General features: G+C 42.8%; 1 protein-coding gene, 3 long non-coding RNA genes and 2 other non-coding genes across 8 annotated transcripts in view; 2 read left to right on the top strand and 4 right to left on the bottom strand.

The window, feature by feature from the left end:
• Positions 1-1569, bottom strand: part of LOC121436973 — a 1700-nt gene extending 131 nt beyond the window's left edge. Inside the window, exons 1-2 of the long non-coding RNA XR_005972893.1 lie at positions 1520-1569; positions 843-937 (exon numbers count right to left, since the gene is read on the bottom strand). This is a non-coding gene — a long non-coding RNA (uncharacterized LOC121436973). The remainder of the gene's footprint in view (positions 1-842; positions 938-1519) is intronic.
• Positions 1570-1585: 16 nt separating this feature from the next.
• Positions 1586-8252, bottom strand: LOC121436974. Of its 2 annotated transcripts, XR_005972895.1 has the most exons (4): positions 8203-8230; positions 5254-5291; positions 4330-4436; positions 1586-1644 (listed from the first exon to the last, which is right to left on the bottom strand). It is a non-coding gene; the product is annotated as an uncharacterized LOC121436974 (long non-coding RNA). The 2 variants fall into 2 exon arrangements; XR_005972894.1 differs by lacking the exon at positions 5254-5291 and having other exon boundaries at positions 8203-8252.
• Positions 8253-8716: 464 nt separating this feature from the next.
• On the bottom strand, positions 8717-8788 carry Trnaa-ugc. The gene has a single exon. It is a non-coding gene; the product is annotated as a tRNA-Ala (tRNA).
• Positions 8789-33187: 24399 nt separating this feature from the next.
• Trnaa-cgc lies at positions 33188-33259 on the top strand. The gene has a single exon. It is a non-coding gene; the product is annotated as a tRNA-Ala (tRNA).
• A 453-nt stretch (positions 33260-33712) lies between these two features.
• LOC121436968 lies at positions 33713-37259 on the top strand. Of its 2 annotated transcripts, XR_005972887.1 has the most exons (4): positions 33713-33772; positions 33925-34023; positions 36840-36946; positions 37197-37259. It is a non-coding gene; the product is annotated as an uncharacterized LOC121436968 (long non-coding RNA). The 2 variants fall into 2 exon arrangements; XR_005972886.1 differs by lacking the exon at positions 33925-34023.
• Positions 37260-43078: 5819 nt separating this feature from the next.
• Positions 43079-47585, bottom strand: LOC121436975 (DENN domain-containing protein 2A-like). Its single transcript, XM_041636878.1, is given in 4 exon segments — positions 43079-45842; positions 45844-46457; positions 46460-47046; positions 47048-47585. Coding segments are annotated over 4 exon segments (3234 nt in total). The 5' UTR covers positions 47428-47585; the 3' UTR covers positions 43079-44189.
• Positions 47586-67647: the final 20062 nt, after the last annotated feature.

The raw sequence follows: 67647 nt of genomic DNA on the forward strand, positions 1-67647 counted from the left end.
TCTCCTAGCAGAGTAGAGTTGTTACTCTTCTGAGGATCTGAGCAGAGCTGTAACAACTTGGCTAGGGAAACCCTCCCCTACCAGAGCAGAGCTGTTAATTTGGGAAAAGCTTTCCCTGAAGCAGGGCTGTGAGCTTCTAAGTTTAAGGTGAATTTGTGGTATTCCTTGGCTCCTGACTGCCAGGATCCCTTTCCATCTGAGCAGCAATGCTTACAATATACACACAATTTTTAAAACATTGCAGTCATTGGGTGCCGGGAAGATATCCCCAGGCTGCCTGACACCATTCTGTTCAGGCAGGTGCCACACACCCACAGGCAAGCCTGCATTGTCAAAGCCTGGGCTAGGGAAGACATTCACAGGTCGACCCGCTACTTCCAGGAAGCCATTATGGTGAGCAAAATGTGTGGTGGAGAAATGGGAGAGAAAGAGCAACAGAACTAGCTATGATAAACGGTGCAATGAAGGATGTGAAGGCAGTGAGGAACAGACTGAGGAACAACCTAAATACCTTCAAGCTCAGGAACATGGATTCAAAACAAACTTCTTACCCAGACCCAGAAAAACAAATGTAATATGTACTCTCTCATGAGTGACTTTTGGATAAAAAGCAAAGAAAAACCAGCCTACTTTCCACAACCCCAGACAACCTAGACAAGAAAGAGAGACATTGCTGGTCTACATAGGAAGGAGAAAAAGACAAGAATTCCTGAGAAAACTGGCCATGGGGGGGGGTGGTCAAAGGAGAGGAGGAAGGGGAGAGTATAGGAAGGTAGGAAAGCAGAGCTAAATGTATAGCTCAATAAAAGCAATAAAAACCAAACTTCTTAGATATAACAAACCTCTTTTTATAAGTTGAGAAGCTTGTTGTTAGGACGTCCATCAAGTGTTAGCTGTATGCTCTTCCACGTAATGGTTGATAAATGAAGACAATGCCCTGATGGGGAATACAAGTTTGAAAACCATGCACCAGATTAAGGAATCCTTGTATCTAGGATACAGAACATCTCACAGACATCATTAAGGTAAGTGCTACCTATGGCTTTTCATGTAATAGAATAGAGATGATTCTAAGTGACCAAGAGTATTGATTTCATAATAAATGTAAATGTATATGAATACATCAAGCAAAGAAAAATACTCTTCAGGTTACCTGTTAAGATAAAATCTTAACACCAAAACATGGACGCCTGGTAGTCCAATGACCCGCGGACAAAAGGGGGGTCTTGGGGGGCAGGGCGGGGACAAGTAGAACACAGGACACCATGCCAACAAGCTGAAGGTGCACGTGCTCCCTTTCGGGGGTCCTTGAGGCCTGCCCGGTTGGCAGACACTCACCTCTCTGGGTGGGTAGCCTTAATGTAGGAGCAGAAAACTGTTCCTGAGCAAAGAACCTTTCAGAAAACGCAGGCTTTGGGGGGAGGCCGTGTGTAAGAAAGACAGCCCTGCAGAAGGAGCTGGGGGAGGGGGGTTTGTGCTCTTTTCCTGGACAATCTGCCCCTGGATAGCACACACTCACCCGTCCAGATGGAACTCCTCAGCACATAAACAGGGTCGCCTGGTAGCCCAATGATCCTAGACCAGGATGGAGGGGGGAGGACTTTGGACTTTCCACAGGGCAGGGAACACTGACTGCTCTTCAGACTGGAGAGGGAGGGGGAGAGGAGTGGGTGGAGGGGGAGAGGAGTGGGAGGAGGTAGAGGGAAATGGGAGGCAGGGAGGAGGCGGAAATTTTTTTCAATAAAAAATAAAAAATAAAATAAAATAAAACATAATTGACAGAAAAAAAGATAAAATCTTAAAATACTGACTTTTAAGCACATATCCCTTAAATGTTACACTGAACACTTAGAAATGAACAAAAAATAATAGCCAATTACAAATAAAAGGTAACCTGAGATAAAAATTCTGATATTTGAGAAATGCTTAAAAGAATATGCAATTAAGAGATATTTTTGAAACCCACAATAATTCTATGGGCTCAACTTTAGTGGCAAAATGTTACTTTTTCAAGAAATATACCAATAATGTGGCATTTTTTTGAGGAATGTGATGGCTAATCTTGGTTGTCACTAAGACTACATCTGAAATCAACTAAAACTCAAGTATCTGGACTCTCCTGTGAGAGATTTTCTTGATTGGATCATGTGAGGTGAGAATATTCACCCTAATCATCATCTCTGTTGGAAGTCCACATCAAAGGACGTGGAAGAGGAAAGCTTTTATTTTTGCTTGCTCTCATTCTTATCAGCAATGTCATCTACCCTGCTTCTGAGGCATCCCTTTGTTGGAGTTAGAACCTACATTTTTGGGACTCCAATAGTGACTGAAGAAAAGTAGCAGGTCCCTAAGAATCCTCTAGATCTCCAGTGCCAAACTGGGACTGCTGAGACATCCAGTCTTGTTGACTGAACAACTACCATTTATGGCTTTTCTGCCAGACAGAGCCATTGTTGGTTTTGGGAGGCACATTCTACCAATTATATTCCTTTAGATCAGTGGTTCTCAACCTTTGAGTTTGACCCCTTTCACAGGGATCAGATAAGACTATAAATAAACACAGATATTTACATTGTGGTCCATAAAAATAGCAAAATTACAGTTATGAGTAGCAATTAAATAATTTTGTAGTCGTAGGTCACCACAATATGACAAACCGGATTAAAGGATCACAACATTGGGAAGACTGAGAACCACTGCTTTAGTGAGATCTGAGTAATGCAATGGATAAGGAAAAGCTCAGGAACAATAGTAGATTGGAACACACTGTTTTCGATGCAACAATAATCATATGGGAAATAATACATTGAAAAGATTTATGACAGCTAATTTTCCTGTAGCTCTATGGACTTCTGAAACTTGATAGAAGACAACCTACCTACTCTCCAGATGAATATGGAACATTCGCCGACACTAACTCCACATGAGACTGTTAAATTTGTACACAAATGCATGTATGGATTAAAATGTTGCAATTTGCAGGTAGTTCAATTGGTAAAAGAAAGGCACATATACTTATGCCTGCCTGCTGAGTTCAATTCCCAAGACCCATGAGGTGGAAGGAGAGAACCAATCATCACAAACTGGTTTTGGGAGGCACATATGTATCTAGGCACTGATGCACTGAAAGGCCTCTTTCACAGCAATAGAAACCACGGCTTAGCAGAAAAGACAAAAATATTCCAAGAATGGTGACCTCTATGTATCCATTAATGTAGGAGAAGACCCAAGTTTTCCAGAAGGTCTGTAAAACAATGCAGACTAAGTAAGGATAAAAGACCCAAGTTTTCTCTCAGATATCGAATCTAGAGTTGAATTCGTTTGTGAGTGTGGCTGTGTGTGGTCATGCTTGCAGGTCATAAAACTAGAAAACAGACCATGAGGAGACGAACAGGAGCTTAAAAGAGGAAGGAAAAGAGAGGGCAGTGAAATATGTGGGCCATGAAAACAGAAGATGCAACAACTTGTAGATGAAAGCACAAAGGAAAAAATCTATTTCTAAAACAATGTTGAGTAAACCAGGAAGCATATGAACCCAAGATACATGAAATGATTGATATAGTCAAACTTCAGAAAAGAAAAAAGAAAAAACCTTGAGATCATGTTGAAGGAATTCTGTTTCTGGTAGACAAAAAGAGAGCCACATAATTATAATGAGGCATGCAGTCCAAGGGATAAAGCACACTATTTATTATAGTGCTGAATAAAAGCAATTATCAAACCTGAATCTCTATGTCTACATAAATTATTCTGCTGGATTATCTTGGGGATAAAAAACCATCATCAAAAGTAAACGTAATTGTTTATCAATATGAGACATGCTGCTAAAAAGGGCTAAAGGAAGTTTCTAAAACAAACAAATCTTAGAGGAATCAGAAATATCTGGAAGAAAGAAGAAGAATATCAATGCAGAATATGATTAAAATATATACGTTTCCTTTTCCTTTTAATATCTCTCAGTTCTGTGTGATGTTTGAAGCAAAAAGTATAAGTGATGTGATGTGGTCCTCTATAGACACAGAGTAAATGTATTGTAGATTCTGTTCTTACAATGGTGATTGTGAAGGAACTATAATTGCAGTAACATCAAATAGGGTTAGACTTGAAGGCAATCACGATATCTGAGTAGCACTAACACCGACCAGAGAGATCTGGGATAGCTGATGTAACATACTCACTTCACAGTGCCTTGATCCTTCCATCCAACTGAGATGACAAGGCATTTAGGCACATGGGATCACATTTAACCTCAAAGAGCTGCTAATGAACAGAACATGAGGTATTGTTATCATATTGAATGGTTAAGGATGGGTAAGGGAACTAACTCACCCTTAATGTCCCAACGTTCTGCTCAGTCTGGCAGACATCACAGCACACTGGGTTCTTCCTTAAAACTCCTGCTTCTGGGTTGCAAAGATTAAACCCTTTACTTTACACTAGAAGGTAGCAGAAGGGAAAAGAAAACTCATGAAGTAGAGGAAACCAGGATGAGGAAGCACATAAATCCCAGGGGATGGAATGATGGTGCCTTGTCTGTGCAGACGACATCAATGGAAGGTACACAATGATGTTTTTCCTCCTCCCAGGTCATCTCACCACCCTGGGCATATACAGTGATAACTGTGACTGCAGACACATACTGGGAATGTGAGCTTGTGCATTTCCCATTCCCGTGGCAAGAACTCCCCCTCTCTGTGTGCACTCAGGCCCCTACTTTCATGCCACAGCCTTCCATGGGCAGCACAAAGGGGGCAAGGGAAATCCGCCAACCACATAAATACACAGGTTTTGTTTTCTCTCCATTCAGGCCCTGAAAATTATTCTTTGAGGTGGGCATCATTACTTCCTTTCCACACAGGGGCTCAGAGAGCGCAATGCTTAGACCCAGGAAATTCTCCAGAGGCACCAGATGAACACTGATGCCATCTTAAATGGATTCCTCTGACCAATATTGGGACAAATGGAGCATGGAAATAGAGAACGGCAATAGAGAGGAGAACAGTTTGGGAAAATGGGTGTTGAGCCATACTGATATAGGTCAGCACATGAGTAAAGAAATATGGAGATAAGTAAGCAGTATACTACACACCAGGTCATCATTGAAGAGGACCAGGAGAATTATAACACATAACCTATCACAGCAGTAAGTGATTAACTAACTTTCACAATATATATCCAGGGACATATCTGCACAAGCATGAGCATATACACAACACACACTAACAAATGTCAATGTAAACACACAGCTCTCACCTCAAAGGAAGAAGAGAGTTCATTCTGGAGTCAAATATCTGTGAGTAAACATGAGTGAGACAGGTTTATGTTAGTACAAATTACATGTTACAATGTGGAAACAGTTTCATGAAGTTTTTATAATAATAGAATGAAGAAACTATAGACTCTCTTTAAGTACATGGGTGATAATATTAAGTAGACTATTATGTTAAAGCAGAGAAACCACAGCTACAGGCACTAGCTGCTATGTGATGACACGCAGTCATTTGACTGGTAGAAACTTAAAGCTTTGATAAGGAGACATATTCTGATATTTTAAATGTCAGGTCCAACGTCATCACTTAGTAACAAGGTGTTAGGTAAGTTCAACACAGGGGGCCCAAGGAGTGGCTACTCATGGGCTCAAGAGAACACAAAGGAAATTGTAATTAGGCCCTGGGACTGCGACTTCCACCATCTCCATATCACTGCAGGTCTAAGAGTCAATCAACCAGGCTTTGCAGACCAGCCTCTGCCAAGGAATTCCTGTACACACACACACACACACACACACACACACACGACACCTCATTCTCACTCTCCTAGCTCCCTGGTGTTTACTGAGAGCTCAAGGGGTACAACCACATTACAACAGATTCATCTCTGACCACACACAGGATGGTGAGAGCTACTAAATTATGTGGTCTGAATGAGATTCCTGTGACGATGGCCATGGACTTGTCTCTGGGACATTTCTCTCATTTGTTTCAGACTGTCAATAATAACCTGTAAATGCCGATACGAAAATAGGGACATGCTGCATTACACATCAAATATAGTTTGCATCATGAAATAATCCATGCTTGCAACAAAAAATATCCTTTGTAAGTTTCATTGACACTTGTTTCCTGACAGTTTACAGAAGATTTAATAATTTGTTCACAGAAAAAACAATACGTATCAATTTGTTTAAAAAATAATAGCAGTTATAGATGAATCAAAAAGTACAAATATTTGTGCATTATCCCGACAGATAGATCCATAGTGCTGATAGGCCGAGAGATTTCCAAACATTGCTGAATTGGAGACAACCTGTCTTAATAAAGGACAACTATGTTCACGGCTCAAACAATTCATTATTAGTAAGATGTCTGTTGATTCAAAACTGAGCTACAGATTCGATGCACTAACAATAAAATAGCACTTATTCTTTTTAAAAATTGAGTGGATAACTCTAAACATTGTAGACTAAATATATAGCTTGTGTAAACCTTAGAAACAGACAAATGTTAGAGAACAGCATTGCCTGATAGGAGACCTCTGTGTGAACCTACAGTAATTGGACCAGCATGCTATTGAATCAAAGTTGGCAAGAAAAAGTCCAAAACCAACATTCCACGCTCACATCCACACATTTACATACCACTGCCTATATCGAGTCAACATTTTTCCTGTGTCTGATGCTGGCATCAAGCTTGTGTGTAGTGCGTGTAGTGTGTGCTGAGAAGAACTGACCATACTCCTGCTGCAGCCTCCCAGGCACTGGGATTACTGGCATATGTACCATGATTGGATAATTGGAGAACTGATGTTTCACAAATAAACAAGGCAATTTGATGCAGAAAGATGGCCTTTCAGGAAGCAATACTGAGGTAAGTGTATATCCAAACCCACAAATATAAACTAGGACCTACATCGTATCATATGTGAAGACCATTCAAAATAAATTACAGATGTAAAAATATAAAAATCAGCCTATAAATGTCCAACAGAAAACAAGAAGAAAATCCCTGTCACTGGGTTCCAGGAAAAGATTTCGCAGACAAGACACCGAATAAAAACCGTAATTGAAGAACTAGAGAAGGTGGGATCTTACAATTGAAAATCTCCTGCTCTTCCAAAGACATGGATGAGAATTGAGATGATAAGTCTGAGGCTAGGAGAAAAGTTAGAAATACATATATCTGATAAAGCATTTCTATGAAACATACGGAAAACCTCATATGTCAGTCAGAAAGTAGTCATTGAGACCCGTGAAATATTTCAGGTGTGCTTTTCAAGGGGGTGTTGATAGGATTGCCCCCTTTATAGAGATTCATTAGAGATATTAAGGCCATAAGCAGTGTCTTAGGGATTCTGAGGAGAGATCAGGGCCACCTGGCAGGGCGGGCCCAAGGAAATGGAAATTAAAATGCCAGACCGGTGCCAAGCACAAAGTGTCCCACACCTGCAACCCCTTCACGAGGCAGCCAAGGCAGGAGAATCACTGAGAGTTCTGAGCCAGGGTAGGACACAGTGAAATGCTGTCTCAAATCCAAACAAAACCGCAGATTACTAAAAAGAAAATCCTCTAACCAAGTGAGTCTTTTACCACTCATCTGAGACATGTAGGGTAATTATTGACTAGCATTTAGGCTTTCCCTCTTAAATCTCACCGGTCCTATGGGCTAGCAATCTCATGGCCTTTTCACAGAGAGGGACATGTACAGACAGGTCTGGGGAAGAAGGGGGTAGTGGAGAGGAAGGTGCTCGCTGGTCATCCAGTGGTAAATAAAGCTGGGAATAAATAGCTGAATATTAACTCATTCAAATAATATTAAAACTGTTCAAAGAGAAAACAATTGCTTTCTTTTCTGTTTGCCCAGAGATCTGACTGACTGCAACTTGGAAAGACAGCCCTGCTATCTCACTTATCTCTTACATCTCACCGATCCATGGGCGAACAATCTCAAGCACAGAGTAGGAAGTCGGGATCACAGAGTGCTCATTTGGCCTCATCTCCCTCCTGTTCACTCTCCCACAATTCCCCTCCTGGACAATGGCTCCAGCACAGCCCTGTACAGAACAGCACAGGAGGAGGCAGAATGGTCGCAAGTCTCTCTCCTTCCGGAGAAACACAGGTTGCAAACCCCGAGGTAGGAGTGGTCCTACTTGGGTCTGGAATCCCTGCATCTGCCTCCAAACCCTCAGAAAGATTCTGGTGCTCACCTCCGGGAATCCATAAGCTCAACTCAGTCCAAACACCAGGAACTGAATGCTCCTTTCCAGGACATCGTCCGGTCGCCATTTGAAAAGAGTCGCCATAATGACCCCGGTTTCTATGACAACCGTAATGCTGCCTCCCCCTTAGTAACCAGGAATGGCTCCGCCCAGCCCTCCCTTACTTCCTCTCAAAGGAAGAACTCTTCACCCTTGTTTTCACCCAAGAAAGCATACCCATTAGAGAAACTGTCCCCACTACGAATGCAGAGCTTTTCTTTTTTTTCCGCTCTGTGAACAAAGCATATCCCTAAAAGCCCGACCACATTGTACTCACCAGACCATGGTGGTATCTATGGAAATGTCGTCACAAAGATGAACATTGCTGTCACGGTGACAAACGAGCAATTTCATTCCAATAATTAACTATGCATATATGACCTCATCACGGGAATTTAAAGTCTGGGACATCTTGTACAGAAACATCCTGAAAAAGAACAGTCAAAGGTTAAAAGAACTGCTTTGGAGATGCCGGGGATCGAACCCGGGGCCTCACATATGCAAAACATGTGCTCTACCTCTGAGCTACATCCCCACACCTGATAACAGCTTCATCAAAGCCCTTGTGAAGTCAGAGGAACCGAGCCAACGTTCAGAGTCTCTGCAAGGGTCTGCATCAGGTCCTTTGAGCATACTGGATTCCAGGTTGAGTTTAGTGCTTTGATAGGATTCTTGGGACATTTGTTGCATGAGAAAACAATCTATTTTCAGTCAAAGGAAAAATAATAACAATAAAAATAATAACAACAACAAAAATAACAACAAACCTTATGCTCTTTAAAGCAAAGTAACCTAACAATGAATGATACTTTGAAGTACTCAGTCCCATCAATTTTACTTCAACTTTACCTTGCAGGTGGTTCAACATGCCAGTATCATGCGGAATTAATAATTATATGTTGCTGATATGCGGTCATATCTGAGAGTATGAGTAGCTTCCTGAAACCCTCTCTAGCATACCTTCTTCCTCTTTTAAAGCACTAATTAGTTTCAGGGCTTGAAAGGCAGTTTTTATAATCTTGGTCAGGCTGCTCATTTTGTTTCTTAACGTTGCCAATACTGTCCATCACTCCATTTATGGCAATAACTAAATGTGCGGTAGCTATTGGTTCATAAAACCCTAAGGTACTGTCACTTTCTGCACGTTTATGTATCTCACCGCACGCTTTGTAAGTTTCAAAAATGAGAGGTTTTCTGAAATATGTCCTCCTTTTCACACATCATCTAGTATATGTCTCAATATACAAAATCATTAAATAAATATTGTATGTATGTTCAGATGAGTGAGAAAAGTGAGTATTTTTTAGAAAGAAAGCAATCTATCTTTTTTTTCATTTACATGCTTATCCAAGTTTCTATTCCCTCTCCTCAGCCCATTCCCTCCACTTACCCCCCCCTCCCAGCCCACCTTCATCCACTCCTCAGAGAGGGTAAGGCACATTGCCCAGAGGAAGAAGCAAGGCCTCCCCCACTATATCCAGGCTGAGCAAGGTATCCATCCAAAGACAATGGTTTCCAAAAAGTCAGCACCAGCAGCAGGGATAAATCCTGGTGTCACAACCAGTGGCCCTGCAGTCTGCCCCAGCCATAAACTGTCACCCACATTCAGAAGGTCCAGCTTGGTCCTATGCTGGTTCCTTCCTTGTCTGGCCAGAGTTGGTGAGCTCACAACTATTTCAGTGGGTGTCTTCATCATGGTCTTGACCTCTGCTCATATTCTCACTCCTCCCAGGTTTCAACTGGAAAAAATTAATAAAGAGTACCTGAGAAGATGCCAGACTATAGAAGACTGAGTCCACATAAGACATTGCTTAACCTCAACAATTATTGGAATACTACAAAGAATGATATTAAAACAGGCCTTTAATATATAACTTCTAGATAAAGACAAGGAGTAATGGCAAACGGGTGAGCTAGTGTGGTAGACCGAGAGCTACCTAAATTAAGTGAAGACAAAAGCAAAAAGAGAGGGATGGAGGGATGGAAACAAAAGGTAAATGAGGGCAACGGAAGAAGCAATAACATCTCAGTACTGACTGTGGTCTAGGTTTGAGATGTTGGTGGATAGGTACTGATACCCAAATGACCTAGAAGTAATAAAATATGAGTCAGTGTATCTCTGTGAGCCATGACCCTTTTGTGTTATCTTTCTTTCTGGGAATCATCCTTTCAATTTCATTCATAATAGATTTTCCCCGTAATCTATCCTGATTATAATTTTCCTTCCCTCTACTCCTCCCAGTTCTGCTCTACCTTCCCTTCTTTCAGGATCCATTCTGTTTCTATCTCTCAGTAGATAATAATATGCTTCTAAGAGATAACAGCAAAGTGCAACAAAATAAATTAGAATAAGACTTTAAATCACAATTATCAAATTGAAATTGGATGAGACAAATGAACAGGAGTAAAAGAGCCCACAAGAAGACCCAAGAATCAGAGACGCACTTCTTCACACACTCAACAGCCCCACAAAAATACAAATAAAAGTTCTCCTAAAATACTGAAAGAGATAATATACACATTGAAGACCTGGTGCAGACCCATGCCTGCCTCATGCTTGCTGCTTTGGTCTCTTTGAGTTTCTGTGAGTTGATTTAGATGGATTTGTACTCCATATGGTAATCAATCTACCTTAAATTCCAAATAAAGCACACTCGTTATATACTCCAAGGACACTTTACCCTACCACAAGGACACTTCTATGTGATAGTTGCATTTTATCTTATTCTAATTAATTTTGTTATTTTTTATCTCTTAGGAACTTATTGTTTTCTAATAAGAATCAGAAAGGAGGTGGATCTGGATGTTATGGGAGGAGGGGAGAAACTGGGGAGGTTAAAGGGAGAGGAAACTCTAATCAGAATATATTTAAAGAAAAATGTGTCTTTTAAACACAGGGCGAAAATAAGAAAAGTATCAGGATAACTATCATGATTTCATGCTTCTAACATAACCTTGCTGTACAACTGTCCCTGCACACAGGAAAGGCCTCCCTTCTCTCCTCGCTTTCACTCAAAGCAAAAGTCCTTCCTTAGAAGGCTACCAACTGAGAAGCAGAACTAAGATGACCTAGGTGGGGACTCAGACAATTGGCAGAACTCACTTTTGGAAATAAACTATCTCCTCTCAGGAATTTTTGCATTATAGCAGTGAGTGTAGGATCTACCGTGAAGACATAGCTAGGGATAAACAGTAGGACTGTGGAATATAAGGTAAGTCTTTTCAGAGGAATGTCTAAGATAGGCCATCCACCTATGACAGAAAACTGCAAGATTTTTCTCCAAAACATTGACTAAGCAGTCAAGCAACATTTGAAAACCGAACAACAACAAAAACAAACAAACAAAAAATGCCCAAAAGTTGTATAGCTGGGTCTTGAGGTAGACTGATTCCCAATCTGAGAAACCACCATACTGATTTCCAAAGTGGCTGTATAGGTTTTCACTCCCACCAGCAGTGGAGGAGTGTTCCCCTAACTCCATATCCTCTTCAACATAAGCTGTCCTCATAATTTTATCTTAGTCATTCTGACAGGTGTAAGATGGTATCCTAGAGTCATTTTAATTTATGTTTCCTTGTTGATTAAGGATGTTCAGCAATTCCTTAAATTTCTTTTGGCAATTTGAGATTGTCCTGTTGAGAATTATCTGTTTAGCTCTATACCCCATTTTTAAATTGGGGTATTTTGAGCCTCGTTTCTTCAGTTCTTTATATATTTTGGGGATCAGTCCTCTGTCAGATGTGGGATTGGTAAAGACCTTTTTCCATTCTGAAGGATGTCATTTAGTCTTATTGACTATGTCCTTTGCCTTACAGAAGCTTTTCAGTTTCAGGAGGTCTCTTTTATTGGTTGTTGTTCTCAGTGTCTGTGCTACTCCTGTTATATTTATGAAGCGGTCTCCTGTGCCAATGTGTTCAAGGATACTTCCCACCTTCTCCTCTATCAGGTTCAGAGCAACTGGATTTATGTTGAGGTCATTGATACATTGGGACTTGAGTTTTGTGTATGGCTGAAGATTTAGATCTATTTGTAATCTTTTACATGTTGACACCATTTATCCAGCACCATTTGTTAAAGATACTTCCATTTTCCATTGTATATTTTGACTTCCTTGTCAAAAATCAGGTGTTCACAGGTGTGTGAATTAATGTCAGCATCTTTATTTGATTCCATTGGTCCATGTGTCTGATTTTATGCCTACCAAATTGTCTTTTATTACTTTAGCTCTATGGTGAAGTTTTATGTCAGGGATGGTGATGCCTCTGGAAGTTCTTTTATTGTACAGGATTGTTTTAATTATTCTGAGGATTTTTTGTTTTTCCATATGAAGTTGAATATTTTTCTATAAGTCTGTGAGCAATTGTGTTTGGATTTTGATGGGTATTTCTTTGAATCTCTAGAATGTTTTTGGTAAGATTGCCATTTATATTATGTTGGTCCTACCTATGCAAGAGCATCCATGAGCGTGGGAGATCTTTCCATTTTCTGATATCTTCTTCAGTTTCTTTCTTTAATGTTGTAGGGCACCACTCTGTAATATGGAGTGAGCGGTGGGCTGCCTCCCCAGCACCCAGCTGCCCACATGGCTAGATTTACACCCCAAATAATTACACGGAAATTGTATTCTTTTAAATACTGCTTGGCCCATTAGCTCTAGGCTCTTATTGGCTAACTCTCACATCTAGATTAATCCATTTCTAATAATCTGTATACCACCACAAGGTGGTACCTTACCGGTAAGATCTTAACCTGCATCCATGTTGGAGAGCACAGCTATGGCAACTGCCTGACTTGGCTTCTTTCTCCCAGCATTCTGTTCTGTTACTCCGCCTACCTAATTTCCTGTCCTATTAAAGGGCCAGGGCAGTTTCTTTCTTTAACCAATGAAATCAAGACAAAACAGAAGACTCTCCCACATCACTTTAGAGACTTAAAGTTCTTCTCATACAGGTGTTTCAATTGTTTAGTTATAGTTACCCCAAGAGAATTTATATTTGTGGCTTTTGCAAAAAGTGATGTCTCTGATTTCTTTTTTTTTAATTAATTAATTTATTTATTAAAGATTTCTGCCTCCTCCCCGCCACAGCTTCCCATTTCTCTCCCCCTCAACCAATCAAGTCACTTGTATATAGGATGGCTACTGATTGTTTTGAGTTGATCTTGCATCCTGCCACATTACTGAAGATGTGTATCACCTGTAGGAGTTCTCTGGTAGAGTTTTTGTGATCACTTATATTTCATCTCCAAATAATAAAAGTTTAACTTTTCTCCCTTTCCAATTTGTATCCCTTGAACTCCTTTTGTTGTCTTATTGCTCTAGCTAGGTCTTCAAATCCTATATTGAAAAGATATGGAGAGAGTGGACATCCTTGTCTTCTTCCTAATTTTAGTGGAATCACTTTGAGCTTCTCTCCGTGTAATTTGATGCTGGCTGTTGGCTTGCTGTAAATTGTTTTTATTGTGTTTAGATAGGTTCCTTGTATCCTGATCTCTTCAATACTTGTACTACAGATGGGACTCAAACTACCTCATATTCCACATATAGCACTTGGGGCATATACCCCAAGGACACTTCAACCTACCAGAAGGATAATAGCTATTCCATGTTCATTGCCACTCTATTCCCAATAGCCCAAAATTAGAAACAACCTAGATGTCTCACAATAGTATAAGGGATAAAGAAAATGCTGTACACTTATATAATAAAGTATTATTCTTATTTTAGAAAAACGACATCATGAAATTAGCAGGTTATTGGATGGTACTGGAAAAAAAATTCTGAGTGAGGTAACCTCGATTCAGAAAGACAAACATGGTATGTACTCACTTCTAAGTGGATATTAGATGTAAATCAATGGGTAACCAGGCTGAGATCCAGAGCTCCAGAGAAGCTAGGTAACAAGGAAGCCCCAAGGAGGGATGCATGGATCGCCTTGGGAAGGGGAATTAGATGAAATCCCCTGGGTAAACTGGGGGTGAGGCCGTGGTGAAGGAGAGGCAATGGGGAAGGAGAACATGAGGGAACAGGATGGTCATAGAGAATGGAGTGGGAAAGCAATGAAAGAGGGAACTTGATAGAGAGAGTCACTATGGTTTTAGGGAGAAACCTGGTGCTAGGGAAATTCCCATGAATCCACAAGGATGAGCCCAGCTAAGATTCCTAGCAGTAGTGGAGAGGGTTCCTGAACCGGCCTTCCCCTATTATCAGATTGGTGACTACCCCAACTATCATTATAGAGGCTTCTCCAGTAATTGATGGACTCAGATGGGCCTTCTGTATGTGGAGAGATAGTTGTGAAGTTTGGACTATCTGAGGTAATACTGGCAGTGGGATCAGGATCTATCCTTGGTGCTCAGCCTTGTTTGTTGGTGCCCATTCTCTGTGTTGAGATGTGATGCTATCCTTAATGCAGGGAAGAGGGACTTGGTCCCGTCCCAAATTAATGTGCCCTTACCCTTAGGAGGAGTAGAAGAGATGTGCGCTGCTGTGGGGAGGCATGGGGAGTGTGAGCAGAGGTGGGAGGGGGAACTGTGGTTGGAATGTAAAATGAAATTTTAAAAAACAAATTGATCAATTTAAAAAGCAATAGAACCCACCCCCCAAATCCTCTTAGTCAAGGCTGGTGGGCCATGCCTACAATCTCAGCACTTAGCACGTGGAGAAAATAGAATGCAAGACAAAATAATAAACATTATTCTTTTTATATGATAAATGAAATTCAAATATACAAGAATATTCCTTACATAAATATGATAATAATTCACCACTGTTGCAACACTCCATTTTATTGTTTTTATTGAGCTATACATTTTCTCTGCTCCATCTCTTCCTCCTCTCTCCCCTTCTACCTTCTCCTATGAACCCCACATTCCCAATTTACTCAGGAGATCTTATCTCTTTCACCTTCCTGTGTAGATTCATGTATGTTTCTTTAGGGTCGTTTGATTTATGTCTAAAAGCCACATATAAGTGAATACATATTATATTTTACTCACTGAGTCTGGGTGACCTCAATATGTTTTTTCTAGATCCATCCATTTTCCTACAAATTTCAAGATTCCATCATTTTGTACCAGATTTTCTTTATCCATTCTTCAATCTAGGTTGCATCTAGGTTGTTTCCACGTTCTGACTATGACAAATAATGCTTCTATGAACATAGTTGAGCACATGTCCTTGAGGAATGATTGAGCATTCTTTTCGTATATTCCCCAAAGTGGTATTGCTGGGTCTTGTGGTAGGTTGTTTCCTAATTTTCTGAAAAATCACCATACGGATTTCCAAAGCAGCTATATCAGTTTGCACTCCCACCAGCAATGGAGGAGTGTTCATTTTACCCCACATCTTCTCCAGCATAAGTTGTCATCAGTGTTTTTTATCTTGGCCATTCTTACAGGCATAAGATGGAATCTCAGAGTTGTTTTGATTTGCATTTCTATGATGACTAAGGATATTGAACATTTCCTTAAATGTCTTTCAGTCATTTTAGATTCCCCTGTTGACAGTTCTCTGTTTAGGTCTGTACCTTATTTTTTAGTGGATTATTTGTTCTTTTGATGACCAATTTCTTGAGTTCTTTGTATATTTTGGATATCAGCCCTCTGTCTGATGAAATATCAGAAGAATCAGCCACATAATTGTTGGGGGGAGTGAGCTGCTTGTTGTTTAACGGCTGCTTAGCCCCGAAATAATCACTCAGAAACTGTATTATTTAAATCGCTGCTTGGCCCATTAGCTCTAGCTTCTTATTGGCTAACTCTTACATCTTAATTTAACCCATCTTCATTAATCTGTGCATTACCACGAGGTCGTGGCCTACCAGCAAAGTTTCAGCACATCTGTCTCTAGCACCGGCTCCATGGCTTCTCCCTGACTTTCTATTTTCAGCATTCAGTCTAGCTTTCCCTGCCTTCCTAGGTTCTGTCTTGGTATAGCTCCAAAGTACTTTCTTTTTTCATTAATGGTTATCACAGCACACAGAGGGGACTCCCACATCACATAGTCAGACAATGGATAATTTTCTATAGATGCAAAATAGTCTTGCAGCATGTGGCAGAGATTTCACAAATTTCACAAAATCATGACTTCACTAGGTCTTCAAGTACTATATTCAACAGATACAGAGATTGTGGAAACCTTTTCTTATTTCTGATGTCATTGGAATCGCTTTGTGGTTCTCTTAATTTGATGTTGGCTGTTTCCTTGCTGTATATTGTTTTTCTTATGTTTAGATATGGCCCTTGTATCCTTGATCCTGCCATTCCCAGGGTCTCTATCTTCCTTCTGTTTGTGGGCCAAGATGTTAACTGCTTTTAGCTGTTCCTAGTGCCAAGCCTTTTCCCAGATATCATGGACTGTAACCCTCTGAATGTGTGAGTCCAACACATTGTAAAAACTGTCTTTTTTAATTTGCTTTGTTTGTGGTGTTTTATCTCAGCAGAAAAAGAGTAACTAAGACACCCAGGTCCTTCCTGACAGAAAAATGATGCTCGTTCACCAATACTCTCTAGTCTTAAGTCACTCTGCCTTGTCAGGAACTTCCTGACTAGGAGAAGGAACTAGGAGATGCAAAAGGCCTGTCTGACAAAGCTTCCCTTGATTGAGATGAGAGAGGCCTATCCTCATTGAGGTCAGTTTTGTTTTTTATTAAATCACTGTTGGTGTTCATTGAGTTATGATTGTAAAAATACTTACTACTGTTTATTTCCTATAAGCAAAGATGATAAAGCATGTGCTAACTTAATTGGTAACTGTTGAACTCTCCTTGGTGCCCTGCCTGCCTTGAGGACTGTCAATCAAACAGCTAGGCAGACTACTCAAGTCATCACTAACAGTCTTGAACTCTCCACAGATACCTTGAGAAAACTCCCCCAAGTCCACAATTGATTTGTGCTAGTCAGAGGGTATGACCCTAGCCTGGATGATTTGAAACTGTTTGCATCAGATATACTGTTATCACAGGCCTCAGTACAACTGAGAAGGGTCTGGAATAGTTTACCATAAGCCAGAGGGGAGCCCATTTCGTGATGGCCTAAGGTAGTTGCTGTAGTGTCTGTTGCTAAGATACAAGGCTGTGACTGCTTTCAAAGCAAAGTCTCAGTGACTGCGATTGGTTTTAAGAGGCAAGGCTGCCCTGGGACACAGCACAAACCTGAGTGATACTGGTTGATGCTAAGAGGCAAGATTGTGATTGTTTCTGCCAGATGGTTGGAATTGGTCCCCACATCCATTTTATACTGTATAATCAGGTTGTTCAGGCTTGGCTGGAAGAAGCTCTCCTGTGCTGTGTGATCTGGTGTTGCAGCCTTAGACACCAGACAAGGCTTCTCTTGCTTTGTCTTTCCTTACCAGTTTCAGTAGTGTTGCTGATGGGATGGAGAAAACACCAGCAGAACCAAGTAAGGTGAGTCTCACTTGGAATCACAGCTCTCAGCAAGGGAAGCAGCATGGTCGTGTTTAAATGCTCACCTGGGCTATGTGAGGTTGTGTCTCAAAGAAGGAGCATGAGACAGATGTGGGCAAGGGACAGGGAGACAGGGACAGGCAGACAGAGGACACTGGATTGGCAGTGACAGTGGGGAAGGAAGGCCAAGTAGAAGAAGCATCAAATCAACCAGCTGTCTCACAGCTGAAGAGCAACAGCTGAAAAATCTGAAGGAGCCAGGAAAGAAATAAGGGCAGGGGAAGTAGAAAGGAGTCAAGAGAGCAAGGAGGGTCGATACTGAAAGAGAAGAGCTGTGAGGTGACAGGAAAGATAACATGAAAGTCCTAGTGGGTGGAGGGTTCCACTGGGCTATCTATATATTTCAGGGTCAAGGATATTTCTATTATTTATTCATTTATTCATTCATTTATTTTACATCCCAACCACAGTTTCCCCTCCCTCCTCTCCTCTTTTTTCTTCCCACCCTATCTACTCCCCTCACCCATTTTTCCTCCTTGTCTGTTAAGAAAGGGGCAGGCCTCCAAAGGGAGTCAACAAAGCCTGACACATCAACTTGAAGGGGGACCAAGCTCCTCCCCCTGCCTCAAGGCTGGTTAGGGCAACCAGCATGGGGATAGGTTCTGAGTATCAGAGTCTGCACCAGGTATAGGTCCTGATCCCATTGCTAGGGGTCCCGCAAATAGACCAGGCTACACTCTCACACACAAGAGGGGGCCTAGGTCAGTCACATGTGGGCTCCCTAGCTACAGGTCCAGAGTCCTTGAGCTCCCACCAGCTCAGCTGTGCTGTCTCTGTGAGTGACCTTGACCAAAGTGGCTTGAGCAATCCCTCCTCTCTCTCTCTTCAACAGGACTCCTGGGGCTCGGTCCAGTTCTTGGTTGTGGAGAGGGTCAAGAGTCTTAGAAGCTGGGGCTCAGACTTGCAATGCCATCTTGTATTAAGGGTTAAGTAGCACTGAGCCCTGGACCTACAGAAGAGCTGTACCAATGGTTACTATTAGGGATGGAGGAGCCATGGTACTTGGACTGCCCTGAAGCTGTGGTGCAAGTTGGAACAAAGAACTGGGCAATGTGAACGTTCTAGGACCAAAAGTTCCGTACTACTTAAAGGGCCGAGGGACCCTGTTTCCATACTAATGTGCATACAGTCATGGCTGGCAGCTGTCAAGTGCAGTGGGAAGGAAAATCTGACATCTATCAGAACTTGAAGGCCTTCCCATCTACCCACAGGGATTTCTATGCAGGTGAAGCAAATGGCATCCAGCCAGCTGATTGGTAGCATCACCACTGTTTGATCAGTGCGCAATCTCTGAACACAAACACTACAAGGGATTTACTTACATGTGAAAATGCATAAGAATAAAAGGTTTACAACTGTGTTCTTTAACGGGGATAGTAACCCAAAAGAAAAGAGTGACATGTGTGTGTATTTGTGGGGAATATAAATGAGAGAAATTAAACCCACACACATTCATAAAGAGACTTAAGAACTAAGAAGAGAAGAGAGATTGACCTCATTACTGATACTCAGATCCCATTACTAAATTACCAGACTTCCTTAACTTTTCTGTGTCAGACAATTATAGATTTTTTAAAAAAATAACCAAACGTTTTTATACTATGAGGAGAAACACCCCAAAGAAACAAATAGTTCATCTCATCTTTATTATATATTTTAAGACATATTGACATCTGCCCTGGCGATCGCCTCTAATCCCAGCACTGAGGAGGCAGAGGTAGGAAGATCTGTATGAGTTTTAAGCCAGCCTGGTCTACGAAGTGAGTTCCAGGACAGACAAGGCTATTCCTCAGAGAAAGCCTGCCTCAAGAAACAAAACCATAAACAATTATTTTAATAATCTATATTGATTCCAGAAAAATGAGCACATCCTCTTGAGGTTCTGGGTCTCATTAATAATGTGATTTTAAAATACTAAATGAATATTTGATGACAATAACAGTTTAGATTTATTTATGCTCTTCTATGTGTATGGGTATTTTGCCTGCATGCACACATGTACAGCCCTTGGGTGGATGGTGCTGGAAGAGGAGAGAAGGGAGTGTTTGATTCCCAGAAACTGCATTTAACAGATGTTTATGATCCTATATTTGGATGCTGAGAACTGACCAAGGGTCTTCTGGAAGATCAAGGGCTCATCAGAAAAAGGCTAATAAAACCAACTCTGAGATTCCTTCTTATACATGTCTGAAGGGCCAAGATCAAAAACAGTGATGACATTTTATGCTGGAGAGGATGTGGGGTAAGGGGAATGGTCCTCCATTGCTGGTGGGAGTGCACACCTTCTACAGCAGCTTTGAAAATCAATATGGGAATTTCTCAGAAAATTAGTAAGCAATTTACCTCAAGACACAACAATATCACTTTTGGGTATATACCCAAAGGATGCTCAATCATACCACAAGGACATGTGCTCTATTATGTTCACAGCAGCATTATTTGTCATAGCCAGAACCTGGAAACAACCTAGATGCTCCTCTACCAAAGAATGGAAAACGAGAATGTGGTACATTTTAAAAATGGAGTACTATTTAGGTGTTAAAAAGAATGACATCTTGAAATTTGCAGACAAATGGATGGATCTAGAAAGAAACCATAGTGAGTGAGGTAACCCAGATCCAGAAAGAGAAATATAGTATGTACACATTCATAAATGGGTTTTAGACATAAAGGAAAGAAAAACCAGTCTACAACTCACAATCCCAGAGAACCTAGAGAAAAAAAGAGGACCCTAAGAGAGACATACATAAACCTTCATAGGAAGGTGAAAAAGATAAGATCTTTAAAAAAAAAACTGGGAGCATGCGGGTCAAAGCACAGGATAGAAGGGGAGAGAGGAGGAAGAATACACGGGAACAGAGAAAATGTAGAGGTCAATAAAAACAATAAAAAAGAGAAAAAAGATAAAGTGCTCTTAATCACTGAGCGTTCTCTCTAGTTGTTGGATGACGATGTCCTTAGAGTTTAAGAGAGAAACCCTGACGCCTTTACAGCCCTTGTTTTTGCAGAGAACTTGGGTGAGTTTCCCAGCATCCAGCAGGGTGCTCACAACCATTCCAATTCCAGGGTATCAGATGTCTTTTCTAGTCTGCTTGGATAGCAGGCACCTGCATGGTACACAGACATCAATGCAGGCAAAATATTTCAGTGCATAAAAAAAAAACACCTAGAAAAGAAGTAAAGTGGCCAGAGTCAAGAGGGTGAGAGACTGCAGCTCTGTGGGAGACTGCTGGAGGGGCAGGGGTATGGTAAGGGAAAGCAGATTACCTCCTGGAAGATGAATCAGTATGGCCCCTTTCTCTTTCTAGTGTGGCTTAAGTGGAAGGAGCCCCATTTTGGAGAAGGGATCCTTTGGTCTTCTGGTTGGCTGACCCAACTGAACCAACTCTTCACCAGGGAGAGAGTGGAATGTCTCCATTCAGAGGGACATTTCGTTCTTTTGGAAGAGAGGCAACAACATCCCATTATTGAGGCTTCAAGGCTACTGATAACAGAACCATCCAAGGCTTAGGTGAAGGGACAGAGGGGCTACCCATGGAAGAACAAATAGAGGCTGCTTGTTTGCAACTTGTTAAATCAACAGAGTCAGACATTTGTGTTCTCCAGAGATTAAAGTGAGAAAGCTTTGTGTTGGAGATATCTTTTAAAGCACCCAAGACTTTGGGAATTTCTTGAGAAGATGAAGTAGGATCCCAGGCAGCTGGAAGCCTGGCATGGAGTGCCATGGACTAGCGGGCATATTAGATGTATTCAAAGGCAAATTGGTTTGTCCTTCAATCTTGAAGATGATGCGAAGAAGTGTTTTGTTCACTCAATCTGTGCGGTGAAAGAATGACCGATCACAGCGCTATTTTCATCCAGGGTCTGGTCATTGCCTCTTGCATACGCAGTTTCCCATTTAAAATAAATTAATGTTCTGTCTCTTAGCCCCAAAACTCAAAAGATCTAATCTCCAAAATATATAAAGAACTCAAGAAACTAGACTGTAAAATGCTAATAAACCCAATTATAAAATGGAACACTGAGCTGAAGAGAGAATTCTCGAGAGCGGAATTTCAAATGGCCAAAAGACCCTTAAGGTCATGTTCAACTTCCTTAACGATCAGCTAAATGCAAATCAAGACAACTTTAAGATATCATCTTACACCTGTCAGAATGGCTAAAATCAAAAACACCAATGATAGCCTTTGCTGGAGAGGTTGTGGAGAAAGGGGTACACTCATCCATTGCTGGTGGGAATGCAAACTTGTGCAATCACTTTGGAAAGCAGTGTGGCGGTTTCTCAGAAAATTCAGGATCAAATTCCTGGACCCAGCAATACCACTCTTGGGAATATACCCAAGACATACCCTATCAAACAACAAAAGTATATGCTCAACTATGTTCATAGCAGCATTGTTTGTAATAGCCAGAACCTGGAAACAACCTAGATGTCCTTCAATGGAAGAATGGATGAAGAAAGTATAGAATATATACATATTAGAGTACTACTCAGCAGTAAAAAACAAGGGCTTCTTGAATTTTGCATGCAAATGGACAGAAATAAATATTAAACGTGTAGAAAAAGTAATAGAATAAGAAAAACAAGCCATGTAAAGATGTATGAGGCTGCTTGTTTGTCCCAGCCAACCAGAACCAAAATAAGCACATAGAAACTGTATTAATTAAATCACTGCTTGGCCCAGTAGCTCTGGCTTCTTATCGGTTAACTCCTATATCTTAATTTAAACCATTTCTAGTATTCTGTGTTGCCATGTGGCTCTGGCTTACTGAAAAAGTTTCAGCATGCCTTTCCCTGGTGGCGGCTCCATGGCTTCTCTCTTACTCAGCCTCCTTTTCCCCAGCATTCAGTTTAGTTTTCCCTGCCTACCTGTTCTCTAATCTATCACAGGCCCAAAACAACTTCTTTATTAACCAATGATATTCATAGCCTACAGAGGGGAATCCCACACCATATTTGACGACAACTTATGCTGGAGAGATTGTAGGATAAAGGGAACATTCCTGCATTGCTGGTGGAAGTGCAAGCTGGTACAGCCCCTTTGAATATCAGTATGGAAATTTCTCAGAAAATTAGGAAACAACTTTCCTCAAGACCCAGCAATACCATTTTTGGGTATATATCCAAAGGATGCTCAATCGTGCCACGAGGACATGTGCTCCAAGATGTTCATAGCAGTATTTTTTTTTGTCATAGCCAGAACCTGGGAACAACCTAAATGCCCCTCAAACAAAGAATGGATAAGGAAAATGTGGTACATTTAAACAATGGAGTACTACACAGCAGAGAAAAATAATGACACCTTGAAATTTGTGGGCAAATGGACGGATCTAGAGACATCATATTGAGTGGGGCAACACAGATCCAGAAAGACAATTATCATATGTACTCACTCATAAGTGGTTTTTAAACATAAAGCAAAGAAAACCAACCTACAAATCACAATCCCAGAGAACCTAGACAACAATGAGGACCCAAAGAGAGACTTACATAGATCTAATCTACATGGGTAGTAGTAAAAGACAAGATTTCCTGAGTAAAGTGGGAGCAGAATAGGGTTGAACATGAGGAAAGAGAAAGGGAGGGGAGTGGAAAAAATGTATAGCTCAATAAAATCGGTAAAAAAGGAAAAAAATTTGTTTGAGGCTACATTCTTAACCCAATTAAGATTGTTTACAAGATCACATATGGCAACAATACATTGTCCTTATTCTAAAATGGTTTGAGATATTGCCAAGTTTTTTAAAAGTAGTTATTGTTTTCACAGGATGTAAGCAATAATGTGAAAGATAAGAAGAGATTGTAAAATGACCATCTGTGACTCAGAAATTGGGGATTGTTAAGACTAAAATCTAAAAGCTTTTCTACTCACATGATGAGATTTATATGATACTCTAGACTGGGATATACCTTTGCATTTGGTGACATTAAAGCCTTCTTGGTCTGAAATATTCATGAGTCAATGAATAATGAACTTTTGAGTAATTTTTCTGTATAGAAGATCATCCCAAGGTTCATCATTGTGATAGCCCCTGATGGGTTCAGAATATAAAAACAACATATGCTTGTTGTTTGACTTTGGATACTTTCTTCTGTTTTGTGACAGGATCATTTGTCGCCATATAATAGGCTGGCCCAGAACTCATGATCCTCTTGCCTCAGTTCCCTCACAGCTTTTGCTAGCATTATATATTATAGACACTTTTCACCACACCCAGAGGAAAATATAGGTCCTTAGTCAAATAATGATCTGAATTTTATTCCAACCTTAGACCTTACTTACTTTTTACATTATAGTAGCCTATTTCTTTAAAATTTATTAATTCTGTAATTTAGTTTCTTCGTCTTTGTCCATATTCTGCTACCTTACTTCTACTTTTTACTTCTTAATATTGAGAATTGGACCCAGGACCTTGGACAGCATGAGCCCACAATCTTTCACTGAGACACAACCCTTTCCTGTCTTTCCAGTTTTTCATCTGATGCACTTGCTCCCAAGCACAGGTATATGACTTTCAGAAAAATCAACTAGAAAAGTCAGTAATTTTTAGTTTACTGTCATTTATGATCTTCTAAAACTGTGCCCACTAATAAATAAATTCTAAAACTTATATTAGAATCCTATTTTAGTATGGTAAAGACAGGTTACATTATGATCAAGAATTATGTTTTTGGTTCCAAGTTTTATTTTTTGTTAAGAATCACAAAAAATAAAAGGAAGAAAGAAAAACATAAGTCAAAAATAACAAAAAAAAGAAAGAAAATGTCTAAGTAAGAGAGTGGCCTGTGTTGTTAGATACCTTAGACATACAGGGCCCACCTCTGCCCCCATTTCCTGACTACCTTGAGGTCCCGATGGCTGATGTAGTTAGTGCACTTGACTTTTCCTCTTCATGATAGATTGCTTTGGGTACTTTGTTGAATCTCAGAAGTCCATAGTTGGTAAAGTAATGACTTCTGGCTACATTCGAGCCTTACCCACACACCTTATCTCTTCTTCCAGGTTAGACGACTTTATAACACCCCAGGCTGACTTGAGATCATGTCTGGATTTCTTTATGTTCAGAGCTTCCTGAGACTTTAAATGTCTAACTCCTGATGTGGCTGTTATTTCTGCTACTAGCCTCTTCCCTCTCTTTTTATCCATAGCAGAGCCACTGACAGTTCTTCAGCATTTCCCAGAAATGTTCAACAACTTGCATCTGTCTTGGCCTCAGGGCAAATGAGGTGACAATTTTCTGGGCAAAGAGGTGAGTGATGAGGTGTTAGAATAACCCTCAGAGCTCATAACCCTTGAGCCTTCAAGGGCAAGGGGAAACGGGGAGGTGGGCCACGTCCTTCCTTACCTGACAGCCACCAAGAAGAAAAGAGTATTCTCACAAGCATGAGCTCCAACCAGGTGCCATAACATGGGTTCCAATCCAGTTTCCACACCATCTAAGCCCACATACAGTTGGATCTACTCCCTGTGATACTTTCAGGTCCATCTTGCACAGCAGTGGGACTAGGCTAAGTACAAATCCCTGAGCACAGTGCTTTGCTGATGTCATGCTAAGTCTTTTATGCATTGCATCCATTTCTTTTTGTCAAACAAGTATAGTAATACCTTCCTGCCATGTGAAGGTGAGGACAGCACATAGCTTGTCTGTTTGTGAGTGGTTCCTTGCCCCTTTTAGGTTAACTGTGGCCCAAATTCATAACTCTCTTCGTGACTCAGATAGCTGATATACTGCCCCTATCTCTTCTGTTCCATCCTGTGGTAGATTGCTTCAGATCAGATGTGATCTATAATCTCAATAGCCCCCTGCCAGGGACCCACTGTCTCCTCCTAAGGAGTATTAACTCAAATTGTAATCATCTTACTACATGTTCTGGGAAGTTAGGTCCCCTAGAAGCTTTCCTGACCAATACCAGGAGAGGTTAACTCCTTTCCTAGGTCAGGAATAGGATTCTTACAGCAGCTACCCCCAACATAGGAGCTATGCCCAGAAGCTTGTACCTCTCAAGGATCCTTTGTCCTATGGCAAGCACTGAGCAACTCCCACTGCAGGGTCACCTGTACAGGAATGGAGGTTGAACCGAAGCCTCCTCTTTTCCTGGAGGTAAGGTATCCCTTGTCCTCCCAGCAAGCTCATACTCTTGGGTTTACCCAGAGGTTCTAGACTCCACCAAGGAAATCCCATATTCCCCATCCTAAATCTTTCTTATAGGTTTAAATGGGAGCCTTTCTCACCTAGTTTTCTGGAATCTTTCATGTTCCAAGGTTTATTCTTGGAAAAGTTGGGAGAGTCGGGGAAGAGATCCTTGGTGGAGATCAACAGGAACTGGCACAAAGAGGGAGAAACCCAGGAGTCCTCCATCCTACTGCCTGTATATTGGGATGGGACCAAGCTCCAAGACAAGGGATTAGTCTCCTTGAAATTCAGAAAGTGGGGGTTGTGGCTTCAAGAGAAAGATACAAAGGAAGATTCTGTCAAGTCTCTCCACGGAATGGGACGTCCAGGTCTACAACAGGGCTACTTTCACAGTAACTCAGAAGAAACTCAGGCTCCTTCCTCACATGAGAGCTCTTAACAAAGAGCTTGGACCACCTTCAGACTCAATGAAGCGAGGAACAGAAGTGGGTGTCACTTTCAGACATGGGTTCCTTGAGAACAGAATATCTCAAGGCTTTTCATAGGCAGATCCTGCATCTTCCTTGCTCTCAGAACACGGATTCATACACTCCCATCACTATCCTCTCCAAATCCATACCCTTTTCTAATTCAAGGGACTGATAAATTCACTGGAAAGAAATAGAGACTGACAGCTATGAACTGTTTTAAACTCTTCTTGGGCAGGACTGTAAGGATGTAGGCCTTACTCTTCTTAGAAATAAGTCTGGATGTTACACAGAGATACCCTGTCTCAAACAACAACAACTACAACAACAAACCCTCACACAAACAAATAAATAAAAACAAAAAGAGAAAGAAAGAAAAGAAAAGAAATAGAACTAGGTCTGGAGTCTCAAGAAAATAATCACAAAGCCATTTTAGCAAGGCAAGAAGTTTGACTTGCGCAGAATGGCACATAGCCGTGCCCAATCAAAGTCAAGAACACTGAGCAGAATCCCATTTGGTTTTTGGTTTGGTTTTTATCTCTACCACAAAAGGGAGCCTGTGCCTTAGCCTGAGGGGTCAGAGCTGGGCCTGACATGCTTATCCACTTGGGTAACTTAAATGGCTTAGCTGGTAAGTGAAGCACAAATTCTGAGAATACCATGCATCGTGGAACACACATTTTGATTTGAAGAAGTGCTGGCCCGGGGGAAATTTCAATTTTTTTCAAGTGGATTCTCTATTATTAAAAAAAAAAGACTTTGTCTTATTTAACCCTTTAATAAAGACAATTTGCCTTATTCGCATTTCCCACAATCCCACCAAGCTGTGGTTCCAGTTGCAGAAATGATGGTACTACTCAGAGCTGGAAACCTCAGGCTAGGCAATTCTGAGACCTGAGTCCTGAGCTTCTCTTCAAGAAAAAGGAAGCATTTGTGTAACTAACAAGATTTAACATCCTTACGCATTTTTTATTTATTTATTTATTTATTTATTTATTTTGGTTTTTTTGAGACAGGGTTTCTCTGTGGCTTTGGAGCCTGTTCCTGGAACTAGCTCTGTAGACCAGGCTGGTCTCGAACTCACAGAGATCCGCCTGCCTCTGCCTCCCGAGTGCTGGGATTAAAGGCATGCGCCACCATCGCCCGGCTCGCATTTTTTTATTTTGACGCAGGCTTTCACGCTGCAGCCCAGATATGCCTTGAACTCGTGCAATCTTTCTGCCTCATCCTCCCATAGTCTGATATTACAAACATGAGCCACCACACTTGGTTTAAGGTCAGGGACCATCTTAAATGCAGAATGCCTAGCATACCCAGTCTTTAATGGGGGGTTCAATAAATTCTAGCAAGAAAAATTAACAGAATAATAGTTATAAGAAATCCTTGATATGATATTCAATGTTAACAACTTGGGCCTTTGGTGTTATATATAGTCAGTCATCACAATGTTTCTTAAATTGTTAGCATAATTACTACCATTTTAGAAGTAAGAACACGGAGATTCAGAGAGGTTGAGTAACTTGCTCACAGTCACACTGCTGTGAAGTGGAAGGGCTGAGATTCAAATTCATGAAATCTGGCTTTAAAACCTGCCCTCTTAAGCTTGCTACCATAACCAGAGCAATGCAAAACTAAAATTATACCTCCACTGCTTTAGGTCTCAGTTACTATGTTCATCATATGTGAATAACAATGCTACATGCTTGCACAGCATTATGATACATAGTAGCTAGCATGTAAGAAAGTATCTGTCACATAGTGGGCATTAATGTCATCTGCCTTTCCTTTCACACCAATCAGAACAGGGAGGAATGAGGGGACGTGGAATGAAGGCATAGTGGTAGAGGAGCTAAACAACAAAGTTTCAGGGGCAGATGCTTCTGTTCCAGAAACTAGCCACGAACAGCCTGCAGATAGGTGGTCAGCATTGGGAAGACTCGAGTCATGGCCTCAGCCACCATATTCCGTAGTCTAAGGTCGGGGAGGTCCATAGGTAATGACCAGGACTGTTGAGTCAAATCAGAGGATCCAACCCTTTATTCAATTTCTATATCGCTTGGAGCTGATCATCTGACTCTGGATACAATTCCTATAGCTGAGGGGGTGGGTGCCTTGCCTGGTGTCCATGAGCTTTCTTTAGCTGACTACGTATGACTCCCGGTCTCAGAGATGGACTTCAGCTCCTTTCAAGGAAGGATTTCCCAATAGAAGGGAAGGAGTCTGAATCTGATGGTGAGCTCTCCATTTTTTTTTTTTTTAAAAAGTGTGTTCAGGTACTGTTAAACACAGGCAGAGGCCCACTGCCTCGGCAACCTCCTAAATCCACCGCAGCTATTTATTCAGGATCCATTGGCTGAGGCAGAGTGGAGGGCAGTGGAAAGCACGGAGTATTGTCCTAGTCTCCAGAAAGGGCAGGAAAGGTTTGGAAGGGAAAGCCTCACTACAGGCCTAAGTCTGCATGGTACCAAGAGGAGGTATGTCTCCCATGTTCTGGAAATGATGCAGACTTGAATGTTGACGTCAGAGACCTAGTTACAGACAATTGAGAAGGGGATTAGCAGCACATTGCTCTGTTGAGGTTAGGTAGAGGAGAAAGAACACCAAGAGAAAGGTGCCACTCCTGCCACAGAAAACTCGGTGGAGAAGGGGCATTTAATCCAAGCAGATCTATAACAAGTGCGGCCAAGAGGAGTTGGTAACATGGAAGACAGCACCTGGCATACAACAGGCACTTAGTAAGAATAAAGACTTAGCAGGGACTCCCCTCCCCAGTCTAAGGAGCGCAAATGGAGGGCCTCACAAAAGAACCATAGGGCAGAGTCCAGGAGCAGATACAACATGGCCCATATCTAGCGTGAGCAGACAGATCGGGGTAGAAGAATAACCTACTCATAAACAAAAGCATAGCCTGCTGAAAAGGGCACTGAGAGCCAAGATTAGAAGGCAGAGTCCCAGTATACAGATGGGCAAACTGAGTTCAGCTAATGGAAAAGGACTGGCCCTGGAAATCTCTGCACATGAAGCTAGAGGAAAATGTAGGCTTGGCTACAATGGAGCTAAAATCAAGAGTGAATACACTCAAAATATGCACCAACAACCCAGATAACCTCTTAGTCCCAAAGGGTTCCCAGGCTGTTTGGTGTGGTAAATTGACTCTAGCTGGAAGCCTGACTCTTCCCATTGTCTCCCTCTCCACACCCCTTCTCTCTCTTTCTCCCTCCCTTCTCCCTTCTCCTCTTTCCCCTCCTTTGCTATCTTCCCAGAACCCTGCCCTGCTAAAGGGAGGAAAGCATCAAAAGTAAATGCCTTATTACAAAGCAGCCTCTGTTCATTGCCTTGGCTGTTGTTAGAGGGGCAGGGAAAGGTTCTGCCTCTGTGCATGCTTGTATGGGCTCAGGAAGGTATGGATGAGGCAGTTTGGGACTCAGCTATACATATCGGTCTTCTCTTTGTCTCTTCACATTCAGCATGAAACCTAGAAATTAGAAGTGCACAGTGAGATGCACCATGTTCACCAGCACTGTCAGATAAATAGCAACCATATTTTCAGGTATGATATATTCCACATGTTGCATGAGATATAGATATATATTTATATGCACTTTATCATTTGGCACAGAAACTTAAATAAGTTTCCTCTAATTTGAAGTCCTACAATGATCTTCTCTTTTTAAAACTTTTCTCCACCCCCTTTATTGAAAAGAGATTCTTTTCAAGTTCACTATAATCTGAATACAATTTCTCCTGACTCCCTTTCTCTACTCCTCCCAGCTCCACCCAGTCTCTTTCATCCAGGTCCACTTCCTTTCTGTCTCTCATTTTAAAAAACAGGCTTCTAAGATATAACAACAAACCAAAACAAAATAAAATATAATAAAACAAAAATAAAGAATAATGTTTATTATTGTATATTGCATTCTATTTTTTCCATGTGCTAAGTGCTGAGATTGTAGGCATGAACCACCAGTCTTGGCTAAGAGGATTTGGGGGGTGGGTTCTATTGTTTTTTAAATTCATCAATTTGTTTTTTAAATTTCATTTTACATTCCAACCACAGTTCTCCCTCTGCTCACACTCCCCATGCCTCCCCACAGCAGCCCACACCTTCTCTACTCCTCCCGAGGGGTAAGGACACATTAATTTGGGGCAGTACCAAGTCCCTCTTTCCTGCATTAAGGATAGCATCACATCTCAACACAGAGAAAGGGCACCAACAAACAAGGCTGAGCACCAAGGATAGATCCTGATCCCACTGCTGGGGGCCCCCTCAGATAGTCCAAACTTCACAACTATCTCTCCACATACAGAAGGCCCATCTGAGTCCATCAATTACTGGAGAAGCCTCTATAATGATAGTTGGGGTAGTCACCAATCTGATAATAGGGGAAGGCCGGTTCAGGAACCCTTTCCACTACTGCTAGGAATCTTAGCTGGGATCATCCTTGTGGATTCTTGGGAATTTCCCTAGCACCAGGTTTCTCCCTAAAACCATAGTGACTCTCTCTATCAAGTTCCCTCTTACATTGCTTTCCCACTCCATTCTCTATGACCATCCTGTTCCCTCATGTTCTCCTTCCCCATTGCCTCTCCTTCACCACGGCCTCACCCCCAGTTTACCCAGGGGATTTCATCTAATTCCCCTTCCCAGGGCGATCCATGCATCCCTCCTTGGGGCTTCCTTGTTACCTAGCTTCTCTGGAGCTCTGGATCGCAGCCTGGTTACCCTTTGATTTACATCTAATATACACTTAGAAGTGAGTACATACCATGTTTGTCTTTCTGAGTCTGGGTTACCTCACTCAGAATTTTTTTTCTAGTTCCATCATTTAACCTGCAAATATCATGATGTCTTTTTTTTCTGAAATAAGAATAATACTCTATTATATAAGTGTACAGCATTTTCTTTATCCATTATTATATTGTGAGACATCTAGGTTGTTTCTAATTTTGGGCTATTGGGAATAGAGTGGAAATGAACATGGAATAGCTAGTGACCTTCTGGTAGGTTGAAGTGTCCTTGGGGTATATGCCCCAAGTGCTATATGTGGAATATGAGGTAGTTTGAGTCCCATCTGGAGTACAAGTATTGAAGAGATCAGGATACAAGGAACCTATCTAAACACAATAAAAACAATTTACAGCAAGCCAACAGCCAGCATCAAATTACACGGAGAGAAACTCAAAGTGATTCCACTAAAATTAGGAAGAATACAAGGATGTCCACTCTCTCCGTATCTTTTCAATATAGTATTAGTTGACCTAGCTAGAGCAATAAGACAACAAAAGGAGATCAAGGGATACAAATTGGAAAGGAAGAAAAGTCAAACTTTCATTATTTGCAGATGATATGATAGTACATATAAGTGACCACAATAACTCTACCAGAGAACTCCTACAGCAGATAAACACCTTCAGTAATGTGGCAGGATACAAGATCAACACAAAACAATCAGTAGCCCTCCTATATAGAAATGATAAAATAAAGAGAAAGAACTCAGAGAAACATCCCTTTTTGCAAGAGCCACAAATATAAATTATCTTGGGGTAGCTATAACTAAGCAACTGAAACACCTATATGACAAGAACTTTAAGTCTCTAAAGAAAGAAACTGAAGAAGATATCAGAAAATGGAAAGATCTCCCACGCTCATGGATGCTCTTGCATAGGTAGGACCAACATAATATAAATGGCAATCTTACCAAAAACATTCTAGAGATTCAAAGAAATGCCCATCAAAATCCAAACACAATTGCTCACAGACTAATAGAACAATATTCAACTTCATGTGAAAAAAAAATTACAATAGTTAAAACAATCCTGTACAATAAAGGAACTTCCAGAGGCATCACCATCCCTGAATTAAAACTTCACCATAGCGCTGTAGTGATAAAAACAGTTTGGTATTGGCATAAAAGCAGACACATGGACCAATGAATTAAATTAAAGCCCCAGGTATAAATTCCTCTGGGCAATGTGCCTTGCCTTCTCTGAGGAGTAGATGAAGGTTGGGGGGACGGGTAAGAAGAGGGAATGGGCTGAGGAGAGGGAATAGAAACTTGGATGGTATGTAAATGAAAAAAAAATGATTGTTTTCTTTTTAAAAATACTCACTTTTCTAACTCATCTGAACATACATGAAATATTTATTTAATGATTTTGTATATTGAGACATATACTAAGTGATGTATGAAAAGACGACATATTTCAGAAAACCTCTCATTTTTGAAACTTACAAAGCATGCGGTGAGATACATAAACATGCAGAAAGTGACAGCACCTTAGGGTTTTGTGAACCAATAGCTACCGCACATTTAGTTATTGCCATAAATGGAGTGATGGACAGTATTGGCAACGTTAAGAAACAAAATGAGCAGCCTGACCAAGATTATAAAAACTGCCTTTCAAGCCCGGAAACTAAGGCGTCTTTTAAAAGAGAAAGGAGGTATGCTAGAGAGGGTTTCAGGAAGCTACCCATACTCTCAAATATGACCGCATATCAGCAACATATTATTATTAATTCCCCATGATACTGGCATGTTGAACCACCTGCAGGTAAAGTTGAAGTAAAATTGATGGGACTGAGTAATTCAAAGTATCATTCATTGTTAGCTTACCATGCTTCAAAGAATATAAGGTTTGTTCTTATAATTGTTGTTGTTATTATTTTTATTGTTATTATTTTTCCTTTGATTGAAAATAGATTGTTTTCTCATGCAACAAATGTCCCAAGAATCCTATCAAAGCACTAAACTCAACCTGGAATCCAGTATGCTCAAAGGACCTGATGCAGACCCTTGCAGAGACTCTGAACGTTGGCTCGGTTCCTCTGACTTCACAAGGGCTTTGATGAAACTGTTACCAGGTGTGGGGATGTAGCTCAGAGGTAGAGCACATGTTTCGCATATATGAGGCCCCGGGTTCGAGCCCCGGCATCTCCAAGACAATACTTTTAACCTTTGATTTTCTTTTTTCAGGATGTTTCTGTGCAAGGTGTCCCAGAATTTAAAGTCCCGTGATGAGGTTATATATGCATAGCTAATTATTGGATAAAATTGCTCATTTGTCACCGTGACAGCAATGTTCATCTTTGTGACGACATTTCCATAGATACCACCATGGTCTGGTGAGTACAATGTGGTCGGGCTTTTAGGGATATGCTTTGTTCACAGAGCGGAAAAAAAAGAAAAGCTCTGCATTCGTAGTGGGGACAGTTTCTCTAATGGGTATGCTTTCTTGGGTGAAAACAAGGGTGAAGAGTTCTTCCTTTGAGAGGAAGTAAGGGAGGGCTGGGCGGAGCCATTCCTGGTTACTAAGGGGGAGGCAGCATTACGGTTGTCATAGAAACCGGGGTCATTATGGCGACTCTTTTCAAATGGCGACCGGACGATGTCCTGGAAAGGAGCATTCAGTTCCTGGTGTTTGGACTGAGTTGAGCTTATGGATTCCCGGAGGTGAGCACCAGAATCTTTCTGAGGGTTGGGAGGCAGATGCGGGGATTCCAGACCCAAGTAGGACCACTCCTACCTCGTGCTTGCAGCCTGTGTTTCTCCGGAAGGAGAGAGACTTGGGACCATTCTGCCTCCTCCTGTGCTGTTCTGTACAGGGCTGTGCTGGAGCCATTGTCCAGGAGGGGAGTTGTCGGAGAGTGAGCAGGAGGGAAATGAGGCCAAATGAGCACTCTGTGATCCCGACTTCCCACTCTGTGCGTGAGATTGCTCGCTGACATTTGAGGTTTTCCGTATGTTTCATAGAAATGTTAGAAATGTTTTATCAGATATATGTATTTCTAACTTTTCTCCTAGCCTCAGACTTATCATCTCAATTCTCATCCATGTCTTTGGAAGAGCAGGAGATTTTAAATTGTAAGATCCCACCTTCTCTAGTTCTTCAATTACGGTTTTTATTCGGTGTCTTGTCTGCGAAATCTTTGCCTGGCACTCAGTGACAGGGATTTTCTTCTTGTGTTCTGTTTGACATTTATAGGCTGATTTTTATATTTTTACATCTGTAATTTATTTTGAATGGTCTTCACATATGATACGATGTAGGTCCTAGTTTATATTTGTGGGTTTGGATATACACTTGCCTCAGTATTGCTTCCTGAAAGGCCATCTTTATGCATCAAATTGCCTTGTTTATTTGTGAAACATCAGTTCTCCAATTATCCAATCATGGTACATATGCCAGTAATCCCAGTGCCTGGGAGGCTGCAGCAGGAGTATGGTCAGTTCTTCTCAGCACACACTACACGCACTACACACAAGCTTGATGCCAGCATCAGACACAGGAAAAATGTTGACTCGATATAGGCAGTGGTCTGTAAATGTGTGGATGTGAGCGTGGAATGTTGGTTTTGGACTTTTTCTTGCCAACTTTGATTCAAAAGCATGCTGGTCCAATTACTGTAGGTTCAAACAGAGGTCTCCTATCAGGCAATGCTGTTCTCTAACATTTGTCTGTTTCTAAGGTTTACACAAGCTATATATTTAGTCTACAATGTTTAGAATTATCCACTCAATTTTTATATTTATTTATTTATTTATTTATATTTTTTTGGTTTTTCGAGACAGGGTTTCTCTGTGGTTTTGGAGCCTGTCCTGGAACTAGCTCTTGTAGACCAGGCTGGTCTCGAACTCACAGAGATCCGCCTGCCTCTGCCTCCCGAGTGCTGGGATTAAAGGCTTGCGCCACCACCGCCCGGCTTCCACTCAATTTTTTTTTTTTTTGGTTTTTCGAGAATTTTTAAAAAGAGTAAGTGCTATTTTATTGTTAGTGCATCGAATCTGTAGCTCAGTTTTGAATCAACAGACATCTTACTAATAATGTATTGTTTGAGCCGTGAACATAGTTGTCCTTCATTAAGACAGGTTGTCTCCAATTCAGCAATGTTTGGAAATCTCTCGGCCTATCAGCACTATGGATCTATCTGTCGCGATAATGCACAAATATTTGTACTTTTTGATTCATCTATAACTGCTATTATTTTTTAAACAAATAGATACGTATTGTTTTTTCTGTGAACAAATTATTAAATCTTCTGTAAACTGTCAGGAAACAAGTGTCAATGAAACTTACAAAGGATATATTTTGTTGAAAGCATGGATTATCCCATGATGAAAACGTTATTTGATGTGTAATGCAGTTTGTCGCTATTTTCTTTTCGGCATTTACAGGTTATTATTGACAGTCTGAAACAAATGAGAGAAATGTCCCAGAGACAAGTCCATGGCCATCGTCACAGGAATCTCATTTAGACCACATAATTTAGGAGCTCTCACCATCCTGTGTGTGGTCAGAGACGAATCTGTTGTAACGTGATTGTACCCCTTGAGCTCTCAGTAAACACCAGGGAGCTAGGAGAGTGAGAATGAGAGGTGTCGTGTGTGTGTGTGTCGTGTGTGTGTGTGTGTGTGTGTGTGTGTGTGTGTGTGTGTTTGTACAGGAATTCCTTGGCAGAGGCTGGTCTGCAAAGCCTGATTGATTGACTCTTAGACCTGCAGTGATATGGAGATGGTGGAAGTCGCAGTCCCAGGGCCTAATTACAATTTCCTTTGTGTTCTCTTGAGCCCATGAGTAGCCAATCCTTGGGCCCCCTGTGTTGGACTTACCTAATACCTTGTCACTAACAGATGACGTTGGACCTGACATTTAAAATATCAGAATATGTCTCCTTAACAAAGCTCTAAGTTTCTGCGAGTCAAAGTACTGTGTGTCATCACATAGCAGCTAGTAGCTGAGGTTTCTCTGCTTTACCATAATAGTCTACTTAATATTATCTCCAATGCACTGAAGGAGAGTCTACAGTTTCTTCATTCTGTGATTATAAAAACTTCATGAAACTGTTTCCACATTGTGACATGTAATTTGTACTAACATAAACCTGTCTCACTCATGTTTACTCACATATATTTGACTCCAGAATGAACTCTCTTCTTCCTTCGAGGTGAGAGCTGTGTGTTTACATTGACATTTGTTAGTGTGTGTTGTGTATATACTCATGCTTGTGCAGATATGTCCCTGGATATATATGTGTGAATGTTAGTTAATCACTTACTGCTGTGATAGGTTATTTGTTATAATTCTCCTGGTCCTCTTCAATGATGACCTGGTGTGTAGTACACTGCTTACTTATCTCCATAGTTCTTTACTCATGTGCTGACTTTTATCAGTATGGCTCAACACCCATTTTCCTAAACTGTTTTCCTCTCTATTGCCGTTCTCTATTTCCATGCTCCATTTGTCCCAGTATTGGCTAGAGGAATCCTTTTAAGATGGCATCAATGAATATCACAAATTCACCTTAAGCTTAGGAGCTCACAGCCCTGCTTCAGGGAAAGTTTGCCCCAAATTAACAGCTCTGCTCTGGTAGGGGAGTGTTACCCCAGCTAGGTTGTTACAGCTCTCCTTAGATCCTCAGAAGAGTAACAACTCTGCTCTGCTAGGAGAAGCTTTTCCAGTTCTGCTCCCCTCACCTCTGCCTTGCTTCAGTTGAAGTCATTGCTTCTCTGTTCTTCTTAGGCAAAGAAGGTCTCACCCAAGCCTCATTTAAGAGATTCACTGGGAGGGAAGAGTCCAGGAGGTGGCTGACCCTGCAAGAGTGGGAAAGGCAGCTCCCAACTGAACAGGTACAGGGTGGTTTCATGCTCAGTGATTAGCTTGTTTTCCTGCTCTGGGATTGGTTCCTTTTATGCTGAGAGATTGGTTAGTTTGTTTCGCTGAATTGGTAAGTGGAAGAGTGTGTTTCTGTGGCTTTGGTTTCAGGGGCAAAGTGTGTTTATTTCACTGGCCTTTTTAAAACGTTGGGCTCTGGTTTCAGGGCCAGTGAATTGATTCTAGTCTCAGGGTCAGTGTATGTTTCTTTTGCTCTGGTTTCAGGATCAGGGTGTGCTGCTTTGGACAGAAAGGGGTGTTGTTTCCCCTAGAAACAGATATGCAGTCCATTGTGGGCCAGCAAGTGAGTGCTGAGAACCCAGCCCAGGTCTTCTGTAAGAGCAGCAAGTCCTGTTAACCATGGGGCAATCTCTGAAGTCCAAGTCACCAAATATAAAACGTAATTTGTATTTTTCCACTTTTCCCCATAATGACAATAGACATCTTCTTATACTCAGGTAGGTATAAGTTTCATTATTATTTACCAATCCATAAAGTTTCTTTATGTTACTTAGGTTCTCATACCCAACCACTGCCCAACTCTGTCTGCAGAAAAATACAACAATCTGATATTATAGACAAATTTATATATGCTGGAATGTATTAGGATAAAACCAGAGTTTAGAGACATCTGGCCTTCATTCATCTTGAATATATGTTTAAATTTATCTCTTTTGTTGCCCATGATAATTGTTCATTCTTAATATGAAATAGTGTAGCAATGTATAGCTACACGGCAAGTTTTATAATTTAGTTTATTTCATGTGTATATATGCTTGCCTACATATAGGTATGAAGAGCTCATGCATGCCTGTTGCTCATGGAAGCCAAGAGTGGACATTGAATCCCTTGGCACTGGAGTTAACAGTTGAAAACTGCCGTGCTGGTTTTGGGAAATGAGTCTTTGCCTGTTGCCTGTTGCTGAGGTTGTTTTCAATTTCAGTGTCTTGTATATAAAGCTGTTGTGAACTGAAATAAATAAGTCTTTAAAAGAAAATATGTCCTCTTTCTCCAGGTTATATATTTGGGTTGTGATGGCCAGATGACAATTAACATATGAAGAAACAGAAAAAGATTTTTCCAAGTTATCCTGTTTTCCATGGCCACCAGCAGTGGGTATTTGAGAGTCATCCTCCACAAACTTGCCAGGTCTTTGTATGACAAGTCTTTATTTCTGAGTATTTTATATGGGTGTCGAGAGTCCCATCAGAATCACCTGTCTCTCTTCCCTAAGTGTTAAGCATGTTGCTGCTGTATGTTTCTCTTAGTGGAGCATCTATTCACCCTTCTGGTCAAGTTTTATTTCCTGAATTGTTTATTTTCTTAGTGTCTCCTTTAGAAGCTTTCTGTATTCTGGATACAAGAAGACTGTCATCTGATATACAATTTCCCACATTCATTTTCCCAGGTAAGAAAAATATGTTTCTATCATATATTTGGAAGAATAGACATTTTCTCACTTTATGGAATTCTTAACACTCCTGTTCTTCATTTAATGAATGGGGGTTTGCCGTATCTAAGAAGTTTGTTTGTAATTCATGAACCTGAACATCCAATTGTATTCTGCTACAAGATTCATGTTTAGGTTGTAATTTGGACTTCTTTTAGGTTTATTTTCCCTATTTACTGAGGGTCTGCCTGTATGTCTGTGTGTGCCAAATACACGTTTGAGTGCAGATGCCCACTGAGACCAGAAGAGACTGTCAGTTCCCCTGGATCTGGAGTTACAGACATCTGTCACCCACCATATGGGTGCTGGAAACTGAAGTCAGGTCCTCTGCAATAGCAAAAGGCACTCTTAACTTCTGAGATGTCTCTCTAGTCCTGTGTAGATCATTTGTTCATTCTCGATTGACTTTTGTATCCTGCGATATACGTTTGTCTATATTTATATTTGTGCATGGGGAGGTCTGCTTGTCCCAAAATAAGACAGAAAGACAGGGCATTGAAGGGGATATGAGAGGGAACACACAGCCCCTCACCCTGTAATCATTTTTACATTTTTCTGACATTCAAGAAACCTCAAGCCAACTGATAGAGCCAAAATTACCTGCAGATATGATGCAACTATTCCTAAAGACATCCCAAATAATGTTTAAAAATAACAACAAATAAACTAGAGTCTGAAGATAGGGTGTCAGGAGCTGTTTCCTCCTGAAGTCATTACAAGAACCATCACCCTGGGGAGTCTGCAGAGAACCCCACACCCCTAATTGTGTTAGGAATCGTTCTATTGACAGAGCCTACCCCATACCCAAATTGGCTGTTAATGGAGAGCTATCTGTTAGTGGAACCCGCCCCACATTCCAAACTATCTAGAGAACTAGGTGTGTCAACTCCTAGTTGTGAGTTCCCCGCCTATGTGACCTGACCGAATGTAACCTCCTGGCCTAGTGACCAACGTGAACTACGTGAACCATGCGACAAGAGTCCAGGCCCCTGTGCCCCCCCCCCCAATTCCTTACCCTATATAAACTGTAAACCTGTCTCTAATAAGCACAGGCTTCGACAAATCTACCTAGCCTTCTTCCTCTTTCCCCCCATATCTTCCAGATAGTGCCTCTCCGGGACCCTGGAATAGCTGAACTGCCAGGTGGGTTACAGACCCTAGACTGAGTAACCCACCCAAAGCGGTTTACAGTGGCGCCCGAACCAGTGACTCGGAGCATGGCCAACTATTGGATGAAGATGCGCGGTCCCGGGACAACAACAAGAAGAAAAAAGAAGATTCTATGGCTGTAGAACTCAGACACATCTGCAGAATGAGGTAGGCGCAGGATCACTGTCGTCCAAAAAGATATGGGACTTTCAAAGGAAGAGAAATTCATACAGGAATTTGCGCACGCCTTTAATCCCAGCACTCGGGAGGCAGAGGCAGGCGGATCTCTGTGAGTTCGAGACCAGCCTGGTCTACAGAGCGAGTTCCAGGACAGGCTCCAAAGCCAGAGAGAAACCCTGTCTCAAAAAAAAAAAAAAAAAATCAATCAATCAGGGAGAGAGGAGTAAGAGTCAAAAAGAGAGATTTATGTGTTTGCTTTATGTGTTTGCTTGCGGACTCAAAAGAGAGTCCCTCGAGATGCGAGAAGTTAGGGTACAATCCACACAGCTATGCCTGCCAAGCAGGCTGGCTGCTAGGGCTAGAGAGCCTATGTCTTTAACCCCCTGCCATATGGAGCAAAAGCTGACAGGCAGGTTTGCTATAAAGGAATCTAGACTCAAAAAGCTGCAGCTTCATTTAGGACAGTAAATATGCTTCTTTTCCATTTTTAAAAATCTTGCTTCTTGGTCAAAAATCTTTAGTTTGTAGGTGTCTAAGTTTATATCTAAGGTAGATTAATTTCAGTACTGTGTTTCTGTAAAAAAGTTTTAAAATCAAAGATTGTAATACATTCAGAAAATTTTTAAAATTGTTTAGGCTATCCTGAGTTTTCATTTCTTTCTCATAAAGTTGAGGTTTGTTCTTTCGAGTTCCGTGAAAAGTTTTGCTATAATTTTAATGAACATTTACATTAAAATCTGTATGTGAGTTCTGTGAAAAATGTTGCTATAATTTTTTTTAATTTATTTATTTATTGTGTATACAACATTCTGCCTCCATGTATGCCCACACACTAGAAGAGGGCACCAGATCTCATTACAGATGGTTGTGAGCCACCATGTGGTTGCTGGGAATTGAACTCATGACCTCTGGGAGAGCAGCCGGTGCTCTTAACCACTGAGCCATCTCTCCAGCCCGTTGCTATAATTTTTAATGGACATTTACACTGAATCTGTAGATTGCTTTCAGTAAAATTGTCATTTTTGCTGTGTTTCTTCTGCTTTCCCAAGAAAGTAGGGGATCTCTCAAGATTTAAAATTCTCATACAAGTTTTTCCATTTGTATGGCCCGCTCTTGGGTGGGAGTCGTATTGTTTCAGCTTGAGGTTCTTTCCTGCTGACAGGTGTTGCTCCAGGCTAAACTGCTGAGACTCCAGCCTCTCACTAAATTTATCAAGGGCAGGAGTTATACTCTACCAAGTGATAATGTTTAAAAATAAAAAACATTTCTGCCTTCACACGCAGAGATTACGGGACTCAAACTTCTGTCCTGCTTGCTTAAAGTTATTCCAAGATATTTTGTGGTGTTCATGGATACTTAAAAGGATGATGTCTCATTTATCCTAGGTGTAAAAGAGGTACATTTGGGTTATTTTCAGATTCTGGCTATGATAAGTAACTCTGCTGTAAGCAAGTCTGAGCCCATGGTCTTATGGTTAAACAACTTTGTATTTAGGCCCAAAAGGGTTATTGCTAAGTTTTGAGGTAAATATTTGCCTAATTTTAAAAAAATAGACATAATGGGGGTCCCCCAGTGCTGGGGAGACTCTCACTCAGGTCTCCCCATGGCTCGCTGGAGGCCGGCCTTGCTGAGGTAGTGCACGTGGCTTTAGTTGGGGGGGTGGGGGGAGGAGTTCAGCCTCTAGTGACCTAAAGAGAAAATTTTTGAAAAGGGGCCACAGCCCAGTGGTCCAGGAGGGTCATAAATTCCAAAAATACAGTGGTGGTCGCAGGAGGACAGCTGCCTGCCTTGGGACCACTCCCAGGGTCATAATCCGCTAGTTCCTAAAACAGTACTGTGATAATTGCAGCTGGAAAACCCGTTTTTCGAGGTAAAGGTCTGGCTTTGTCTTCAGACAGTTCCTGGTACAGGGTCGCTGAACAGGCTAGTCCTGGATTTTTGATCCTTCTCTTCCTGATGAGGGAGTCTGGTTTATCCAGGTTTTTCAATACTATGTGTGATCCAAAGGTGACTGTCAGTTTGCACTTCCAGCAATGGAGTTTTTTCCCTACCCACATTTTCTTAAGCATAAATTGTTAGCAGTAATTTTTAATCTTGGTCATTTTTGCAAGGATAAAATAAAATCTCAGAGTTTTGGTTTGCATTTCTCTGAGGGCTAAAGGATGTTCTGCTTAAACATTTTTTAGGTGTCTCTCATTTTTAAGTTCGTCTGAGAGTTTTCAGATTAGGTCTGTAACAAATATTCTTATTGGATTAATTTTTAATAACTAATTTCCTGAGTTCTTCATATATTTTTGAAAGGGATTTATGGTAAGTAAAGATCTTTTCCCACTCTATAGCCTTGTTATACAAAAGTTTCTCAATTCAAGAGATCTAGTTTATGGTTTCTCACAATGTTTGTGCCACTGAGGCTGTGTTTGAGATGTGGCAAAGTGTACTTCAAAAAATTTTTTCTCTGTGAGGTTCAACATAATTTTTATATGCTGAGGCCTTTGGCTCATTTAAACTTAAGTTTTGTACATGGAGATGAATATGGATCTATTTTCATTCTTCTACATGTTGGTGTCTAATGAGGCCAGCATTATTAGTTAAAATGCTTCCTTTTTCCATTTTCCTATCTGTAAGGCAGACTTAAAACTTAAGAGGAGGATAGCTTGCAAACTTTTGGTTGGATGTCCAATGGTTAAAGCTCTAGTTATAATAGTCTTATGAGGGACCTTGAGCCAATAGATAAAATTCTTACAAAAAAAACAGTTTTCAATAGAAAGCTTAAGCAAGCTGCCTAACAGATACTCAAGCAGGTAAAATATAAATCAAAAGGTAAAGTATGCAATAATCAACAAATACAGTATATTAATTATAATTCAGCTATGGCAAGTGTGTATATTAAGTACAAACTTATTCTACAACAGTTTTATAAAAAAATGCTGTTTGTGGCTAAACCTTCCCAGTTTTGCCAGTTAAGATATTAAACTCTTAATTTAAAACAGTAGCCTGTCTGATACAAAAGGACAGGATAAAAGCTGAAAAATTGTTTGACAGAATATTGACTATGATCAGTGTTTCTTATACTAAACAATAGATTCATTGATAATTTTAAGACTGATTCCTGGACAATTGTCTTTGCTCAATTCAAAGGCAAAAACAATAATCTTTTCCCAGATCATTGCTACAATTCACACAACTGTATTTTGCTAATGTTATAGCAAAAAATCCCTTAAAGGATTTTATGCTAATTTTTAGCACATTTCCCCAAATTTATTTTTGTTTTTATGCTTATATCAAATACAAAAACATTCATAATATTATAGAATATTATACACTCACTAGGAATGTTGATAAAGATATTTGTTTATTCATTCACTTGGAGTTCTTAAGTAAAACAGTATAATAGAAAATAAGTTAGAAAAGACTGTATATTCCAAAATCCTAAAAGTGATCACTTAGGGGCAGTATAAAAATACACAGAGCATTGCTATCATGAAAGTTAACTAAACCGAGGCACTTGTGTGAGCCCCCATGCTCACATTCTCACTCAGGCTTCCCCCAACGCCTCAGCCACACCCCCTCCCACTACTCCCGCCCCACTCCAGGCCATGTGGGCTAGAAGTTACTTTCTCATACAATCCATTGGGTGTCCACAGTATTGGGGTGGTAGTCCGAGGCCAGCCTGAGACCCTTCCTGTGTACACACAGGACTCACAGACTCCCACTGTCCCACACAGGTCATCTGACTGTGACCTTGTCCAGCTCTTCCCTCTCAATAAGAGAACCAACTACAGAAGCCTGAAAGGTCTGTCAGCTATGAGGAATAGGTTCACAGCAGAGGTCTAAGTGTCACGGTTAGGCCACAGGAGATATCCATTTCAGGACCCTAAGAATATTTTATTAACAATTAACAAGTTTTCCTCTTTTTATGTGTGGTATTAGGGCAAGAACAGGTCTACGGGACTTCCTTCTAAGGGGCAAAAAACCCCAGTCAAGAACAGCGAAGCTCACGGTCTCTGCCACCAGGTGGCGTCATAGAGCAGTCCACAAGAACCTGGATGGGTGGTGGCAGCCACTCTACCTATCTCCTCCCTCCTCCTGGCTCCACAGCTGTCAACAGCTGACCCAGAAGAGATGAGGTAGGGCAGGAGGGAGTTTTCTTAGCCCTGGCAAGACAGAATGAAGACCCAAACGCCTTTCTTCTCCTTCTCTTTTAATCTCTTTTAATACCTAGATATAAAGATCCCAGAACCGACCACAGTAACAACAGCTGCATGTTGGCAGGTCCCTTCCAGGGCTGTCCTGAGCACCTGCCACGTGCCCAGCTCGCAGGCCCCGTTCTAGGAGGAGCTGGGGCTAGGGACTGCCTTCAGCCCACAGCCTCTCAGACCTCTGTTGGAAATGTGTGGTCCCAGTGGAGGAGGTCTTCCCTTGAACCAAGATGAGGGTTATTACTTGTGGAGAAACTTCATTTTATTGCCCAGACCCTTTAGGAACTTATTGACTCCGCTGTGTTCTCCGCTGGGCAAGGTTTCGAGGTATTCCTGGGCTCGGACCTCAAACAGACCTTTGGCATCCTGCCTGCGTAGTTCCCGCTCCTGGATGAAGCCACGGAAAGTCTGGGTCTCCATGAAGACCTGCAGGAAGCGGCGCAGGCTCTTGGAGGAGACAGCTTTTCTGAAGGCCTCTCGCTGCAGGCTCCTCTCCTCGTCCGAGGTCAGGAACGAGGAATAGTGGCCCACAATCTCCACGAAGAATCGGACAAAGGCTTCAGACGCCACCGCATTCAAGGGGCTGAACTCAGGGCCATGCACGCAGTCCAGTGGGCCTCCATCCTAGTCACAGGCCAGGTCATTCCTCTGCTCCAGAATGTGTTCCAGGGCTACCTGAAGCTTCCGGGGCAGAATGGAATCCTCGTCCTCCATCTGTCTGAGGAACCGATCATTGATGAGATCGACCACAAGGACCTCTTCCAGTGGCAGCTCCCTGAGCAGCGGCAGTGAGCTGGAGAGCAGCCCGATGAGGAAGGGCGTGGGTGAGCACACTATGTCAATCGTGGCGGGTGGCAGCACTGGGATGTAGGTGTGCTGCCAGCTGAAGGGGTAGATGAGCGCCACCACGGCATGGCAGCACTTGGACAGCGTGCTGAGTTTGTCCGCAATGAAGATGACCCTCCTTTCCAGGAGCAGGGAGGCAAAATCACTGATGAGGTGCCAGACGCTGAGGGAGGAGAACAGAGACTCAAAATCCACGTGCTCCAGCCGGGAGTCCAGGGGCCAACACAGCTCAATCACAACAGTCCCCGAGCTTGGCAGGAAGTTCTTGACAACGATGATTTTGCCCAGGACTGGGAAAGGGGCTTCCATGATGCTCCTCATGAGGGGCTGCACCAGAGCAGGGGAAATGCCTCTTCTCTTTTCCACCTCATCCAAGAACTTTGAAAAGAGGCTGAAACATCCCAGATGGCTCACAATGCAATAAACTTCAGGAAGCCTCTTCCCTTTGCCTCCAGGCAGCAATCTTTGGCAATAACCGAACCTTCTGCTCCCGTCTTCTCCAGTTAAGACAAATGAGAATGTTTCACTGGTAAACTCCTGGATGGAAGCCCAGTCCTTGGCGTCAGGAAAGCAGAACTGGGGCATTGCCTTCAGCTGGTCCTCAGCCTCCCTTATGAACTTGAATGACTTTTCTAACTTCAGAGGAAACTGCTGGGTGAGTTCTGGCACATAGGCAGCCCCTGCCTGCTTCTTGTGCAAAGACACGACCACAAAGTACTCGAAGAGTTGCCTCTACTGGTACTCGCTGAGATCCCGGTCAAGCGTGGAGTAGCGAGGGGCCTGCTTCAGGCGGGACTTCACATTGACCAGGCGCTGGCTGTGGGCTTTCAGCTTCTCCTCGGTGTCGCTGTCAGACTCGCTGTTCTTGTCTGTCACTTTTCCTGAGTTGCTCTCCGTGGACTGGGATAGCCTCTTCACCCGTTTCTTTCCTCTCCGGGCCTCATAAAAGGCATTGATCCGCAATACCAGCCTGGGGATCTTTTTCTTCTTCCTGCCATTCTGTAGGTCTCCGAGGTTAAAGAAAGTGTCATCCGGGTTGCTAGCTGTTTAGGGGGGGGCTGGCTCTCACTGGGGACCCAGCTCCCTCCCGACTCAGCTTCTGGGTGTCCAGCAGTTTGAAGTTTCTTCTCTCTGAATTTTGCCTGAAAAATGCAGACTTGGACAAGGATTGCTTGGTGAAAGTGTCCGGGATGGAAGAGGTGGGAGATCCAGGGAAAGTCAAGACACACTTCTTGCCCAGGCAGCGGCCATGTAGCTCGATGTCCTCATACGGATTTTCCTTCATAGGTGGATCTAGAATGTCTTCGTAGACGTTCTCCGATAAAGTGCATGTGAGTCCCAGCTTGGTCTGTGCGTACCAGTCCACCCTGCTGCTCTCAGAGGAGGACTGCAGTAGGTCTTCAAACTCATAGGACTTCCTGTGGTCAGCACTGGGTCTCTGCTTCCCAGTCCACAGTCTTCTATTCACGGAAGTAGGAGGCGGGGAGGAGGGTAGCGGTGGGGGAGGGGGAGGTAAAGTGGGCAGGGGAGGCAGGTTTCTCTTCTCTTTCCTGAAGCCAATGCCTGAGCTCCCAGGACTGCTGTCCTTGTCCCCTTCTCCTGCATGTTTGAACGTTCTGCGGGGCTTGGGAAGGGGGTTGATGAAAGGCTTCGGGGACACTGCCTGGAGCCCGGGTATACACTCTCCTGGCCTTTACACTTCTCTGAAGCCTCAGCCCCTGGCTCCTTGTCCTCCAAGGGGTGGGCCCTGCGGCCAGCTGCAAAAGCACCCCCACTTCCAGGACTCTCGGGAATGTGCTGGTCCTCTTCTGCTTTGTCAGGCAGACAGTGTGGGGAATAACAAGTCCCCAGCAACTGGGGGTTCAAACCAGCAGAGCCATCTTTCAAGGCCTTCTCCAGTCTCCTGACCTGTTTGAGCGCGGAGAGGTGGTCACTCTGAAAACGCAAGTCACTGGGCTTCAGCTCGACACCTCGGCGCTGGCTGGGCTCCGGCTGCCCATCACTCTGCCTCAGGCCTGGCCACCGGTCTGTGTCCTGACACGTGGTCTTTGCTGTCCTTCTGCTGTCATTTTCCAAGCTCTCTGTTTCAAGCCTCAACCCATTCTTTGTTCTGGTGACCTCGCTGCCTCTCCGCTCTACCCCGCAGGGTGGCAAGTAGTTCTCTTGGCCCTCCGTTGGCCTGGCAGGCTCAGGAGTAGGTGGCTCCTTCTTGCCTTCCCACTTGGATATCTTGTCCTTTATGCTGAGGGGCTCGGTCTCGGGTGGATGGCCCAGGCTTCTGGACGCTGCCAGGCTGCTTCTTCGAGGGCCTGCTGGCCTCTTTAGCACCGAGGTCTGCAGCCGGGCCATTGATGATCATACTGGAGCCGAGCATGTCCACTCTTGCCTCCAGCATGAGGTTGTGGGGGTTCCTTGGGGAGCTCCTTCCCAAGGGCAGTGCTGGATTAGACTCTCGAGAAGGAACAGATCTCCCAAGTGGCCGCCTTCCAAGAACTTCCCCAGCCTTTGAACCCTCTGCCTTGATCCTCCCCGCAGGCGGGTTCCTGGGCGCATATTGCTGATGCCCATGGCGGCGGCAGGGGGGGGGGCCTGGGGGGCCAAGGCCTGCTGCCCTCAGCGCCTTGGTCCACATGGCCTCCCCCGCTGCCACTAGCTCCTTGGGTCCCTTGCGGGCGTGCCTTTTATGCTAAATTTTACAAATGGCTCTTCCAATGGAAGAACTGCATATAGGGCTAATAAAAAAAATTGTGGAGCATAACAAGGGTCCTTCAAAGCAAATCATAAAAGTTGTAAGCAGATCCTGATGCAAACGGATCTGACATGATAACACCAAGCTGACCTTTGCTAGGGCAAGGTGGAAAAAGCCCTTACAATGCATTATGAAAAAACCCGACCTATATATATTTGGGGTCGATGATATGTTTATGCTTTTTTCACAGAAAGAAAATAAAATCTGGACCTGGATGATGTTGAGGCTGCAGACGCCCCACAGAGGTCTTCCAGAGGCAACTGAGGAGAGGTCCTTGGTCTGGCCTTTCCTGCCCCCAAGGAGAGGAGTGCCTGATAACAGAACCTGCTGCTCCACTCTGCAGGGTGTCATACTGCCTCTAGAGAGTCAGGGAGACCCGGCTGAGATAAGTGCCAGGATATGCTCCAGATAGCTGAATCCAGCTCACCTCACTCAGAAATCCCACCTGCCCTGGAGCACAAATGCTAAACTGCTTCTGCAGCTTGAATTCTGGTTTGCTTTGGAGCTAAGGTGCAGACTAAACAATTGTTTTAATCTTTGGGACACAAAACTCATTTTAATTTAAAATATTAACCCTTCTTCACTAAAGAAGGGTGAAGATTGGGGTTCCTGTCACTGTTGCTCAGAGACTGGAACTGGGTGCTGGAAACTGAAGTCAGGTCCTCTGCAATAGCAAAAGGCACTCTTAACTTCTGAGATGTCTCCCTAGTCCTGTGTAGATCATTTGTTCACTCTAGATTGACTTTTGTATCCTGCGATATACGTTTGTCTATATTCATATTTGTGCATGGGGAGGTCTGTTTGTCCCAAAATAAGACAGAAAGACAGGGCATTGAAGGGGATATGAGAGGGAACACACAGCCCCTCACCCTGTAATCATTTTTACATTTTTTTTTGACATTCAAGAAACCTCAACTCAACTGATAGAGCCAAAATTACCTGCAGATATGATGCAGTTATTCATAAAGACATCCCAAATAATGTTTAAAAATAACAACAAATAAACTAGAGTCTGAAGATAGGGTTCATTCTTTTATATCACTGGATGTCTTCCAGAGGATTCAGGGTTGATACCCAACACCTACCCGATGGTTCGCAACTGTCTGTAACTCCAGTTCCGAGAGATCTCATAAAGTCTGGTACCCTCTGTGGGCTTTAGGTACTCACGTGGTGCACAGACTTCCCTGTGGAAAAGCATTCAAAAGCAGAAAATAAAAAACACAGTTATGCTTACTTAGGGGCAGAGTACTTATAGCCTTGAGATGGATGATGATAGCACTACATTCTCTCGCCTAAGTCACATAATCACCTTACAATTTAATTTACTGAAAGAAATTTTAAAAGGAATAAGCACATTTAAAAGCATTGCTTTTTATTTTCATTTTTTACTTTTTAATAAGCTATTGAATATTTTTTCCTAATGGAAAAATAGAACCCATTTAAAGAGTAAAAATATTCTTATAGTTAATTTAAAAACCTGAATATAGGCTTTAATGTAATTTAATCTTGAAATTTTTTGAATTACATTCTTTCAGCAATGTAACTTTAGAGCCATAAAAATCCTCCCATTTCTCCCTCTCCCACTGTACCTCCCTCCCTGCCCACCTCACATACCCTTTGCAATGACACCTAATCTCAAGTCTCTCTCCAGTCCACTCTCAGGCCATCATGCAGGAGCCATCCTTATTCTATGTGAGCTTCTATCCACAGGATTAATAAGCTCACAACCTTTGCTTCATCCTGGCTGTTTCTGAAATTCTTTACTGCATTCTAGATTCATCTTTACCAGGGTCAAGGTCATCAAAGGGACAGGGTTATCCTCAGGCTGCTGGTCACTGTGCTGGGCTGTACCTCCCTACCACCACCAAGAGTCCCAGAAAACCTCGTGAAGAGCATATGTTTTGTTCACTGAAGTGTCTTTGTGTCTTTGCTAAAGGTGTCCCCTACACATGTGTGACTCTTCTGTCCCCTTCATATTCTTTTCTGTCTTATTGTCATTTCCAATCAGGCACACTGTCTACATTTCTCTATGTTTATAAGGAGTCTGGAAATCATGTGTTCATCCTCCAAGTTTGTTCCTTTATAAGGTTGTTTCAAGCTGGGGTTTTTCATATTCACTGTGAGTTTCAGATTAAGCCCATTAGTTTATGAAAAGTCTGTTAGAGTTCTGTTGGTATTGCACTGGATCTATAGGACTGTATGAGGAGAACAGACACCTGTATCTTCCATTGCATGAAGGTGATTGTAGCGTGAGTTCTAATTGGTCTTAATAATAAAATCTGGAGTCAGATATTAAGTGGTTGGAGCTATAAGATCAGAACAGCAGAGCAGCCAGACACTAGTTCTTTCCTCGACAAAATCCTCAGACCAAATGGAGCATCCTGTCTCTACAAGACCTCAGACTGACTGCCTGGATCTCCTATCTCCTCCCACCTTATATTCCTCTCTTTTCCCAGCCACATTCCTTTCATTCTCCATCTCCCTCGTGCTGGGATTAAAGGTGTGTGACACCAAAGCACTTTGATGAAAGATGTGAGTCACCACTGCCTGACTCTGTTTCTCTTTTAGACTGGATCAATCTAATGTAGCCCAGGATGGCCTTGAACTCACAGAGTTCTGTTTCTTAAGTGTTGGGAAAGGTGAGTTCCAACACTGCCTGTCTTCTGTGGCTAACTAGTGGCTATCTGCACACACTGATTCTCAGGCAAGCTTTATTGTCATGGAAGAAACAAAATATCGCCACAGTCGATGAATCTATACATCTTTACTCTCAGCAATGAGTTGTCCCATTCAGTGTCTAGGCACTACAGAGAAGTGGGCAGAGTTTTCCTAATTATTTCATATTTCCTGATGCTATCTCCAGTGACAGGGATTTTAAATTACAGCTTCCACACATTCATTTCACTGTGGTCAGCTGTCTGTGTTAAATTTAGACAGAGTTATTGATGAATCTTTTAGGTTAAAATATTTAATTACATTCTCTATGATGAAAATGTCTTTGATGCTAACATATATTTGCTGTGTTTAAAATTCAGTACTTTGAAGTTGCAAGTGAATTATGAGAACAGAAACAAATGTCCAACACCCAGTTTGGGGGAAAATTTCTAAGGCAGCCACAGGTCAAAGGTTTGCCCCAATGGCATCTTTGGAATCATAGAGATAGTCCTTTACCTCCCAGCTAGCTCCATCAGGGAGGTGCTGAGATCACGGTGGAGAGAAAGAAGGGGATACATGTGAAGAGTTAGGTATGTATGTGTAACTCCAGAAAGGTTTGTATTATGAAGAATACTTAGGTAATTATTTTCAAAATATCTAATATTATTTTCCCCAACACAAAAAGGAAAAGGTTAGTACTCGTGTGTTTTCCCTCTTGTTTTCCCATCCAGTCATGCAGATTTTAGCAGTGTTGCTGTGGACTTGTACAGAGGGGGTGTTTTATGTATGGTTCTTTCCATGTTTATTATAACCATGACGCCTGCTAAGTGTTGCTCTGATACCTACTTCCCTGTGCAGTTACTAGTATACAAGCATTGCTTGTCTTTGAGTAAAGTTTCCCTTTTATCTTTTGTTTATTAATGGATTTACTCATGCGTTTGTGTCTACTAAGAAGCACCCATTTCTTAAAGGAGTACTCCTTTGTCATCATTATATACTGTGATGCTTAAATTATCCCATAACATGCCCGTGGGAGTACATTCAAGTGGACCTGCTCTTCATTTGTTATCTGTCTAGAATTCTGGATTATCTGACCACCCCTGGGAAGAAAGCCAAAAGCAAATGCTTCTTGTCAGTGATACTTTGTGTCCTCTGTCTATCAATGTCAGGTCTCTTCTATGAGAAGAACAGCAGACCTGCAGAGAGAACACGCAGAATGTTGACAAGAAGCTGACATGAGCCCTTGTTTCCAGTATGTGAGTCATCATTGCCACCAATGTGAGTGTGTGTGTGTGTGTGTGTGTGTGTGTGTGTGTGATGTGTACATGGCTGTGTATAAAGGGTCTGTGAAATGAACAAAGAAGAGGAAGATGTCACTGCACATCTTTGACTTGACTGGATGCAGACAGACTACTCCATCCTTATATTCAGTACAGTAGAGTGACAAGATCATGTGGGACTCACCAGGTGAGTCATTTCCTTTTCTCTTCCCATCTGTGTGACCAGCAGCTGGTCTGTGATGCCTTGTAGGAACACATCCTGTTGAGCAGGTCGCAGCAAAGAGCAGCACACTGTGAAACACTGGCATTCATAGACTCCCCAGATGACTGAACCCTGTAGGGGTCCCTTTAAATGACCAGGACTGAAATGGAAGCAATCCCCATCAGACCATTTCCCCGAATGGGCCATGCATGACTGCATCACATTTGGAGGGATTGCTTATTAAGATGGTAGAAATCTGGATCCACAACAGACACTGAATCATGCTTATTAAAATGGTAGATATCTGGGTCCACAGCAGACACTGATTCAAACCCTAGGAAGTGAGTGTGGCATAGCCACTTCTTTCTGATGGCTGTCCATGTTAAAACGTATTGCTAGTGTGTTTGATATTCTGTCTTCCAGGATATGAAGTCACAGACTGCTTAAGTCCATGCCATGTTCTCTTGTTACTGCCTTAAATACCACTGTGTTGCATGGCATATCAAATAGACAAATCAATTCCTTCGTGTACGTTTATCCAGATATTCACATAGTGGCCTCTTTAGTGAACACCTTGTTCCTGCACTGTGTAGACTAGCACGGGTCCTTGTATATCGTGTTAGATAGGCAAACTGTCAGTAAGCAGAAGAAATCAGTAATCACAGCAATTCCGTGTATTATTGGCGCTTTAAAGATCATAAAGGGGACAGGAAATAGTTGTGATGGGGATTGTCGTATGTGATGTTACCCCCAAAGGTTTCAGAAGTTAGCATGTGATCTGAGTCCTGAATGGCAAATAGAAGCAAGACCGTGCACAAACCAAGTTGTGGGCGTGCTTGCTTCCATGGAGAACAGTGGATCTAAGAGCAGAGAACAAGGCTAGTTGCCAGAACCTTGAAGACAACGTGGACACTGCTTGGGGATAGGACAGAAAGGAAAATGTTGTCATTGTCAGCTGTGTATGACATTTGGATTATATGATCTGTGTGGAAGGTGAGTTATGGAATTGTCATGATATGTTTCCTTTTGGTACAAGGTGACTTGGCACTGAACAGAGAAAGGCCTGGGGAGGGCGGGATGAGGTAGTGTGTGGAGACAGTGGAGATGGTTCCGAAGACAGGGGAGGGATGGAGGTATGAAAGAGGGATGAAGCCATGCTGCAGTGATCAGCAGGAGAGCTGCCCTGTGCAGCCTTGTCTGGGAGAGGGCAGATAGCACCTGGATGCGCTGTGCATTTTCCTTGTGGAGACATTGCTCTAACATCTCTGGATTTGTCTGACCACATGGAGACACAGTGCTTCCATTTACTGACATCAGTTATTCCACGTGTATTGACACAGGATAGTTTGAATACCCAATCTAGTCATTAAAACTTAACAATTTGATAACGAGTTGCTGATGAATAATTTTCAGATGTAAAGTTTTCTAAGTACAGCTAACTGTAGCATAATTTCCAAAAGAATAAGAATCTAACATTTGTCTCATAAAAAGTGAACACAAAATTCAGTGTATTTTTGAAAATGGCTGTTCTACAGCATGTACTGCTCTTGGTAGGTTTACAGATGAAGGAAGTGAGTAGGTTTTAGGCAGAGTTGAAGTGAAATCAGTCTCTAAATTCTGTAGCAACTGCTTGTCCCTATTCTTTCTCCAGAAGAAGACTGCCTTTAGAAATGCGTATTTTTGACAGCTGGGCACGGAGCAAACATTCACAAGACAGAGGCAGTTGGATGTCTGAGTTCAAGGCCAGCCTGTAATTCCAATTGCATATATCAACATTAGTCTGTCACATATGCAGGAACTTGTGACTGGTATTTAAAGCAGGTATTATCACTAAAGACCCCCAAATTAGCACATGAGCAGTGTGATGCTCTCAATTCACAGAGTGGGAAGCACAGCTCAGAGCAGAGGGTCTCACTCTGTTTTCTCCTCACAGAAATTCCCAGCCTGTGTTTGGAGAATGGGTCCAGGACATCCTGGCTCAGGGAACCAAAGTTGCTGGGGCTAGGAAGGTCCCACATCTCTCTGACTCTAGAAAAGTGGTTCAACCTGTGACTTGACCCCTTCAGCAAACGTCTATCTCCAAAACTATTTCCATTGTGATTCTTACCTGTAACAACTTTACAGCGATGATGAAGCAACAGAAATAATTTTCTGGTTGGGATCACCACGCATGAGGGACTGTATTAAGAGTCATGTCACAGGGGGCTGGAGAGATGGCTCAGTGGTTAAGAGCATTGCCTGCTCTTTCAAAGGTCCTGAGTTCAATTCCCAGCAACCACATGGTGGCTCACAACCATCTGTAAAGAGGTCTGGCGCCCTCTTCTGGCCTTCAGGCATACACACAGACAGAATATTGTATACATAATAAATAAATATTTAAAAAAAAAAAGAGTCACGTCACAGCATAGGAAGGCTGAGAACCATTGCTGTACAGACATCCAAACACAGAATCCGGCTTCTCAGATATCTCTGGGATCCCTTCATCATTGTCCCCATACTCCTAGGGAGGCACAGCCCCACATCAGGACACATACACTCACATCTCCGTGCAAGGGAAATCCTGTTCTTCTTTCTCCGTCATTTCTATTTCCACACACTATGCTATATTTCCAAATTTTCTTTTTTTATGTCTTCAGCACTGAGCTTAAGGATGTGTCTGATTCTTTGACCAACCTTTTTCCTGTTTTGTGATTCTTCTGCAGGGTCTGGGTCATTGGCTGTGCACACACATCCACAGACAGTACAACAACAGCCTCTAGTCCCTTGTTGCTGACCTTTGGGAAGCTGGGCATGTAAGGTAGGTTTGCTGGCAGGAGACTTGCTCTCGGGAACAGGATGTCCTTGCCAGAGGCTGGACTCGAGGATGCTACAGCACTTAGATCTGCCCAGCATCTGACGGCCCTGTCCCAAGCTCTTCACAAATGTGGTGGGAGCTCATTTGGGGATTTTTAAAAGTGGTCCCTAGACACTGCTATTGCTCCCCTGGCTGTGCACACATTCCCAGCTATATTCTTGATTTCTCTGGTAGCTGTTCAATGAGAATGCTATACCATGAAAAGAAATCACTGGTGAATTTAAAAAGCCACAGTATGGGGACTGGCGACATAGCTCTCGTGGCAGAATGATTGCCTAGAATGGAAATTGCTCTGTGTTCTTTGACCCTCTGGGCATGTTCACCCTCACCTGTAATACCAGCACTCAAGGCGTAGAGGGAGGAGGAAAGAGACAAGAGAGTCATTACTGTTTATGAGAGTATGGCTCCCAGCCCCCATGGCAGATAGCTCACAACTGCCTTTAACTCTAGCCCCATCAGGAGTCAATGCCTCTGCCAATCATGTGCATACCACAGACAGACAGACAGACATAATTAAAAGTATAACTAAAATCTAAACAAGAAAAAAAAAGAAGCATCAACTCCAGGTCATTGACCAAGGGGAAAACACAGTGGAATTTAAAATATGAACATTATAAAGGCTAACGGAATCTAACAGTCTACAGTCTGGCAGGGGAGATGACTCAGTGGTTCAGAGTGCATTCTATTGTTGCTGAGGATCCAAGGTAGTTTCCAGCATCCATTTCCAACATCCTTGAAGGACCATACCTCAGCTCCAGGAAGGTATGACCTCTCCTGACCTTTGGAGGCACAGGAATTCATGTGTACATACACATAGGAATATACACAACGTAATTATTATTAAGTTATGTACATTTTAAAATTATGTACAAATTAAAATAATTGTTGTGAAACAATGAAGAAAAATGGTCAAATGCCAGGCAGTATTGAGAACAGTTTTCATCAGCGTTAGGTGGCAAATGCGTGCACTTCCAGCTATTTGAACACTGGGGTTACACGATCGATCATTAGTGCTAAAAAGTTTCAGAACAGCCTGAATAGCATAGAGAGGCCCTAACTAACAATGAAAACCAAGCAAAAACCTAAAATATCTCGTCAATGCTAAATTTCCTAAAATAGCAATCTTAGAATTCATGGTTTTTCAAGAGATGTGGATCATTATAAAATAAATTTTTGCAGGGAAATCAATGATAAAATTACTTATTTCTTGGGAATTCAACCATATACATGTAGAAATGGAATGAAAATGTTACTGGGCCGAGAAGAAAACAGTAGCATTAAGAATGTGTTTACATTAAAATGAATACTTGAGCTGTGGCAGTGTGCTAAGCTTGGAAGACCAGCAGCACTCTGAAGGCTGAGGGAGGAAGGGCAAGAGTCCCAGGCTGGGCTGGGCTTCTCTGAGACTCTGCACTAAACACACAAAGTAGTTAGCAGGACTATTATCATTCCATTCACTGTTGTAAAGTTTCAGCTTAGTTCTGGCATGGGAAGCCATCCTCTTTCCCCGGATATGAGGCACAGCAATGTACGCCCCTGGCCCAGACATTTTAAAGATTACCATCCCCTAAATGGGAAGGCAACTTCCTCACCACCACATACAGCAAGGCGTATAGAAAATGGTGGCTTGGACTGTACTCAGATTGCTCACTCTCAGGAGATTTCCCTGCAGACAGCCCTGTGCCTTAGGGGTAGGAATCAGCCCAGCGACAGACACAGATTTCCTTATGGTAGTACATGTGCTTTCCTGTGGTGTTTCAAATTTCGTATCCAGGAAGGAAAGTACTTTAAAGTGTAAACTGAGAAAAATGCTTGTGCTCGGGTGGTAAAAGTGGGGCTGGGGAGACAGCTAAATCAATAAATTGCTGGCCTTGTGGGCATGAGGCCCTGAGTGTCATTCACAGAGAGCATCATCAAGAAAATGAAGATAAACTACAGCAGGAAAAGTAGTAGGTGTGGTGGGACATGCTTGTGTGTGAAGGTGGAGGCAAGCTTTCCCTGGAGTGTGCTGCCCAGCCAACCCAGCCTGCCTTGCTTGTTCCAGGCCAGTTGGAAACCTTGTCTAAGAAAAACTTCAGGGGGACGGCACCTGAGGTACAACACCGGAGGCTGTCTTCTGTCCCCTGACCTCACGCGCGCGCACACACACAAACACACACACACACAATTGCTCACGCACTCACAGGCATGCACGAACCCACAATCGCACTTTGGATAAAGGATTATACACCTTCCATACTTCAGGAGAAGTAGTCATTTTGTTCAGTTTCTGGAGCAGTAAGGACGAATGTAATCTATTTTGATGCTGTGTGCATGCCTCTGTGTGTGTGTGTGTGTGGTGTGTGTGTGGTGTGTGTGTGTGTGTGTGTGTGTGTGTGTGTGTGTGTTTACACACAGAGCTCCACCATCTCTATCTAATGAGGCTGCTTTATCTTAGCCTTAGACTAGGATTGGTCTCCAATCTCGGGTTTACATTTGATATACCTAAGATGTCAAGTATTATGTGACAGGAAATCATAATGAGGTGAAAAAACACTGCCTTATCTTCAGAGGTATGGTCCCTTCAAGTCCAGGTCACAGTCAATGTTCCCTCCCATCCAAACATAGACTCCACTGGGCCCAAGACTCTCACTGATGTAGTTCCCACTAAGGCCAGGAGGTGGCATTCAAACTACATGCCTACATTTATTTTCTTAAAAAGGGCTGATGTTTTATGGAATACAATGCGTTTTTAGTGTGTTTGGAAAGCTGGCACACGTATAGAGCAGTTCCATTTATGGACTGCAGCAACTGTAGTGCTCCACAACTCACTTCATCCTCCCTAAGTGTAAAGTGGGCAGTGCACACGGGATACAGAGTGGTGCTCTGTAGAGAATATGAATGTGGTGGTCACCTTGAATCCCCTGACTCTGGGATGGATGGATTTCCTAGACTTTCCATCCCCTCTCCAGGAGGCTGTGGTACAGTCCCCAGATCGCTGCCTGCCAGGCAAGTTGTATCCTGGTCAGTCACTGCAATTGTGTTGCACCATGCCTGCTGGGGACTTCCAAGAGCAACCTGGTGTTTGTGGTGTGGTAGCCAAGTATGTTTCCACGGTGTTTGTGGTGTGGTTGCCATGTACTTTTCTATGAATATGCTCTGCATATGACTCAGATGTAATATGTATTCACCCTTACGATGTAGAACAAACTTGGGGTCCCTTCTCTATTGCAGGAAGATCTCCAAAGTATTTCCTTTACCTCACCATCATTTTGGAGCCACTAATTTGATATTGAAATAGAAATTATCCCCTGTGCCCTACAAGAAGAGATAACACAGAAGAAAAGAGGCAGGAACTGCAAGTCCCTTGACAGCCACAGGACATTGACTGAGCTACTGTTCTATTGCTGGGAAAAGGCGCTGTGCTGAAGGGAATTTACAGAACAAAGCATTAAATTGGGAGCTTGCTTTCAGTGTCAGAGGGTTAGTCCAGTACCATCACTGTGGGCAGCATGGCAGCAGCCAGCCTGGCAGGACACCGTAGCAGTAACTGAGAGTTTACATCCTGATCACAGGCAGGAGGCAGAGGTCTTTTTTTTATTTTATTTTATTTTTTTTATTGAGAAAAGAAAAAAAAAACAAATTTCCTCCTCCTCCCAGCCTCCTATTTCCCTCCCCCTCCTCCCACCCTTCTCCCTCTCCTCCCACCCTTCTCCCCCTCCTCCCACTCCTCTCCCCCTCCCTCTCCAGCCCAAAGAGCAGTCAGATTTCCCTGCCCTGCGGTAAGTCCTAGGTCCTCCCCCCTCCGTCCATTTCTAGGAAGGTGAACATCCAAACTGGCTAGGCTCCCACAAAGCCAGCACATTACGTAGGTTCAAAACCCCGTGCCATTGTCCTTGGGTTCTCATCAGCCCTCATTGTTCGCCATGCTCAGAGAGTCCAGTTTTATCCCATGCTTTTTCAGTCACAGTCCAGCTGGTCTTGGTGAGCTCCCAGTAGATCAGCTCCACTGTCTCAGTGGGTGGGTGCTCCCCTCGTGGTCCCGACTTCTTTGCTCATGTTCTCCCTCCTTCTGCTCCTCATCGGGACCTTGGGAGCTCAGTCCAGTGCTCCAGTGTGGGTCTCTATCTCTGTCTCCATCCATCACCAGATGAAGGTTCTATGATGATATGCAAGATATTCGTCAGTATTGCTATAGGATAGGGTCATTTCAGGTTCCTCATCCTTAGCTGCCCAAGGAACTAACTGGGGACCTCGGCTTGGGCATCTGGGAGCCACTCTAGGTTCAAGTCTCTTGCCAACCCTAAGGTGGCTCCCTTAACTAAGAACCGTGCTTCCGTGCTCCCCCATCCAACCTTCCTTCATCCCAATCCTCCCCCTTCCCCAAGCTCCCCCCATTCTCCCCCTATCCCCCTCTCTCCCCATCTCCCCTTACCCCCATCCCACCCCACCCCCAAGTTCTCAATTTTCTCCCCGGGCAAATTTTGTCTACTTCCCATAGCCAAGAGGACATCTATATGCTTTTCCTTTGGTTCACCTTCTTACTTAGCTTCTTTGGTATCACCAATTGTAGACTCCGTGACCCTTGTTTATGGCTAGAAACCAATTATGAGTGAGTACAACCCATGTTCCTCTTTTTGGCTCTGGGTTACCTCACTCAGGATAGTGTTTTCTATTTCCATCCATTTGCATGCAAAATTTGAGAAGTCATTGTTTTTTTACCGCAGCATAGTACTCTAATGTGTAGATATTCCACACTTTCTTCATCCATTCTTCCATTGAAGGGCATCTAGGTTGTTTCCAGGTTCTGGCTATTACAAATAATACTGCTATAAACATAGTTGAACAAATGCTCTTGTCATATGATAGGGCATCTCTTGGGTATATTCCCAGGAGTGGTATTGCTGGGTCCAGGGGTAAGTTGATCCCGAATTTCCTGAGAAACCGAAACACCGATTTCCAAAGTGGTTGCACAAGATTGCATTCCCACCAGCAATGGATGAGGGTTCCCCTTGGAGGCAGAGTTCTTTTGAGTCATCAGAACTCACACCCAGTGACACGCCTTGTCCAAAAAGGACACACATCCTAATCTTTCTTAAATTATTCACCACTGAAACATTAACCATAGGAGCTTACGGGGACCATCCTCATTCAAACTACCACTGTCATGTAAGGGATTTCCTCTGCCCCACCAGCAGCTGCAGAGGGAGAATTGGGGCTGGTTGAATACTCATAAGTGCATTGACTAGAATCTGTTCCAAGATGTCAGTCATTAATACAAGAGACTACTGTGGGACATTTGGGCAGAGCAGGAGGCCATTCCAGTTACTTGTCTAAAATAATGTGCTCTTCAGAAAACAGTAGTCCCCCTTTGGCCCTCTTCATGGACAAACCTGTGTATACTAAAACTGTAAAGACCTTGAGCACACAGGAATTTATGAAACACCATCTGTCTTGGTCACTGTTCTATTGCTGTGAAGAGACACCATGAGCAAGGCCACTCTTATCAAAGAAAGCATTCACGTGCCTTGCTTATAGTTTCTGAGGTTGGTCTGTTACCATCACGGCAGGGAGCATGGTGGCACACAGGCAGACATGGTGTTGGAGAAGTAGCTGAGAGTTCTATTACCTGATCCACAGGGAGAGAGAGGCTGACACTGGGCCTGACATGGGATTTTGAAATTCAAAGCCCACCCCCAGTGGCACACTTCCTCCAATGATGCCACTTCTACTCCAACAAGGACACCACATCATCTAAGCCTTCTCAAAGAGTGCCCCTCCCTGGAGACTAAGCATTCAGATACATGAGCCTATGGGGACCATTCTTATTCAAACCTCCACACCACCTCCAGACTCCAAGAGATTTGAGCTCTGTGTTTGCCAGGCGCATATCCCTGGGATGGTCTATGCTGTAAAGCTTCCCTTTTATCCCACATTGATGCTTCCCCAATTTTCTGCAAAGAGGATGTGGGAAATTTCTCTCTTTTTTAGCATAAGGTGACCTTCTCCCAACTTTGTGCTCTTATAGGGGTAGCATGAACACAACTTGGCCAGTAAGGTTTCCCTTCCAATTCTGCAGTTGCTTCTAAGATACAGTCTGAGTCATTATACCAGGATATCAGATGTGCACATAGCCAGAGTTTTGTGGAACTCATCAATTTCTCAGACATGCACAGACAGGTGTTCTCTTCGGGTGCTTAGCTGACTTGGGGCAAATGAAAACATCGTGCAACTAACTAAAACGGGAAACTCGGAGATTTGAATTGTCAAGATGCTTGAAGAATCAGGCCCACTGGTAAAAGGAAGTGTCCTTTAGTCATTTCTTGTGAGTGGGCACAAATATCCACAGGGGAATTTCCTTTTGTAAGAAGCAGCTATAGAATGAGATGGTGGCGCATGCAGACAGGCTACCACCATAATAAATTCCTAATGCACTGAAGTAAGTTAACTATGTACGCCACCGTTGGGGAGCTGGAGAGATAGATGGTCCATGGCGAGAAAAATAATCTGTTAAAATTGGAGGCAAGTGGCTGGGCAGTGGTGGCGCACACCTTTAATCCCAACACTCGGGAGGTAGAGGCAGGTGGATCTCTGTGAGCTCAAGGCCAGCCTGGTCTACAAGAGCTAGTTCCAGGAGGGCTCCAAAACTACAGAGACACCCCGTCTCAACCCCACCCTCCAGTGGAGGCAGGTAACATCTGATGATTCATGTCAGAATGGCAGGATCACAAGCCGTCTAGACAGTTGGTCTATAGCCATGAGAACTGGGGTGGCTGTCGGGGATTCAAGGATCCATGCATTCGGGGTAACAGAAAAATCAGTACGCTCTGGTTGGTGGCATCTTCTGGACATAATAGGAAAGCTTTTGAGAAATTACATTTCCAGTGATTATCTCTCAAATGAGCCGAGGGATTTTTACAGAATTGCAATCCTTCACATACTATATGGTACATAGAAGGACCTTACCCTAACCCTAACCTTAACCCTTGGGGAGCTGAGGCAGTAGATGGTTCATTGGTTAGGAGCGATACTTGCTTCCCCAGAGGACCTGAGTTCAAATCCCAGCACCGATGACAGGAAGCTCAAACCATGTGCAACTCCAGCCTCCGGGATCCAACACTGCTGGACACTGACATTCACATACATAGCCCTCCTCCCCAGGATTAAAGTAAATCTAAAGGCAAAGACAACCAATGAAAATTGGGAAAAGTTTTTCCCTGTCCTGTTATATTTTGAGGAAAAGTTTTGTTTCTGTTCATTAACAACAACAACAAAAAAAGCATTTAAAAATTTTTGAAAGATGCCATTTCATGGTGATAAAATAATCTGTTAAAAATGGAGTCAGGAGACATCTCCTGATCCATGTGGGAACAGCAGGACTGTTTCCTATCACATACCCCAATCCAGAGCCCCTGCACATACAAACTCACTGTCTCTATTACGCTCCCACACTACTGGTGGGGATTTTCCACTGTAAACATAGTGAGGCCTGCTACCACATAGCTCAGGGAAGTCCATGAATTCCAGAGCTTTCTGACATTTTTTAGAGGGCTGGACTCCAAGCCCGCCTGTCACCTGGTGTGGAAGGAATACTGAAGGTTCCTGCCACGTTTTCCCCCTGTTTTTTCTTAATCTCATCTGCTGCTTCCTCTTGTGGAGGTTGTGTGGCAAGAGAGGCTGCTCATCTCAGCAACTGGGAGGACCAGACTCTTCCCATTTCTGCGGCCACCTGGACACTTACCTCACCCTGCAAGAGCAGGGATGGAAGGAACATTGTGAAACACCGCCTCAGGGTCAGGGTTCCCGAAGGAAAGGCTCTAGGGAAACTGGGAACATGGTCACCTCTGCCCTGAGCAGTGTGGACAGCGGGAGAAGAGGGACTGCTTCCTTAAGCAGTAGAAAAATTCATAGCTTTAACAAGAATTTATTGTATATATTTATTGTGGTGGTATGTAGCGTGTTCAAGATCTGAGGACAATTTACAGGAGTTGGCTCTTTTCTTCCACCAAGTAGGTTCCAGGCCTCAAACTCGTTGGGCTGGGCTGTAAGCACCTTTGCCTGGTGAGCCAACAGATGGGCCAAGAATTCCACAGTCTTGGTTCTTCCGTGTGCATGTACCAACCCTGCCATAAAAGAATGCATGTATGTTTCCAATTGGCCAAAATATGCAAGTCACCCAATTTTAGTAGATGTTGTCTATATTCTTCTAGTGTTAGAAAGTAGAATTGCTTTTTATTTTCTCTAATTTCCATGTGTGTGCAATAGTTTACATTGATGCCCCAACATATGTCTTGGGGTAATTCTGGACTTCATACTCTAGAAGGGAAAGCTTAATGACTGAGATGTCTCTATGCTACACCCATTTAAATGGAAAATGTGACAGAAGAAAAGCCCATACATTGCTGGAGGAGAAATTCCATGTACTCCCTATGTAGAAAAACAAATGCTGCCTTGGAAACCAAGGAAAATTTGGCCCATCCTTCCCACAGTCTTCGCTATCAGGCCCCACTCTTCTCCTGGCTATATCTCCCTTACAGAGGGGAGGGAGAATAAACCTTGTGTGGTGTCTGTCTTGGAAGTTATCCTCGGTGCGGAGTAGATTTTTTTCTGATTCTGCTTCCATTTGATAGTGCAGTTAACATGTATGGATGATCTATAAGAAAGCAATTTGTTTAAGGAGGTCATTGAGGTTACACCAAGCACGTGACTTCCCTTTCCCACACTGTGGGCCTAGAACCAGAGCCACAGGACTCAGAGAGGAAGAGGAACCACATCTTCAAAGACAAAGACAGGCAGAGGGTCCAGTCTGAGCATGTCACTCTCCTGATTTCAGGAAATGCTCACCACAGGTTTCTCACATAGCAGTCACCTCCTCTCAGCTCTCCCCGTGGGTAGTCTGTGAGCAAAAAGACACTCTTCTCCATTGCTGGAGAGAATGCAACTGTTCTCCAAGCCTATGGATGGATCTTATGCTAGTGAAAACCACAAGCGTGCATTCTGGGACCAGGGGTCTTTCTTCTAAGGATCCATCCCAAAGAACACGGAAGGGGACACAAAGAATCTGACAGAGCAACAATGTAGAACTCCAAGAGCAGAACTATGAAAAACATCTGTGGGAAGGAAAGAGGGACAGCATGATCTCAGGTGTATCTACCACTCAAATGACTAGGTACGCATGTGCTTAGCCAGGTATGATGGTATGCATCTGTGATGCCAACAGGCTGATGGTAAAGACAAGAGAATAGTCGTTTTGAGGCTATCCTGAGCTACATAGTGAGCTCAAGTTTTACCTGACTTATATACTGAGATTCTATCTCAAAACAAACAAAATAATTTTTAAGAAGGCAACATGAAGTCCATGATTATAATTATAGAGTGATCTCCAGGATATATTGTGAATACACAACACAAGGTGAAGAAATGAGGCCAGGGTTATCTGCCTAATGTTTTCCTCAGTTACATGCGGCACATGGAGGTTTATAAATTATATAACCCTATTTAAAATAAATAAAGTCAGCTTTAACAAACAAAATTTAATCATAATTATAAGTGTCACCTTCAGCACTGCTCAGATTTCCAGTGGCCAACAGCCACAGACAGCTAGAGCTTCCTGGGCTGGGCAGTGCAGATGCAGAGCATTTTCATCAATTCAGAAAGGTGCATTGGGAACAGAGAGTGCACACCTTTATTGTGAGTGGGAGAATTGATAAAATATGTATGCTTGTGCTTTGAAACACTGGATAGTTGAGCGCCCCCCAAGAAAAGAAAATGATCTCCTATAGAGTGCCCTGGAAGAAACCAGGACAGAGGCTGACATTTATGCTCTCGAAGATGCAGAAGTACTCATTCCATGCACTGATTCCAATCAACTACTTATCACCAACAACTCCATTGCTCAGATTGAGTACACTAAAAAAACTGCCCCCTCAAAGATGCCTGGGGAAAATGGCTGATTCCAGATTTGGGGCCAGGAATGCAACAGAAAAGTGCACAGTGACCTATCGCATCAGGAAGAATTTGGAAAAGACTAAAAAGTCCGTGTTAAAATGGAGATCTTCACTTGAGTGCAGCAAGTCAGACTTATCAGGGAGATGTGGAATATTTTCTCTTACAGACTGAATTAAAGACCAGATGTCATAGTAGTAGCCAAACCTACTATTTTATAATATATATGAATTTAATTGGAGTTACCTGACGAAAGGGATGATGCTTCTCCCAGAAGCCATGGATTATTAAAAAGCCCAGTGCCAAGTGTGGAACACCCCCTCCAGCTGTTGGTCAGGGCTGTTCCAGTGATCCCCCAAAACAATGCAGGTATTGTTTTGATCTTGTTTCCTATTGTCATTGCTCTTGATTCCTATTGCTTAAGACACCACACACGTTGGCCACAGGGTATGGAGAAATCAAGTTGACACTGACCAGAAACCTTCCTTCCTATTACCTAGTTTTCCTATTACCAGAAGATACTACCAGGCTATTGAGTGGAGGAAAGTTGTCAATGTTCTTATTCCTCTGTGAACTACAATAATGGCCAACATGGCAAGATATACCCATGGGTCAACAGTGGCATGAATATCACAGAGGTAACCAAGTAACTTTATGTTTCAATTTAAGGCCCACTCCACAGGAGGAAACACTTGCCTAGTACTATAAATCTGATCATGATCCCATGGTTGGCGAGTTCAGAGGTCCCAGAGGTGAAACTACAACCACCACCACCACCACCACCACCACTACCACCACCACCACCACAACTAACACCATCACCACCACTAACACCACCACCACCACCACCACCATCACCACCACCACCATTACCACTAACACCACCACCATTACCAACACCACCATTAGCACCACCACCATCACCACCACCACCATTACCACCACCATCACTACTACCACAACCACCACCACCATCATCACCACCACCACCACTAATACCACCACCAAAATCACCACCACCACCATCATCACCACCACCACCACCACCACTAACACCACCACCAAAATTACCACCACCACCACCACTAACACCACCACCATTACCACCACCACCACCATTACCACCACCATCACCACCACCACCACCATCACCACCATCACCACCACCACCACCACCACCACCACCACCACCATCACCACCACCACCATCACCACCAGCACCACCACCACCACCACTAACACCACCACCATTACCACCACCATCACCACCACCACCACCACCACCACCACCACCACCACCACCACCACCACCACTAACACCATCACCACCACTAACACCACCACAACCACCACCATCACCACCACCACCAATACCACCACCACTATCACTACTACTACCTTTACCACTAGTGCCATTACTACTACTCCTCTGGGAGGTGAACATTGTATGACACTTCCAGGTGTCACTAAGGTGAGCAAGTATTGCTGGAGAGATGAGAGAAGCTTCTTCATCAACTGATGTGTGTCATTAAATCACCAAGTTTCACGATAAGGGTCATTGGGTTTCCAAACCATCCAGGGAATGTCTCAAAAATACAAGAAACAACTGTTATCAGAAAACAGCACCACTATGTGGACATGGAGCCAGAAAAGCCCAGGAATTTTTGCCCCGCCTCTTCCCCATAAGCCCCATGCACAGTCACTGCCCTGCCAACAGCAGCCATGGCCAAAGGTCCCACTCTCTACACACTGCAGCTGCATGGCTCCCGTTGATCATAATGGCTGTTCCAACCCACTCTCGCAACAGTTTCTACTCAGTTCATTCTACACACAATAACATAACAACAACAAGAGTGAAATTGTGACTCTCTCCAAATCTTCCTTTCATAGTCATAATACAACTGAAAGACTATGAGAGTCATCTACCCTTTCCACCTCACACCGACATGACTACACTGTCCGCCAGCCTCTAGGCTTGTCCTCTGCTCGTAGACCAAATGAGGTCCATGTGGACAAGCCCACCAACAAGGCTTGTATATCCCTTCTTCTTCTTGTCAATCAGGACTCGAGTCAAATGCTACCTGATGAAACCGACCTTTGGGGGGAACCCCACCTACAACAATCCCCATCACAGCCATTTTATGTCCACCTTGAGTTCTTTAAAGCACAAATAACATATGGAGTTGCTGCAATTACTGCTATCCTCTACTTACTGACAATTTAGCCATCTAACTCTGCTAGTCTTCTCAGTGCAGGAACCCGGTGCTCACAAAAGAGGCCACTATGTGAATATCTGGATAAACATACATGAAGGAATTGATTTATCTATTTGCTATGCCATGTAACACACTGGTATTTATGGGATTAACAAGAGGACATTGTATGGAATTAAGCAGTCTGTGATCCATATCCTGAAAGACAGAATGTAAAACCCACTAGCAATACTTTTTTTTTAATTTTTTAATTTATTTATTTATTAAAGATTTCTGTCTCTTCCCCGCCACCGCCTCCCATATCCCTCCCCCTCCCCCAATTAAGTCCCCCCCTCAGCCCGAAAAGCAATCAGGGTTCCCTGTCCTGTGGGAAGTCCAAGGAACCCCACCTCCATCCAGGTCTAGTAAGTTGAGCATCCAAACTGCCTAGGCTCCCACAAAGTCAGCGTGTGCAGTAGGATCAGAAACCCATTGCCATTGTTCTTGAGTTCTCAGTAGTCCTCATTGTCTGCTATGTTCAGAGAGTCCGGTTTTATCCCAGGCTTTTCCAGACCCAGGCCAGCTGGCCTTGGTGAGTTCTCAGTAGAACATCCCCTTTGTCTCAGTGTATGGGTGCACCCCTTGCGGTCCTGAGTTCCTTGCTCGTGCTCTCTCTCCTTCTGCTCCTGATTTGGACCTTGAGATTTATGTCCGGTGCTCCAATGTGGGTCTCTGTCTCTGTCTCCTTTCATCGCCTGCTGAAGGTTAATATTCAGGAGGATGCCTATATGTTTTTCTTTGGGTTCTCCTTATTTAGCTTCTCTAGTATCACTCATTATAGGCTCAATGTCCTTGGTTTAAGGCTAGAAACCAAATATGAGTGAGTACATCCCATGTTCCTCTTTTTGGGTCTGGCTTACCCCACTCAGGATAGTGTTTTCTATTTCCATCCATTTGTATGCAAAATTCAAGAAGTCCTTGGTTCTTACTGCTGAG

Source organism: Microtus oregoni, unplaced genomic scaffold, assembly GCF_018167655.1.
Source record: "Microtus oregoni isolate MIOR12 unplaced genomic scaffold, Mior012 000050F_013, whole genome shotgun sequence".
NCBI classification, from domain to species: domain Eukaryota; kingdom Metazoa; phylum Chordata; class Mammalia; order Rodentia; family Cricetidae; genus Microtus; species Microtus oregoni.